Source organism: Dromiciops gliroides, chromosome 1 (assembly GCF_019393635.1).
Source record: "Dromiciops gliroides isolate mDroGli1 chromosome 1, mDroGli1.pri, whole genome shotgun sequence".
NCBI lineage: Eukaryota > Metazoa > Chordata > Mammalia > Microbiotheria > Microbiotheriidae > Dromiciops > Dromiciops gliroides.
This window is the reverse complement of record NC_057861.1, coordinates 52231395-52303319: the sequence shown is the minus strand read 5'-3', so window position 1 is coordinate 52303319 and position 71925 is coordinate 52231395. Positions and strand designations below refer to the sequence as shown.

Below are 71925 nucleotides of genomic sequence, written 5' to 3'. Positions count from 1 at the left end.
TGTAACTGCTGCCTCTCAGGGTGATGCTGTTTCCCATTCGTCGGTTTAGATTCACCTCAGCTGTCAGCACTTCCATCTCTGATCCACCACCTCTCTGTCTTTAGGTTTTTTTGTCTTTCTTGGGTGTATAATTACAGTTTACAAACTCTAATGAATGCAAAAAAGTGTTGATGAAGCACCATATGGCACAGCACCCCTGATTAGTACCAGCCCTAGGTAGGGTTGCTGATGGATGCCAACTAAGTGCCCTCGGGCTGATTCTATTTAAACATGCAACCTTGAAGAACTGGACCTTGTGACTTCCCCAGTCAGCCTTCCATTCAGCTCAGAACCCCAACTATATGAATACGAGAGTGGAAGGAGACATAGAAAGACAGCATTTTGTAGGGAAAGGACCTGAGGATTTTGGCTAACTTTGACGCAAACCAACAGACAACTGTTCAAAGAAAGGTAATGCAGTCCTTGTCTTGTCTAGCCCTCGCTACCATCCACTTGGACTCCAACAGCTTTTCCTGTCTTTTCTCTCTGCTATCTCCAACTCATCCCCTAGAAAAATATTCCTCATGCATATATCTGGTCATTGAAATAACTCATTAGACACCTGCCGTGTGCCAGACACTGTGCTGGGCCATGAGAATACAGATACAAAAAAGCCTCTGCCCTCAAGGAGCTTACAGTCTTACAACACAAAAGGAAGCTGGAATTCTGGGAGTGGATGGGTAGAAATAGTGAAGTTAGAGAAGGCCCAAAGTTTTGCAACCAGGTGAGAAATGAGAAGCTGAGCTCCCTCCTTAAAATGGAGGTTTGGGGTCCATGGCCCCACCCTCCAGTCAGAGGGACACAGCGTAGTGATGAGCTCGAGTGCCAAGACTGAGGAGTTCTTATAGGGTGATGAGATTAGTGAACATTTATATAGAACTTTAAGGTCATCTCATTTGTCTGCTCAAAAACATTTAGTAGCTCTTTGTGGTTTACGGAGTGAAGCTCAAATTCTTTTGCTTGACATTGAGAGCCCTTTATAGTGTGGCATGAGCCCGTCTTTCTGGCCTTACCTTGTATCTCTCTCTGTGCATACTTTGTTCCATTTCTGTCCCCCTCCTGTGATGACTTATATTTTGTTGATATTCTTCCCTAGGCCTTACTTGTCTTCCTCGTCCTTCTTCATTATGTGTTGAGTGCCTAGTCATCTTTTAAAGATCCCTTTTCAATGCTGCCCCCTCCATGAAGCCTACCGAGCTCCTCTCCTGAGCTCCACAGTTTCTTTGTTTTCCCCTGAATTTATTCTGAACTACAGAGTTATTTTCTGGCTGCTATTTACATTGTTGTCATGCATGTTAAAGACATGAAGTAAGGGAGTGGTGGTGGATGGAACTGGACTTAGAGTCAGAAAACCTAGTCTCAAGTCCTAAGTTATCTCTGACCATGGGCAGGTGTTCAGCTCTGTACCTCGATTTCCACATTTATAACGGGGTGGGCACTACCCCAGCCCCCATGTTGTGAAGGGATCGCGTGGTATGTTCAGATTGGTCTCCCCAAGTTGATTACAAGCTCCCTCAGGACAAGGATGATTCTTTATGCTATTCCTGTATCTCCCTTCACTAAGTATTTATTGATTAGTTGATGAGTTGATGCCTTTATTTCTTCTCCTAGGCTTCCCACAGCAGGCACATGGGGTGCTGTTGGTGCCGTGGGGCTGGTTTGGGCCACTGACTGGCGTCTGATTCTGGATTGGGTACCATACATCAATGGCAAATTTAAGAAGGACAATTAAGCTATCTTTTCAATCTTATGGTAAGTCCTTGTAGCCCATTTAATAGAGCTGTGCTGGTAAGTTCATTAGATAATGTGCCACTTGATATATTCACTTTTATGGATTCACCACCTTTTGATTCCAAAGACATTTTGTTTCCAGTGCAAACCTGCATTATCCTACAGCAGACCCCTTTTCCCCTTAGAAAGTCTTGTATTAAGGGAGGAATATTTTACAAAGAATTGTGCTCATAACTAACAACTTAGGCTTTTTTAAGTTTTTATAGCCCAAATAGGTACCTGTTTGGGGAAAGAGCTCACACTAACAGGTGAGCTTTCCTGCTGTGGCCCATGTTGCCCTACTTCTCAAAGATGGTCCTAGACAAACAGAGGTTGTCTGCTGCCATATGGCACTGGTGACTCTCATAACTATCTGAAAAACACTAACCTTTAGATGTTTGCAGAGTGCTTTCTTAACAGTATTGTCTGTGAAGAAGCAAGACTATAAGTTAGTTACTCAACCATGAACAACTCTTGTGCTGTCTTCTGACCTGCCTCTCAGCAGAGGATCATGGTAGAGTGGAAGGCCCCCTCTGGACTAGGAGTCTGAAGGCATGAGTTGTAGTAATAAGAATGACTCCAATTTATATAACCTGGACAGTTTTCTCACAATAATCTTATGAGGATGGTGGTGCAAGTATTAATGTTCCCATTTCACAGCTGAAGAATTTAAGGCACAGAGTAGTAAATAGCTTTGCCATGTGATGTTGGACAAATGAGTCCACCTCTCTCAGACTGTTTCTTCTGTGTAAAATGAGGATGATAATTCTGGGGAGTCTGTCTCACACAACTTTGGGGATAATCAATTGAGATGCCAAATGTGACAGTGCTCTGAAAACCACAAAGTCGTCTATAAACATAGGGTGGTGGTATTATTCTTTGCTGTTTAATGGTTAAAATAGACAAGTCAACAAGCTTTTTTTTTTTTTTTTTTTTTGGCTCAGGGCAATGAGGGTTAAGTGACTTGCTCAGGGTCATACAGCTAGTGTCAAGTGTCTGAGGTCAAATTTGAACTCAGGTCCTCCTGAATCCACTGCACCACCTAGCTGCCCCCTCAGCAAGCATTTATTAAGTACCTACAATGTGCCAGGCACTGTGAGAAGCACAGTGGGGATTTAGAGAAAGACAAAAGACAATTCCTTCTTATAAGGAGCTCATAGTCAACAGTGGGGGGAAAGATCTGGGCATCTTACATGTAAGATAAGAGGGATGTTTCAGCTCCCTTCCCCATACCTCTCCCCGCAAACAAAAACAGCAATAACAACAGTCATATTAGGCTGATTTAAGAGTTACAGTGTTCCTTAACGAGAAAGAGATGACTATTGTTTTCTCTGGCCAGACCAGAGACTCCGTCTGTATTCAGCTGTGGGTGCCACATTTTAGGAAGGATAGCAGCCAGGTAGAATGCATCCCAGAGAGGGCCACCAGCATGGTGAACAGCCCAGGAGCTGGGAAGGTATAGCTTCTAGAAGAGTAGAGTTTGGGGGACCAGGACAGCTCATTGCAAGTATTTGAAGAGCCTTCCTCTGGAAGAAGGTTGGTTTAGACTTGTGTTTAACCTGCAGAGGACAAAACCAGGAATCGGGTAGGAATTATAGGGAGGCCTAGTTCATCTCAATATAAGGAGACATTTCTTGACAGTCAGAGCTGCCCAGAAGGGAATGCAGTACCTGGTAAGCATGTGAATTCCCCTCCTCTGGCAATCATCAGCATGGAATTAGATGAGCATGCAGAGGATTTCCCGCTCAGATAGAGGTTGGACTAAATACCCTCCAAATAATTCTTCAGACACTGGCTCTGGAAGAAAGGAGGCAGAGCGATCTAGAACAACATGAGCAACTAGGTACAGATCTGTTTAAAGAAAAGGCTCTGCATAACAGCAGGTGTCAGTCTCAGCAAACACTCCCTGGTGTGACAACAAAGTAACAAGGCTGATTTTTTTTTTTAAATTTTTTTTTTTTTAGTGAGGCAATTGAGGTTAAGTGACTTGCGCAAGGTCACACAGCTAGTTTAGTGTCTGAGGTTGGATTTGAACTCAGGTACTCCTGACTCCAGGGCCGGTGCTCTATCCACTGCACCACCTAGCTGCCCCAAGGCTGATTTTTAATAAACACGTTGGGACTTACTTTACTAAAAAGAGCAGTCCCCATGGAAAGCCATGCACCGATTCTACTGATTCCATCTATGTGGCTGTTGCTCCAAAACCATTTAGGGGAGCTGCCTTCATAACCTATGGCACATTTTGGAAATTATCCCCATGGTGGTAAATTCTTGTCCTTTGAAGGTAGATTGGATTTTTGGAAATAACCCTTTGGGGTTACAAAACCACACGATGGTTCTGTGCCACATGATTTGCTCTGAATACTGTTCCCAAAGAGCAGTTCTAAACATGTTTTAAGCAACACCAGCCTTGATGAAATGTGTATATATGGTGGTCCATGGTAATGGCTCAATACTTATGTGAACATTTGGTGGTTTTTTTAAAGACCATCACTTATTAATAAGTTACACCTAACACTTGGTACAGTGGAATTGTTGCATGAAAAAAATTTGAAAAAGCTTTCTTTTCCATCTACCCCTTGAAGTTCTAGTAATCCTTTTTTTTTTTTTTTTAAGTGAGGCAGTTGGGGTTAAGTGACTTGCCCAGGGTCACACAGCTAGTAAGTGTTAAGTGTCTGAGGCCAAATTTGAACTCAGGTACTCCTGACTCCAGGGCTGGTGCTCTATCCACTGCGCCACCTAGCTGCCCCCTAGTAATCCTTTTTTTTTTTTTTTTTTAGTGAGGCAATTGGGGTTAAGTGACTTGCCTAGGGTCACACAGCTAGTAAGTGTTAAGTGTCTGAGGCCGGATTTGAACTCAGGTACTCCTGACTCCAGGGCTGGTGCTCTATCCACTTCGCCATCTAGCTGCCCCAGTAATCCATTTTTAATGTCCTTTGTCTAGACATGTAGCAGCCAGCTGGATATTATTATTGGTCACCAGAAAAAGCCAAAGATGTAATGAGAACTAAATGAAAACTTATATCCATTATTCAGCAGGAATGTATTGGAGGGAAAATCATTAGCAAACTGAAATATTTGGAAATGTTTCTTGTCTAAACCTATTACCTTAGCAAATTCATTTCCAAAAATATACTTGGCAACCATATTTTGGAATGTCTAGTCTATTTTATTTTTTGAAAGTCAGAATTATTAATTCAACACATTAATCCTACTATGGATATAACTCAGTGCACCTGGTTACCCTGATTGTAGCTTGGAGGCACTTGGAGTTTAGAAGCAGTTAATGATATACAAGGCAATCTGTGAACCTCAGAGCTTATCCAGTCCATTTTGAACAGAATCCCAGTCTGAGGCATCCTAACATGTCTATCCAGTCTTGTTTTGAAGACATCCACTGACACAGCATTTATCCCTTTCCAAGTCATTTCCACTTTGGAACCAGTCTGAGTGTGAGGAAGTTGTTTGTGTCTTTGTACTGAACAGATCTGATAGTTTTGCTTTTTCTATAGCTCTCGGGGCTCCTTAAACCTCCAGCTCTCAAAATGATGCCTCTCTGCATTCACTCTGGGAAAGTATTGCTGTAGTCACCTGTTGTGTTTTGGTTTTATTTGCTGCAGGTCTAGGGATGGAAGACTTCTTGGGGACTGCTCTTCTCGGGGAATCCTGATCGGACACAGATGTGAAATGCTCAGAATGGACTCCAAGGACCTTGATGTCTTTAAATGAGCAACTTTGATGTATACTTGTATTGGGATAATTAAACCTCCCTCTGAAACATGCTGGCTCCTTAGGTGTTGAGCACAGGAATAATGATCACAACAGGTTGCATTATGCCGGATTTCACAGTGACATGGAATTAAAAACAACCTTCAAGGTCAAGTTTGAAACCTTTCTGTGGTAATTTTTGACATTTCTCCCTGGCAAAGATGAGGATGAGAGAAAACAAAGCTCTTCATTTATCCAAAAACCATTAAGCACCTGTTGTGGGAGGAGAGGGTGGGCATAGGGACATTTACCATAGCAGCAAGTATGCCAGCTCCACCCCACCGCCACCATTGTTGCTTAATGCCTCCTTCTGAGTGGCCCAGATGTGAGTTGGCAGGGGCATGACATGAAATGAAAGGAATTTACTTGTATAATCCAGGGTTTGGGGGAAGCCAAGAAGAAAAGGTATTTACTGTGACTGAAGGGCTGGTTTGTTGTCTTGGCTACAGAAGAGGCGAACATGTGGTGGTTGGGCATGTTTATTCCCTCCTCAGCCAGAGGTTCCAGAACGTTCAAGTCAGGAAGTCTCTTGGGGGGGGCGGGGGAAGGGATCAGGACTGGTCCTGGAGAATCTGATGAAGACATGGAGGGAAATAATTATAGAAGCCTAGTGTTCAGCTTGGAAGGGATGTTAGGACATAGACTGTCAGACTTGAAATAAAGTCCAGCCACTCTTGGATGTAGGAGCCCTGACGTTGCTATCCTCTTCTGAGGGTGCCCCTTGATCTTCCTTATCACTAAAGAAACTTTCTGTGGTCTGCATCTTTCTCTGTCTGCTCATCTTGCCCTCCTATTTCTTGACTTTTAACTCCTTAAAGTGCTTCCAGGCTGCAGTGCCCTAAGCTTCAGGGGGTCCAAGGTGATAAGATTTAATAAGGGTCAGGTTCTTCACTTGCCTGGCCTGTGCTCTGGTATATAAATAACTCCAAGCCTACTTGCTGTTCAACCAGGCAACAACATTTTGTTTGCTGTGGTTGATAGTTCCAGTGAGTACACCCCTCCCCCACCTGGGCCCGCCACTCAAGATTGCTTCCTGGCTCCCAGCAACTGGGGTAGAACAACTGAATTCCACCCCAGCTCCAGCAGAGACCCCTGTAGTCTTCCCCCCGCCCCCCCCCCCCCCACAACTGCTCAGCCAGTTCACCAGACCTTGAGCTTAATTCTGGAAGACACTGGTGCTGCAGCTGATTCAGAGGCTCTGGGGGTAAATTTCTCTGGCGCAGCTGGGGCTGGATGGCAGGACTGTAGGGTTGGACTCCATTCCCACCCTGGTGGGACCTGGAAGTCACAATAGTGGTAAGGATCATTGATTGTAAAGCCATACAAAAAGGCAAACTTAGATGTTGACAGAGAATGCACTGGATGTGTACATGTTTTTGTCATTTTGATTTTCCTAAACTCCACACTGAATCTTGGATAATTAGAGGTTCTAGTCTTTTGGGACTTAGGCTGTATTCCTGCTGACTTAGCTGTCATTCTTGAGATGTGTATCAGGCACAGACTGATGGAGGAAAGACCCTGCCCTCCAGGAGCTTACGTTCTACTGGGGGATGATGCAGAATTGAGGCTGCAGAGGGACATGATAGGGATAAGGCAGTTTTGGAGAATGCACTGAGGGCTTTCTAAGTAAAACATTGTTTGTGGCTACATTGAATCCTGCCCATAAATCACATTGGTTTTGAATGTCTCGTGCTCCCAGGCCTACCTTAAAAGCAGTTTCTCTTCCTAATTCTATTCTTAAGACCTTATTGTTGCTTGAATTAATCGGGCCTAGGCAAGAAATTGGGTTTTTTGTTTTTGGTTTGACATCCTGATAGTTCTTAAAAAGAATCTTGTCATGGATGACTGTTCCAGAGACTCATCTGCAATGCTGAGTGAAGCCACAAGGAAGTAGTTTCACATATGGAATCTGTAATCAGAGACTTCCTGTAAAGGGGATGAAACGAACATCTCCCTGAACTTGGAGTCAGTGAATTCCCTGTCCCTGTTGTTTACACGTTAGTGCTCACCATCCCTTTATGTGGAAAAAAGATCAGTAGGGACTCCTCAAAAGGCTAACTACAATAGGATAAACCATAGCCCTTATTACAGTCTCCTTTTATTTAAGCCCTTCTGCCTTCTGGTTTCTATGTTGAATAATGCAGAAAAAAGACAGGTGTCTAAATGTCAGGAACATGAGATTTTAAATACATACCGAGCCCTCAGCCCTCACTTCTGTATTTGTAACCCATGTCCCAGACCATAACTCTGGACCAGGCTTCTCCTGTTCACATCTTTTACATATTCATGAGACACAACAAGGCAGCTTGGGCTGAGATACTGAAGGACTAACTTGTGCCTGGTTCACATATTTCAGTAGAACCCTGCTTCCGTTTTCTGTTTTCTATCTAATAAACACTTGAGTGCCTGCTATGTAGGTAGGGTACACTATGGAAGACAGATTTGACACAGGTATCGACATGTAATTAGTGTTGCCTTTGGGCTGGATCCCCTTTTCCTCTGCTTTTCTGGTATATATCTCCCACCCAGAATCCTGGGGGAAATCTCTAACGAAATAGCATAACTGCCTTCGAAGTCATGCCTGTCACAACTGCCCCAACACTGAAGACCTGGAGTCAGCAAGCACTGTCATTAAGTGTGACTGAGTGAGTCATCACTCCATATCCTCTAGTTTCTCACCTATGGATGAGGATAAAGATATGCCACCCACCCCATAGGACTGTGAAGGAGCATTGATTGTCAATCTTAAAGCATTACAGAAATGTGAATTATTTAGTGGTAGGGATATTAATATACATTGAGATGTACTATGGAACTGGGAATTCTTAAAAACCACACATGACTTACCGTTTCTCCCAAGGGCCTTCAAGATCACAATCTCAAATTGCCATCCATCTGCTTCTAGCTGAAGATCCTACAAAAGTGTGGTCCCTCTGCTCTAAGGAGCTTATTATTACCAGAGCCTCCCATGAGCTTCCTGCACCAGGTCCTAGCATTCTCTCTCCATTCTGGCCACATTGAGTCTATTGGTGTATTCCGTTTCCTAGGTAGATTTTTCCAAAATTCTAGGTGAGAACTCTGAGCCAGTGGGTACAAAAGCATTCATCAAAGGGAATCTTAGGCCTTTTGGTTATAGGGGGACTTAACCTAATGTCTAAACTAATTTCATTTATCTGTGTGTAGGAGAAGGGTGGCTTAGTTGCTAGTATTTGAATACAGAAATCCTGTCAGCATTACTTCCTGCCTTTTCAATATCTCAAACTCAGTGTCTAAAACAGAACCCATCATCTTTCCCCCCAAACACTCCCCTCCCAACTCCTATTACTACCCAAGTCATCCAGGTTATGTCCACTTGCCAAATCTTGTCATTTCTACCTCCATAGCATCTCCAACACATCCCTTTTCTCTAGTCATCGACAACCCTGATTCAGACCCTCATCATCTCTTACCTATTATTGTTGCAATAATCTTTGAATCTCCCTGCTTCAGAACACTTCTCTATTCAACTACCAAAGTGAGGTTCTGGAAGTACGGGTCTGCCTGTCACCCCCTCCCCTAGGAAACTAGTGCCTCCCCAGGACTTCCGTGATTAAACAGAAACTCCTGTTTGGTAGCTAAAGCACTTCACAAGCTGTCTGTCCCCTTTCTGCCTTCCCTGGCATCTTGCACTTTGCTTTCCTCCACTTATTGTATGATCCAGCTGCATCTGCCTAGTTGCTGTTCCTTGCTGATGACACTCCATTTCTATACCGATATATTGGACTGCTCTCCCTCTTCATAGCTTCCCCTTGAAGGCTTCCTTCAAGACAGCTAAAACTCACAGCTTCTTTGGGAGTTCCCTTCTCTCCTCATCCCCAGCCAGACTAACTTCCATCCACCACACACACCCCCCACCCCCCCCACCCCATGTGCATGGTTAGCTATGTGCCGCTGTTAGAATGGGAACACCTTGAGGACTGAGAGCATTTTTTTTCCTTTCTTTGTAACTCCAATGCATATATAGTTCATGCTTAATAATTCATTAACTGCTTGACCAAAGGTAAGTCACTTAACTTGTCTGAGTCTCAGGCAACCCAGAAACTTAAAGGGAGAGGTTTCCATAGCTATCAGTGTACATGTCCTTTCTTCCTGGATCCCTGTCTAGGTTCTGTGGGATAGTAGACGAAGCCCTGGCTCAAGAGTCAGAGACACTGGTTTAAAATAAGGGTTTTGCCACTAGGCTCTGGGTTCTGCATCTCTAAGATGGGAATAATATCCAAATTACATATTTCCCCAGAAGTACTGGGAAGATCAAATGAATAGAATGTAAAGTATTTGGAACCTTTTAAGGTTTAATTATATAAAGATCAGCCATCATGTGTTCCCCTTGGTTCTGTTCCCTTCTGAGTATAACCTGTGTTAATCTCTAATCATCTCTTTGTGGCCTGGGATTCCCTAGGTCTATTAGTCCATATTGGCTCAACCCCTAATCGGGTACCATGGTAACTGATAAGCAGTCTGGGTCTGTTTTTTTCTTTTTCTTTTTTTTGGTGGGGCAGTGGGAGTTAAGTGACTTGCCCAGGGTCACACAGCTAGTAAGTGCCAAGTGTCTGAGGCCGGATTTGAACTCAGGTACTCCTGAATCCAGGGCTGGTGCTCTATCCACTGTGCCATCTAGCTGCCCCCTGGGTCTGTTTTTGAGGAAGATTCTGGCCCATCGTTTTCTGGGGCACAATTTAACAACTGAGTACAACAACATGTCTATGACAGCCTCCTACAATTAGCATTTTGGTTTAGTGTTAAATTTGGATTGAAAACCCTTCACAATCTAGTTCTAGCCTACCTTTTCAAACTTCACATGCTCTACATTTTGCCAGTCTGGCTTATTTGCTACCCCCCACTCTCTTGTTTGCTTTTTTTTTTTTTGGTAGGGAATTTACCCATGCCTGGAACGCACCCCCTCTTCACTGATGTCTCTTAGAATCCTTTGCTTCCTTCAAAACATAGTTTGAGTCACTTCTTCCTACATAAGGCCTAATTCTCAATTTTCCCTAGCCATAGTGCTTCCTGCCCCCCAATTACCTTGTATTGTTTTTAAACATATTTTGTTTTTACTTGTATGTATATGTTACTTCCCTTTTCTCTCTACACTCTCACTGGATGGTCTCTTCAGTTGCCATGGAGCTAACTGTAATCTTCATGCAGATTTATACACACACACACACACACACACACACACACCCACATCACCAACCACCTATTGGACATTTCCAACAAGATGTCCTGCAGGCATCTCGAACTCAATGTGTCTAAAACAATTCACTATCTTTCTCCCCAGTACTTCCCCTCTTCTGAACTACCCTCGTGTCACTGAGGGCACCAACAAGTTCCTGGTTACCCAGGTCTGTACCTTCAGTGTCACTCAGCCCCTCACCCCACACACCCAGCCCAATCACCACAGCTCACCATTTCTACCTCTAAGCCTCTCTCCAATGTGTCCCTTTTCTCCAGTCACAGAGCCAGGGTCCTAGTTCAGCCCCTCTTCCTCTTGTGTGGAATTCTGCAGTAACCTAATTGGCCTTCCTGCTCCCCCATTTAGATCACGGCAATTTTCCTAAATCCCAGGTCTGACCATGTCACTTCCCCTACTTAATAAACTTTGGTGGCTCCCTATTCTAGGATCAAATAGAATGTCTTTCGATATTTCAATCCAGCCTCCTCAGGTGAGAAAAGGAGTCAAACTCTCCTGAGTGCCTTGGGCCTTCCAGCTCTTGGTAGCAGCAAGCCCCTGAGGGAAGGCTGCAGGGATCTGGGAGTCTTCTGTCTGCCCTGAAGTAATGACTTTGTGCCTGCTCCAGCTGCAGCTCCAGCTCCAGCTCCCACTTTCTGCTTCCAGCCTGATCTCCCAGCTGGGATGTGGAGAACCTTTAGTGCACAGAGGAACAACCTTCCTTTTGACCACAGACCTTCCATCTCCTGCTGCACCTGTCCCTTGAGGGAAGAGGAACAGGGAAGTTGGGGGTGGGGTGGGGAGGGGACAGGACTTTTTTTCTCCTCCTGCATCCTTACCTAATCTCTACCCTTCAGAGGGAAGAGGAATGGTGAAGCAGGGCCTCCCATCTGGCCAGAAACCTGCCATCTCCACTCAATGATGAGCATACCCTTCACATGCCAGTGATTCTGAACTTCTGAACTCCTGTATATCATCACTGATGCCCATCAATAGCTCTGCTTGGCTTCCACTCTATAGAACAACATGTCTTCCCCCCAGGATAAAATGATCACTTGAAATATCAAGAATGATGATTCAAATTTGGATACTCTATGCCTTCTCAAAAGGCTACTAGATGGTGGAGTGGATAAAGTGCTAGGCCTAGAGTCAGGGAGTTCAAATATGGCCTCAACTAGCTGTGTGACCCTGGGCAAGTTACTTCTCCCTGTTTGCCTCAGTTTCCTCATCTGTAAAATGAGCTGGAGATGGAAATGTCAAACTCGTCCAGTATCTTTCCCAAGAAAACCCCAAATGGGGTCACAAACAGTAGATACAACTGAAAAGTGACTGAACAAAGCCTTCTCAACTCATCCTCAGTTGCTTCTTCCCTCTGATAGAAGGGCTGGAGGGTGGTGCACTAAATTCCTCTTAAATCCTTTCGAAAAGACTTAACAACCTTCCTGGCAACTCCATTCCCAACCAGCAAACCTTGACTTTCACTTCACAGAACATGTCCCCCATGCATCCCTCTTGTTTCCCCACCATACCCCCCCCCCATTAGATTGTAAGGTCCTTGAGGATAAGAACTGTTTGTTGTTGTTTTTTCACATTTGTATCCCCAGAGCTTAGCACAGTGCCTGGCACATAGTAGGTGCTTAATGTTTACTGAATTGAAACCCATTCCCCATCTCCCACCACTCAATTCCTTATTTCCATCACCCTCAACCCTCCCACCCCAAAGTTTCAACAAAACATAATCCTTTCCTTCCACTGTGCCCTCTGTGATGTCTATCCAGAGGTAACAAACTTTGTTTCATCTTACTCCTTCCATCTATTAACTTTTTTTTTTTTAACACGGGGCAATGAGGGTTAAGTGAATTGCCCAGGGGTCACACAGCTAGTAAGTGCCAAGTGTCTAAGGAAAGATTTGAACTCAGGTCCTCCTGAACCCAGGGCCAGTGCTTTATCCATTGTGCCACCTAGGTGCCCCAGAATATACTGTTCTTTTTTTAAAAAAAATTTTTTTAAGGGCAATGAGGGTTAAGTGACTTGCCCAGGGTCACACAGCTAGTAAGTGCCAAGTGTCTAAGGATAGATTTGAACTCAGGTCCTCCTGAATCCAGGGCCAGTGCTTTATCCACTGCGCCACCTAGCTGCCCCCAGAATATACTATTCTTGAAGGCATTACAGCCAAGAATAACCTATCTAGCAAAATTGAGTAAAATTCTACAGGGGGAAAAATGCACGTTTAATATTCCTTATTCCCCACTGCCACTTCTATGTTCTCCCCCTTTATCACTCAGTAACCTCATCTCTTTTGAGGTTCATGTTATTCTTATCTACTAACCAATCAAAATACTGGTAGCTGCTGTTATATACTCTATGTCAATCTGTTTCCCCAGTCAGTTTGGTCCATGGGTCACAATTTTTCTCTCCTTCCCAACTCCCACCTTCATACTAGGGGACTTCAACATGTTGACTCTTCTTCAAACACTAACTATTCAATTCCCCAGCCTACTCATTTCCCATGATCTAGCCCTCTATTGTTCCTTAGCCACAAAGATAGACCCTTGATATTTCCACCACCTACAAATGTATTACTTCCATGTTCAGAAATCCCCAATCCCTCTATCCACCTATAATCTATTGGCTTTTCACTTCTCCCTCTGCCTTCCCTTAAAAAATCCTTCTCTTCATCTGCACCATGACCTCCAATCCTTTGACCCTTCAATTCTCTCCCAGTCCATCTCTGCATTAGTCACTCTCATCCCCATCTTGACCACTTGATGAACCAGTTCAACTTAGTACTGTCCTCCTCTTTTGAATCACTACCCCCTTTATCATTTCACTGATTACATCTTGCCAAGCCTCAGCTTTATACTCTTTTATTTATTTATTTTTTAGTGAGGCAACTGGGGTTAAGTGACTTGCCCAGGGTCACACAGCTAGTTAGTGTCAAGTGTCTGAGGCCGAATTTGAACTCAGGTACTCCTGACTCCAAGGCTGGTGCTCTATCCACTGTGCCACCTAGCTGTCCCTAGCCTTATATTCTTATACCTCTTCTCCCTTTTGCTACCTTCACCCCATAACACATGCAGTTGAAGAAAGGTGGAGAAAAATCACAAAACTGTTCTGATTACTACATATGTTACATAACTTCAGCTGGGCTTCTAGTGCTTGGCTTTTCTTCTACAGCTGCCTCATCAACTCATTATTCCATTCTCCATTGTAGCTCTTCCAAACCTTTTTGTCCCTACTCAAACTTCCCCTGACCTCCCTCCCCTACACCCTCTCAGTTGAGAATCCTGCCTCATGGTACAGAAAAATTGAGACCATTTGCTGTGAGCTCTTTCCCCCTTTTCCTCATTTCATATCATTCCTATGCCTTCTGCCCATCTCTCCTTCACACCTGTCTCACATGATAAGGTGGCCTTACTTCTTACCAAGTCAACCCCTCTACTTGTATAAGTGATCCCATTCCAGCCTATCTCCTGATCCAACAGATTGTCCCCTCTGGTATCCCCACGCTATCTTTTTTTTTTTGGTGGGGCAGTGAGGGTTAAGTGACTTGTCTAGGGTCACACAGCTAGTAAGTGTCAAGTGTCTGTCTGGATTTGAACTCAGGTCCTCCTGAATCCAGGGCTGGTGCTTTATCCACTGAACCTCCTGGGTGCCCCCCTCTATCACTTTTTTTTCTTGTAAAACGCCCACCGTGGGGTATTTTTTTTCTCCTCAAATTGAAAATAATAAAATAAAAAAAAAAACAGAAAAAAAAGAATAAAAAAGAAGAAGAAGAAAATGAGAAAGGCAGACGGGTGGCAGGAGAGCAGGGGTAGACGAGAGTCTGCCCCTTCTTCCCACTTCAATGCAGTCCCCTGAACCCCTTTGGTCCCCAATTGGCTGGCCTGTGAGAGAGGGATATCACTTATTTTCTTTTTTTGTTTTTGTTTTTGTTTTAGTGAGGCAATTGGGGTTAAGTGACTTGCCCAGGGTCACACAGCTAGTAAGTGTTAAGTGTCTGAGTCCGGATTTGAACTCAGGTACTCCTGACTTCAGGGCCAGTGCTCTATCCACTGTGCCACCTAGCTGCCCCTGATATCGCTTATTTTCAATTGCTGTCTACTGGCTCATTCCCCTACTGTCTACAAACATGCCTATTCCCCCCTCCCCCAACTATCCTCATATATCTCTTCTGCCCTTTGTGTCTAAACTCCTTGAAAAGGCCACCCACAATAGGAGCCTCTATTTTCTCTCCTCTTAACCCGTTAGAATCCAGCTTCTGACTTTATTATTCCTCCGGAACTGCTCTCGCTCACTCTCGATCTCTCTTTCTCCCTCTCTCTCTCTTGCTAAATCTAATGACCTTTTCCCAATCCTCATTCTCCTTAATTTCTCTGCAGTTTAATACTCTGTTGGTCACTCTCTCCCCCTTGATATTCTCTTCTCTCTAGGTTTTTAGGACACAACTGTCCCAGTTCTCCTACTTCTCTGGCTACTCCTTCTCTGTGTCCTTCCCCCTTCCTTTATTTCCAGTTTTCTTACACTTGACTCCTTTGATACTCTAGGATCCATCTCTACCAACCTACTTGCTGCTCCTTGCACCTGATAGTACAAAACTCAGCTCAAATACCACTTGCTCCAGGAGCCTTTTCCTGGTCCCCTCTCCCCCCCACTCCAAGCTTTTCTCTTCTGTGGTTTCCTTCTAGTTTCTCAGGATCCTGTACCTATTTATTTACATGTTGTCTTCCCCATTCGGGCAGCTAGGTGGCACAGTGGGTAGAGTTCTGAGCCTAGATTCAGAAAAATTCATTTCCCTGAGTTCAAGTTTGGTCTCAGACACTTACTAGCTGTGTGACCCTGGGCAAGTCATTTAACCCTGTTTGCGTTGGTTTCTTTATCTGTAAAATGAGCTGGAGAAAGAAATGGCAAACCATTCCATTATCTTTGCCAAGAAAACTCCAAATGGAGTTACAAAGAGTTGGCCACAACTGAAAACATGACTGAGCAGCAACAACAAACTCCCCTATTATAGTATATGCTCCTTTAGGTTAGGGACAGTATCGAGTTTGTCTTTGTATTCCCAGCAGGAAGCAAAATACCTGACACAAAGTAGGTGCTTAATCAGAGCTTGTTGATTGTATCTGCCATTGTCTCTTCTCACAGTAAAATGTACTTTGCACCTAGTTTCTAAATTGAATGAATGCACACTCAAGCCATGATATATTTAACAAGCATTCATTCAGAGACTGCTAGGGGCTGGGAATACAAGGGCAAAAACAAAATAGCCCCTCCCTTCTGGGAGCTTATATTCTTCTTTTTTTTTTTTTTTGGTGAGGCAATTGGGGTTGACTTGCCTAGGGTCACACAGCTAGTAAGTGTTAAGTGTCTGAGGCCAGATTTGAACTCAGGTCCTCCTGACTTCAGGGACTTCACTGTGCCACCTAGCTGCCCCGCTTATTTTCTTTTCTTTTTTTTGTTTGTTTGTTTGTTTGTTTGTGGGGCAATGGGGGTTAAATGACTTGCCCAGGGTCACACAGCTAGTAAGTGTCAAGTGTCTGAGGCCAGATTTGAACTCAGGTACTCCTGAATCCAGGGCCGGTGCTTTATCCACTGTGCTATCTAGCCGCCCCCGCTTATTTTCTTTTTTAAAAAATTGATTATATTTTTCTTTTTAAAAATTTTTAATTGTTTTTTTTGGGGCAATGAGGGTTAAGTGACTTGCCCAGGGTCACACAGCTAGTGTCAAGTGTCTGAGGTCGAATTTGAACTCAGGTCTTCCTGAATCCAGGACTGGCGCTTTATCCATTGCACCACCTAGCTGACCCCTCGATTATATTTTTCCAATTCTGAACACTTTCCCTCTGATCTCTCCTCCCTCTCCCACCCAACCAAAAAGCAAAACAAACACCCTCCCAAACAACAAAACCTGGTTACAAATATGTCTAGTCAAGCAAAATGAGTGTCCCTGCATTAGCCTTTTGAGTGTACATTTAAATGAACTAAGACTTTTGGGACACCCAGCATCTATCTTCTTTGTGTATGTGCTGTATCATTCTCCCTCGTTGGAATGGGAGCTGTGGTATCTTGGGCAAGATTGCACTAAGGCTTTTGGGACACAATGTATGTCTACATATGTGTGTGTATACATATATGCACACACAGAAGTCCATGTAAATAATACAAAGTAACAGAGAAAGGAGCACCCACAACTGAGGAATCCACAAAGGCCTCTCCTAGGAGGTGGCACTTGAGGGGAGCTTTGATGGGGGTTGCCCAAAGGATGCCTGTATGGCTCAAAAGTAGAGGGCCTGAGGAAGAGCAGTGAGTAATCAGCCTGGAAAGATGTGTTAGATTCAGACTGTAAAAATGTGGGAGTTTTGTATTTTATCCTAGAGATGTATGGATCCCCTATGGCTTCTTGAGCAGGAGTCAATAAACATTAAGCACCTACTATGTGCCAGGTACCTGCTCTGAACTGTGTATAAGGAATATCAGCTTGGCAGCTTTATGAAAGAGGGATGAGAACAGACTTCACTGAGGCTCAGAGGGGTTAGCTTAGCAGGGGTTAAAATGAGTGGCATGGGGGCAGCTAGATGGCGCAGTGGATAAAGCACCGGCCCTGGATTCAGGAGTACCTGAGTTCAAATCCAGCCTCAGACACTTGACACTTACTAGCTGTGTGACCCTGGGCAAGTCACTTAACCCCAATAGCCTCACCAAAAAAAAAAAATAAAAAAAAAATGAGTGGCATGGACAGGATTCTGAAGGACTTGATGATATAACATGCTACCCATCTCTGGACAAAAAGTGACAGACTCAGGGTGTCAATTGAGATGTATTTTTTGGACAAGGCTAAATGTGTAATCTGTCTTGCTTAAATATGCATATTTATTACATGATTGTTGGGTTTTTTCCCCCCATTGGGAGGTGTAAGGAAAATTCCTTTTCTGTTCATTGAATAATGACTTTATGCATGCCCTGTCCCTTCACAAGAGTTGATACAAAGTTGCAATTGTTTCCTTCAGTCAGCTTAGTCTACTAAGGGGATGAGGTCTGAAGAGTAAGGTTGTAATCAACCCTAGGAAATGAGGACTCTACAGAAACGGAGTCTGAGATGGGCTTTAAAGGATGTCTAGGGATTCAGCAGGCAAAGAAGAGGGGGAGCAAGGCTCAAGGAGCAGTGAGCAGAAGCAGCAGAAGAAAGCAGAGTCCACTTTTGAAGTGCATGGAAATGGAAGGAAGGAAGGAAGGAAGGAAGGAAGGAAATAAATAAGTATTTGTTAAATGCTATGTGCCAGGCACTGGCCTAAGCCCTTTATATCTCATTTGATCCTCACAACAACTTTGGAAAGTAGGTGCTATTCTTATTCTCATTTTTACAGATGGGGAAACTGAGGCAAACAGCACTTTAAAGTGATGTACCCAGATCACACAGCTACTAAGTGTCTGAGGTTGGAGAGGCACCAGGTCAAAAAGAGAGTCTCAAATACTGTAGGAATTCCAGTATCTCAGGGATGGACTGTTGTCCTGTAAGAGCTATTTTTTGCTCTTGAGTGATCATAACAAGGTGATGAGGTGTTCACCTGATGAATCCAAAACAGGGACTTGTGGGATGCCGCTGGATATAAAAGAGGCGCAGACCAGAGAAATAAGGGAACTGTGTGCCCCGTTTCCAGAAAACTTAAAGAAGCATGAAGCAGAGAGGTTCTTGGTTAGTCAGACTACTGGTGTTTGGGGGCACTCCCAGTGATCCTATGCACTTAATGGTAAACTGTCCCTGGGCTTTGTCATCTTTGTCTTAACATCTATATTGTTTTGTTTTTTGGTGAGGCAACTGGGTTTAAGTGACTTGCCCAGGGTCACACAGCTAGTAAGTGTCAAGTGTCTGCGGCTGGATTTGAACTCAGGTCCTCCTGAATCCAGGGCCAGTGCTTTATCCACTGCGCCACCTAACTGCCTCCTATATTGTTTTTAAAGCCTGTCTCTGATACATTGCTGCTAACAGTACTAATAAGGGATTTGGTCCGTCTAGTACTGTCCAGCAGGTCACATACACAATGTTTCCTGGGGTTTGGGGGAATACCCTAGCAGAACCACTCCTCCAAAGGTGACCAGAACACCTCTTTGGTTAGACAGCCTCAAAAGAGGGATCCTCCGCTGATCAACCTCAGCTTGGCATAGCTTGTCTCCAATTATGCCCCACCAACTTACGCCATTGAGTAGTGTTTATGTGATGGGCGGGGACAGTGTAGATCACTAGTGGGAGTAAGCAGGCTGGTTTCTAAAGAATGGGGACTTTGCAAACCACCAGGGGGAGTGGACAGGCTAGTCCCCAGGGAAGGGGGAAGGGGAATCGTGGGTCAAAGTGTTATAGATTGAGAACTGGAAGAGACTCCAGAGGTCATCTAGTCCAACCCCTTCATGGTACAGATGAGGATGTCACAAAGAGGAGTCGGTGGGCTGGTTCCTAATTGGGAGGAGGGGGTTCTCACTAGTGCGAGTGGACAGTTTGGTCCTCACTGAGAGTCACTGGTTCTGTGTGGGGCTGGTCCCGAGATGGGGAAGGCGGGGTGGATCTCCGGGAGCGAGGGGGCTGGTCGCCTGGAGGGGCGGGGCCTAGGGTAAGACCCCCGGGCCGGCAGGGGGCGTCCCCGGGGGCCGGGGGCGGGCCGAGGAGCGCAGCGCAGCGCCGCGCAGCCAGCCGGGCTGTTGCCCCAGGCGCCTCGTGGCGGTGGCTGGAGCGGTGGCGGCAGCGGTGGCGGGGTCCGGAATCTCCGGGTCGCTCGCGCGCGCGCTCGCCCGGGAGCGCCAGGTGGGAGCCGGCGGCGGCGGCAGCGGCGGGGCCATGTCCAAGGCGTGGGGGCCCCGGGGGCTCCTGTCCGGCAGGAAGCAGCGCGCGGCTGCGGCGCCAAGGTGAGCCGGGGGGAGGGGGGGACGCGCGGGGCGCCCGTTGGCCTGGGCGGGAGGGCGGCGTCCTGCTGAGGTGAGGGGCGGCCCCGCGGCGGGCCGGGGGCCGAGCCGACGCGGAGGCGGGAAAGTTTCTCCCGAGCGGGCGGAGTGAGCGGGAGGAGGAGCAGGAGCGGAGGAGGGACGGAGCGCCGGCTGTGGAGCGGGACACACCGCGGCGCAGCCCCCGAGGAGGGGCGCCCGGCCCAGCCCGGCGCGGTCAAACCCCCTCCTCACGGGCGGCCCCGTGGGGGCTTGCTCACCGGCGGGTATTGGGGGGGGGGTGCGAGCGCGTGCCTGGAGGCCCAGCTCGGGGCGCGTGTAGGGATCGAAGGAGACTGTGGGGCTGGGGGCGGCTCGACCGCCCGAGGGGCGGGAACTTGATGGCGGCGGCGGTGTTGTCCCTGCGCCGTGCTGCGGCCCGTCGGCTCTGGGTGGCGGAGGGATCCGAGCGAGACCCCCGCGGGCAGCCCCTTCCCCACCGCTCCTCCTCCTCCGAGGCCCCCCTCCCCAGCAGCCCTCGCGCCGATGGGGGGGGGGGTTAGGGAGGGGCTGTTCGGGCGTCGCGCGCAGCCCCCGGGTGGTTTTTGAAGGATGCTGGGCTGGGGAGCCGGGAAGCGCGCCCCCTCGGCCGCCGGCCTCTCGGCTCTTTCCTTCTTCGCTCGCGGGCTCCTGGATTAGCCCCGCCCCCGCGACTCCCCAATGGGGCCCGGAGGCCACGCCCCTCAGCCGTGGGGGCCGGGCTAGAGACCTGCGGCGTGCGAGGCAGACGAGTCTGAGGGGAGGGCTGTGAGGGGGTGTCTGGGGGCCCGAGGAGGAGGAGGAGGAGGAGGCAGCGGCGGGCGCGAGGACGCGGGCGCGGGGAGGAGGGGAGCCTCGCAGAGGAAGGGGGACGAGCGAGCGCAGCCCCGGAGAGCCTAGCGCGCGTGCCCGCTGCCTCCCCGCTCGCTCACCGGGATGGGGGCGGAGGGCGGAGGCCGGGAGGGCGGAACAGCCGCGGAAAGTAGATTCAGCGGCGGCGGCGACCGAGGAGAAGGCGACCGCGGCCGGCCGGGGCGACGGCGGCTCGGGCGGCTGCTCTTCTCCTTCCGCGTCGGGCTCCTCGGTCAGAGGGAGCTCAGCTCAGAGCGGCAGGTCGGGGTCGAGGGGAGCCGGCGGCGGCGGCGGCGGTGCGGCCAGCTCGGCCCGGGGGAGCCCGAGCGAGGAGGAGCGACCGCGGCGGCGGGGGAGCCCCTGTGCCCGCGCAGCGATGGAGCGGAAGAGGTGGGAGTGCTCAGCTCTCCCCCAGGGCTGGAAAAGGGAAGAAGTGACCAGAAAGTCGGGTCTGTCAGCCGGCAAGAGTGATGTCTATTACTATAGGTGAATGGACCATTGGAACCGGGAATGGGGGGAAAGAGCCCACGAAGCCCGCGGGGCGGGGGCCCGGCCCGGCTCGGCTCCCTTCCCCCCACCCTGCACTGGCCCCTTGGAGCGAGGAAACTTGCATTGGGCTGCAGCAGCTCCCCCCACCCCCTTCTTCCTCAGCCTGCAGCTGCTGCCCAGGCCAGAACCAGGGCACCAGGAGTCGCCTTCCTGCACTACTGTCCTTTAATGTAGGGCGACAGCCAACCCCTGGGACTGGCCGGGCCCCCTGGCTGCCTGCAAACCACCCCCGCCCTGTCCCCCAGGGCTGCCAGGATCCAGTCTGGCCAGAAACTTGCATGTGCTGCTAGACCTGCATGCTAGGAGAAGCCCTTCACGAAAAAATAATAGTCATCTTCATCTTCTCTTCTGCATTCCCACTCCCCTAATTTTTTCCCCCTAAGCCACCTAGCATGACTGCATGCAGGAGAAATAGGAAGCCTTCTGGGTGCAGCAGCTGGGGGTGGGGGGGTGGGGGAGAAATAGTCTTTATTGCAATGTCTAAAATCACAAATGATAGATTGGTGTAGGCGCCGTTGGAGCCACATGGGGTTCCCTTTCCCTAAATGCAGCTATTGGAATACAAACTTTAATAGGCTTCTAGAGCTGCAGTCCGCTTTGTTTAATGCAGCATATGCAGTGCAGGAAACTTGACTGCTTTATCGGATCGTGAAGGGTCCCTTTATTAGACATAGCTATGCAGCGTGGAACACGCAGTGCCCCCTAATCCATCCCCCAGTCCTTTGTGTGTTTGGGAGGGGTGGGGGATTGGACTAGCTCATTTTAAAGAATGCAAATGTGTTTTATGAAGAAATTTACGATGCAATTTGTCACTTGGAGCCTAAATCATCCGGAACCCCAGGGGAGTATTTTCCCCTCTGCTCAATTCTGCCTTGGAGCATATAGCCCCCGGGGTTTTTTCTTTTCATCCCCCTTCCCTTTTCTTTACCCCCAAGTTCAAAGGGAGTCTATTTGGCCTAGACTTTCAGAGGGTAGGAACCAGAGGGGGAAGGCGGTCCTTCTCTCCTACCATAACAAGAATAGAACAAAGAGCTAGTTGCACATTTAGACCATGCACCTGGCATTGGCTGGCTTCATTGAATGGCCTCCAATCCATTTGTTTCAGTCTTTCCCCAAATTTTCTCACTCTTGAAAAATAGTTTGCTTCTGAGGACAGCTTTTATTTTCTCCCCTCAATTTTACCAGGTATGTAATATTACTATAGTACTTTAAATTTTATAAAGCACTTTCTTCACAAGTACTTTGTGGTTGGCTGATCAACTATTATTGTGTCCCTATTTTAGAGATGAGGAATCTGAGACTCAGAGATGGTGATTTTCCACTGTCAGGTCTTCTAAGTCTGAGGTTCTTTCCATTGATAGTGAACCTTAATATATAGTGCTTTTAAGGTTTGCAGAACACTTTGTTGTTGCCTCTGCTTAGTGGAGCTTCTAGTGCACAAAAGTATGATTTAGATGATTTAATAATCTGGTTTCATGTTAATTAGGGGGGCCCTGGGGAAGCTGTTGGTCTTATATGTGGATATAGCTTGACAATTTCTTCAAAGCTGCAACTAGAAGACAAATTACTTATACCAAATGTGTACTCTTTCTTCCCTCTGTTATCAGTGTTTGCTTATTGGCATCAAAAGAAATTCTCACCAGAAACTAACAACATGGGAAAGTGTTTGCTTTAGGCATAGGCTTCTGGTCAGTTTCTGTGTGCAACTATCATTCAGCAACCTATTAAACTGTTAATAACAATGTTAGCTTGCATTTATGTGGTGCTTTAAGGTTTGCAGAGCAGTTTCCTCACAACAGTACAGTAAGGTAGGGAGATTGTCTTTTTACAGATAAGGAATACTTAATACTCTTTGAAAGCTGATTTTAAGAGATGTTGAATTGACTCTTCTGGTTGGGGCAAATTAGGGAAATTAATAGTAAGTTTTTCTAAGAGTATGTCAGCATTTGTTAAAATTCAAGGATCAGCATTAGGCATTCTCTAAAATGCATCTAACTTTAGATTAGATTTAGATCTAGATTTAGATTTAGAAGAATAAGAAAAAAATTAGTTTACCTAATCAGTTCTCAGCTTCTTTTGCTAGGGAGATGGGAGGTCAATGACTACTACTCTCTAAAATGTAGCCTAACATTGTCAGATTAAGGTATACTTTTCAGTTAGATAAACTTGAGGAAAACATGGCCTTGGCTTGTGGTTCTCCCCCCCACCCCCATTCAAATTATTCTCTCTATTTTTTATTGCTGAATTGTTCAGTAACAGTTACTAACAAGGGATTGTTTAGAGACAGCTTGACTTTTTTTTTGCAGTCCCTTTTCCTTTGTATTTAGTGTTTCTTTAGTTCTTCTGTGTCTCTAAGCTCCAAATCTTTTCCCCTTTTATCATGAGAGCTACTAACGACCCCACACCCCTTTCTCTCTCTTTTTTTTTTAAGTGAGGCAATTGGGGTTAAGTGATTTGCCCAGGGTCACACAGCTAGTAAACTGTCAAATGTCTGAGGCTGGATTTGAACTCAGGTACTCCTGAATCCAAGGCCAGTGCTTTATCCACTACACCACCTAGCTGCCCCACACCCCTTTCTCTTGAAAACATTTTACATTATTGCCAATTGGTACTTCAATATCTTATTGGGTCACTGAAACAAGGATACAGAACGGAGAAGTTCTGTTAGTCAAGCAGTTTGCAGTGGTTAATATTAAGCCATTTCTTTCCTTGTATTAATTTTTTTGCTCCTTTCTGTACATGTTAGAAACACTTCTAACAATTAGAAATTAAAACACACAAACAGTGAAAAATTTTGGGGGGCGGGCAATGGGGGTTAAGTGACTTGCTCAGGGTCACACAGCTAGTAAGTGTCAAGTGTCTGAGTCCTGATTTGAACTCAGGTACTCCTGAATCCAGGGCCGGTGCTTTATCCACTGCGCCACCTAGCTGCCCCCCAAAAATATATTTTTTATAGCTAACCTTCATAGGTTTTGGGGTTCTTTGGATCAAGGTGTAAAATGTTTCATGTGTTTCTTAGAGAGGTGTGGTAACTCTATAGGTTGCTTGTTCCAAATTAATCCCTAAAGAATTGGAGGTTATATTGATGGTGGGAGTGCTCTTATGCTAGGTTGGGTTGAAAATGCAGAAATAAAAGTGGATTTTTTTTTTGGAAAGGGATTAAGTCAAACTTAATGTAGCCAATTTTAAAGCAGACAGGGTGGTGTAGAGGTGGGATCCTTAAAAAGGTACTTAAAAACCTGAGAGTCAGTCCCCACTCTGTCATTCTCTTGCTGTGTGACAACCAAGGGCATGTCATTTCCCTCCTTTGGGGGCCCAATTTCCATATGTAAATTGAAAGGATTGTCTTAGCTGATCACTGAGCTAGTTCCTTTCTGGTTCCAGCAATCAGTGAATGTAGGAAATGGCCCCCTACTGTTGCCCAGTTTACATATACTCAGAGTTGTGGACTAATTTTAGTACCACCGAGGTTGGAATATAATTATAAAGGAAATCTCTTGGGGGGGAGGGGTTTGAAGGCAAGATAGGAACATATAAACTATTCAAGAACTTAAGAGAAGTTACAGCTTTTGCCTGTCTCCATATTTCTGTTCATAATTTGATTTGGCCACAAAGCTGGTCACGTATCGTGTGGAAAGAATAGTTGTGGTTAGACTACTGGATTTGTAGTTGAGTAGACTGGTGTGAATTCAAATCCTACTCTTTTTTTTTCTTTTTCTTTTTTTTTTTTTGCGGGGCAATGGGGGTTAAGTGACTTGCCCAGGGTCACACAGCTAGTAAGTGTCAAGTGTCTGAGGCCGGATTTGAACTCAGGAACTCCTGAATCCAGGGCTGGTGCTTTATCCACTGTGCCACCTAGCTGCCCTCAAATCCTACTCTTAACACTTGCAGTATAATCTTGAACAAATCATTGACCTTTCCTGGGCCTAAGGCAAGTCTTAAGAAGATCTAAGTTGTAGGTTATAAGTTACATCTTATTGAAGATCTGAGTTTGCATGAATATTTCTGTTAAATGACATAACATATTGTAAAACGTAAATTGCTTTATGCAGTAACTAAAGATGCTGTTGTTGTTATAACCAAATTGGTGAAACTAGGGTTACATTGTGTTTGCAAATGTTTCTGTCTTGTAAGTGGAAATAAACCAGCTTGTGAGATGACAAGGTAGCTTTGTCTGACTGTCAGCCTTCCCGTCAGATCAAAGGTTTTTAAAGGTATTGCTGTTACATTTTGTCTAATATTGTATTCTTGCTTTGTCATTCTTGAAACTGAGGGGGGGGGGGTTGATTGTTGAATTCTGATTTGCACATTATTTTTTGCTCTAAAGGTCATAGGACTTAGAGTTGGAAGAGGCATTAGACATCTTTAAGTTTAATCCTGTCCTTTTATATACAAGGAAGCAGAGGCCTAGAGAGAAGAAAAGGTTTGCTCAACATCACAGCAGTCAGTAAGCAGCAGAGCTAGTATTTGAACCTGGCTCCTGACTCCATGTTGAAGGCTCTTAGATTTAGTATGAAACTTGTACCCTTAGCTGAAGCTTGAATCTTAGAGGGAATGGGCAAGAGCTCCAGATCAGTGTGTGGGCTCCTATTGCCAAATGACCTTTTAAGGCCCTTCCAACTACAGGATTCTATGATGTTTAGATAAGGGGGCTTGAGAGACTATACTTGCTATAGATGGGGATAGTTAGTTTTCCATCCAGAAAGTTGATTACATTGGGTAATCTAGCAATTTTGAGGGCAAAATACCCCATTCGGCTTTATTCTCAGATTGGTATGACCGAGAACACAAAAATTTGTGAAAATGGTCCTCCCCTAGGGTACTAGAGGAGAGGTTGTTTTGTTTCCTGGTTCATTCCTCATCTATAACAATGCTTCACAGTGACAGTGATGGATATAATGTTGTTTAGCACTTAGGATGGGGAAAGACGATCAAAACCTACCCTACAATATAGGAATTTCCCTTTTCCTTTTTAGCCCGAGTGGGAAGAAGTTCCGAAGCAAACCTCAGCTAGCCCGTTACCTGGGGAGCTCCATGGACCTGAGCACTTTTGACTTTCGAACAGGGAAAATGCTCATGAGTAAGATGAACAAGAATCGGCAGAGGATGCGCTATGACTGTTCTAACCAAGCCAAAGTAAGGACTCCTTCCATCACAAGCTCTTGTCCCTCTGTTGGGAACCATAGGCCCCAGTCCCTGGACTTGCCTTTCCCTTTGTAGACTCGGCTCTAGGCATTTCTATACCTAAGGTTTTCCAGACCTTTTTGCTCATGTCGAGCCTCTTTAGATCCTAACCCTGGGAGCAGTAGGTAGAAACTGTAGATTTCTGCTTGATAGAGACTTCTTCTAACAGTCAGAGCTCTCCAGGAATGCAGTGTGTTAGCCTCAGAAGGTGGGGAGCTCCCCACTTGCAGAGGTCTTTGGGCAGAGGCTGTGAATGACCATTTTCTCTAGATATTGGAGAGGTTTTTGTCCAGTTAAGGATGGCTCAGACTAAATGCCTTGAAGTGCATATCCAACTCTGAGATGCTGGAAAGCCATCTGAAAACACAGTCATTTGAGCTGAATGTTCATGTGCACAGGTGTTATATGTAGCCTTGGAATCAGGGCTGGCAAACACAATCAGTCATGTCATTGTGGGCAGCTCACCATCTGGGGCCTCAGGGTTCTCATCTGTAAAACAGAGAATTCCAGGACCAGGTCTCTTCTGAAGATAGTGCTTTGTAAACTGTTTCATGCTATGGGAAACCAAGCGATTCTTCTTACACCAAAGGAACCAAGTCATCACTCTTAGTCTGGGTCCTTTTTAGTATACTTGATGGTTTACAAAGTGTGCATTTGCATTCGTTATCTCATTCATTGACTAGGGATCGATGGGACCAATACTATTATGCTTTATTGAATAAAGAAACAAGCCCACAGAGCTGGCATGGCCGACCTGACTCCTAAGTAGAAAGGGTGCTGGATTATTTCCAGTTACTAGAAATCAGGCCTCAAGACACCTACTAACTTTGTAATTCTGGGCAAGTGACTTCCCCTCTCTCTGCCTCAGTTTCCTCATCTGTAAAAAGTAGGGATAATAATGCCTCTCAAGGTTAAGATAAAACAAGATGTTTTTGAAGTGCTTTGCAAACCATAAAGCACCATATAAGTGCTAGCCATTGTCATCATCATTATTGTTCTTAACAAATGCCAAAAGAACAAAAAGGAGAATTTTATATAGAGGGGAAAGTTTCTGTTGTACAACTTGCTTCCTTCCATGTCTTGTTATCTTGTGCCGTTTTTGCCCCATATATTTTTGTAAAGCTGCCATTGATGATCCACTTAATATACCGGCTATCTTCTCCGTGTGCTCTGAGTATTTCGTGGGTGTGCCCATCTGCTAACTAACTACGTAACTGACAGACCATTCCTCCAAGTTTGGAGGCCTGCCCATAGATTCCTACTCTTTAGGTACCTACATTTAGAGCTTGGAAGGGACCATAGAGGTAATCCAATCTAAGGCTTTCATTTTAGAGGAGGAAACCGAGGTGTCCGAGAGCTTTTAAGTGACTTTCCCAGAGTTTCACACAGGTAGCAAGTGGCAGAGAAAGAATTTGAACCCAGTTCATTCCTCCTCCGTTAAGTTTTGATCCTAGTTCTTTGTCCTATGCCACTTACATAAAGTTGAGTGGTTGCCTGTATAAAACTGCATGTCATTGTGTCCCTTCCTTGTCTGATATTCTTCAATCATTTCAACAGCATCTCTTCTTTAGCTATTTTATTTTTCCTGTCCGCATTTTCCTTATACTTTAACTGGACTCAGTGCCTAAAAGTGTCTTTCTTTTTGTTGTTTGATGAATGCTTTCCCATAAGACAACTTGTATTTTTAAAAGAAAATTATATGACGTTTTATAGAATAGTAACAGATAAATCACAAATAAAATTTTTAAAATTCAGTTGCATTTGTAAGAGGACTCAGTCAAAAGACTTATTGTGAGTTTGTATAAAGGGAAAAGTAATGAAGATTGTTTGGGAGAACTGGATTGTGGGTCCTGGCTGTAACATTTACCAGCTGTGGTATCTTGGGCAAGTCACCATTGGAGATTCAGTTCTCTCAACTCTCTGATAGGGCTAAATAATATTTAACCCTGGTTTCCTTGCAGGGTTGTTGGGAAGGGAGTGCCTCACAAGCCTCAGATTGCTAAGTAAAGGTTGTTTCATGTAATATCATCCAAAATAATTCCATTTTGACAGTTGGGTCCTAGACGATAATAGCTCTTGCTCATTTAATCACAAATGTCAACCATCTGACTGAGAAAGTGGTCAGCTATGTTTGAAAGCCATACCTATCCCCTGCATCCATCTAGAGACTACTTTGTTGAGAACCATCATGCTCTTCTTCTTTTGCTACTTCTCTTGTCTAGTTGTTCGATCAGGAGACTAGCCTGTCATCCCAGGCTCAAAGTCACCACTCTCCTAAGATGGCAGAAGGTCAAGTCATTAGCTTTCCTAGGACGTGAGACACATTCCCTTCGTCCACTCAGAGTTCTGTTGCATGGAAATGGGGCTTTTTGCTTTATCCTCCTACATTTCATTGTCATCTGAGGGAATTCTAAGGCAAATCTTGATGTTTGGGTTGGAATCGTGATTGCACAGGCATGGGTCCTCTCACTGAAACAAATTTCATAAGCTTTTCTGACCAAAAAACTCATCACCCAGTGGCCTACATTCGAGTGACTAGTCTCTCCAAACTTAGCTAGGTTGATCCTTGAATAACAGATGTACAGATCATCACCAGAGCTAGCACTCCCTGGCATATGTATGACCTTCAAGAACTCAAGGCACCTTCTCTCTCTCACCCACTGGAAGAGAACTCAATGTGTCTGTGACCTCATCATTGTGAGCCTGTGCTCTTTTCCTTAACCCCCCCATGATTGGTACAAGAACTGTGCCTCATTACCCTGGGTAATGCTGGGTAATTCCCTGCTGCCTGGGCCTTTGCACAAAACCTTTCTGGAGATTCTCCTCAGTGGGCTGGAGCTCTTCCTCTGATTCTTTCATTATTGCTGCTGCTGCTGCTGCTGCTTTTTTTTTTTTTTTTTTGCAGGGCAATGAGGGTTGTGACTTGCCCAGGGTCACACAGCTAGTAAGGTATCAAGTGTCTGAGGCCGGATTTGAACTCAGGTCCTCCTGAATCCAGGGCTGGTGCTCTATCCACTGTGCCACCTAGCTGCCCCTCTTTCACTGCTTTTTTTTTTTTTTTTTGCGGGGCAGTGGGGGTTAAGTGACTTGCCCAGAGTCACACAGCTAGTAAGTGTCAAGTGTCTGAGGCCGGATTTGAACTCAGGTACTCCTGAATCCAGGACCGTGCTTTATCCACTGCACCACCTAGCCGCCCTCTTTCACTGCTTCTTGATGGAAAGTGGCTGCCCCTCAGTTATCTATCATTCTTGATCTGTGAGCGACCCATCTTTTTCACTTTTACATATCCTTAATGATAATCTCACTTCTGTGCACAAGGTTCCATGAGTAATAATATACTGTAGTCCATTCACAACTGCCATCTGGTTTCCCATTGCTCTTCAGCTCACCTATAATTCTCTTGAGATTGGGCTTGTCTATCTGCAACTACATAGCATGTCTGGGGGAATATTGGTGTTGAGGTGGGCTTTTACAGCAAAAAGCATTTTGGGATCATTGAAATTGACTCTCTCCTCTTTGCTTCTAAGCCCAGCTCCTTGATCATATTTAGTGCCTGACCAAGAGACAGATAGTGATTTAAATGAACTTCCCATTCAATTACCTATTGCAACATAAGCAAAGTACTTCAAAATTCTTGGTCTATTTTGTTTTTCCTGTGTGGGTAGTTAGGGTGACATCCTGAGTAACCGTGAATCCTCTTGAAGATGTCCTGAAGTGTCCTAGGCCCTGGTGCAATCAACACAATATGATCTACCCAAAGGACCCTTCTGGAGAACCTAAAATCTTTTTTGGGTTAAGTGTAGGCCTTCTTCCATGACACTTGTATACACTAACCATATCTGTTTCCCTGCCTCCAGCCTTACCTGTTGTTGATAATCCATGAATTATTGAGCAGAGTTCTCAGTAGTTACTTCATCAGTCAGCAAGCATTCATTAAGTCCTTACGATGTGCCAAGAACCGTGTTGTGGGCTGGTAATACAAAGAAAAGCAAAAACTTAGTCCTGATCTCCAAGGACTCACAATCTAATGGGAAAAACAACATGGAAATAACTGTGTATATACAAGAGATGTGTATATAAAGAAGGTAAGCTAAGAGGAAGGGGAAGAGGAGGAGAAAAGCCTCTTGCAGAAGGTAGTATTTGAACTGAGTCTTAAAGGAAGCCAAGGAAACTTGGAGTTAGAAGGGAGGTGGGAGAAATCCAAGGCTGAGGCATAGAATCAGGGTGAGGAGGGTTATGGGAAGAATAGTCAAGTGGCCAATGGAGCTTGATCATAGAGTGCATGGAAGGGAGTAAAGTGGAAGGAGCCTGGAAAGGTAGGAAGGGTCCTGGTGCCAAATAAGAGTTGATCCTGGAAGTAATAAGGAGCTCTATGGAGACTGTTGAATTAGGGGTGTGATGTGGTTAGACCTGAGTTTTAGGAAAATGACTTTGCAGGTTTAGAAAAAGACTCTTAATGCAGAGTTCAATTAGAAAGTTTTTTGCAAAGGCCTAGGAGAGAGCCCATGGGGGAACTATATGTACAGGGGTGACTGGGTGAGTAAAGATAAAAGTACTTTAGAAATATGTTGTGAAGGTAAAAATGGCAAAAATTGAATTGTGTGAGTTAGTTTGAGTGAGAAGTCAAGAATGACTGGATGGGGGGAGCCTTGTTAGACTGGCTGGCAGGGCCCTAGGGGAGTAATAGGAACATTTGGAAAGAAGGGGAAGTTTTGGGAAAGGAATGAGTTAGTTTTTGTTTTTTTTTTGGTGAGGCAATTGGGGTAAGTGATTAAGTGACTTGCTCAGGGTCACACAGCAAGTAAGTGTTATGGGTTTTGAGGCCGGATTTGAACTCAGGTCCTCCTGAATCCAGGGCCAGTGCTCTATCCACTGTGGCCTCCTAGCTTTCCCAAGAATGAGTTCTCCTTAAGCTCTATGGGAAGAGTGTCTGAGTAAGGGGAGTGAGTGTCACTACTGTTAAAGGTGTGAAGTCAGGAAATGGGAAGATTGAGAAAAGACCATTAACTCAGGCAATGAAGAGCTCATAGTCCTGGTTGAGAGCAGTGTCTCAGTTGAGTTGATGAGGTTGGAAGACAGACTGCAGGGATGAGAAGAGAGAGGTGAGGAATTGCAGGCATCCATTTTAGGTGACTTTCTCAAGGAGTTTAAGAAGGATAGCTAGCAAGGATGCACTTAACCTCACGAGTCTTTCTTCTAAATAACAGTTTCCTGTTTAATGTTAAGGAAGAATGCTGGTAACACTTGACATTTCCCCACCTATTACTAGTCAAATCATAGGGCACGTTAAAGGCCTGTGGTTGTAGCTTGGGGGATGGGTGGAGCAGGAGGAGCACTGAATTTGGATCTTGGAGACTTGGGGTCCTCTTCCTGTCTTGGTGAGCAAGGAGGGCCCTCTCATCTCTGAGCGTCTGTTTTTTTCAGCTGTAAAAGGAGTGAATTGAACTAGTTGATCCCTAAACTTCATTACTGGTCAGCAGCTAGGTGGTGCAGTGGCCAGAGCCCTGGAATCAGGAAGAAACTGAGCACAAATCTGGCCCCAGATACTTACTAGCTGTGTGAGCCTTGCAAGTCACTCAACACTGTTTGCCTCAATTTCCTCATCTGTGAAATAGGCTGGAGAAGGAAATGACAAACCACTCTGTATCTCTGCCAAGAAAACTCTAGATGGGCTCATGAAGAGTTGGACACAACTGAAAATAACTAAACAACAAAAAAAAGTTTCATTACTGCTCTTAAAATCCTATGAAACACTATAGCAGGCTCGCATCTGATATGCTTTTCCCACATTACCCCTGGTCACAATCTTTAGGGAATGCTTCATGGCAGTGGGGTTCAAGATGGATTAAGGGGAAAGATTGAGAGGAAGGGCTGCAGAGAGACAAAAAGAAGAAATCCAGGGCTGAAGAGTCTTCCTGAATCTCTATGATAACATCTCTTCTCCCAGTGTGTCTGTGCCCTTTTATCCATGGGCATAAGATTTACAGCTGGAAAGGGATCTTAAAGATCACTTTGTCCAGTCCCTTCATTTTACAGATGGGGAAATGTATGTGTGTTGAAAAAGTGGGGGGAGAAAAGAGGGTTACCGTTTACCGAAATAATCTGAGAATTAGCAAGTTATTTGCAAAGTGGTTTAAGACCTTTGTTTTTTTGTGTAAAATTTATAGATTTGTGTTTTTTTTTTTTTTTTTAGTGAGGCAATTGGGGTTAAGTGACTTGCCCAGGGTCACACAGCTAGTAAGTGTTAAGTGTCTGAGGCCAGATTTGAACTCAGGTACTTCTGACTCCAGAGCCAGTTCTCTATCCATTGCGCCACCTAGCTGCCCCTAGATTTGTTTTTTAACTCAGGTCTTTTTTTTTTTTTTTTTATCTCTTCTGCCTTGCCTGTCAGCAAGGATGAAAAGGCTGCCAGGCAGCTGACCCCATCTCCTGGACAGTTTCAGTATGAACAGGTGCTGCCACAGCACGGTATTAGCCTTCTTGCTTCCTGAAGGAATGCTTTTATTATTCTACCCTATGGATGCTTTGGAGTATCCCCTACTTTCCGGATATGTGTATGTCAGAACTGGGGGTAGTAGGGCACCTTTGCTGCCAATTTAGTATGGCTGTATACTACGTATTTTTGAAGTTACCAAATAGAGTATATTTGAATTTTCTTCTCCCCTTTCAAGATTAATCTGACAGATCTGTCAGACAAATGGAGGTGGGGAGTTGGGGGCTTTGGGGAGCATTTTGTAACCCTTTTTCCCTTCTAATACTGACAGTAGTTGGCATTTATATTTACTATACATATATTAATCTATTACTATTTTGGTGCTTTGTGATTTAGAAAAAGTTTTCAATATCATTGCCTTGTTCAAGCCTCACAGCAACACAACCCTCTGAGGAGTTAGGTATAGGACAGGGTATTAACGTTTTAGAGAGTGAGGAAATTGAGCCAAGACTCAGTGTAATATTTGTAGTGAACCCCAGCCTCCAGTGTTCATTCATACAGCTGGCTCTGTACTACCAATTCATATTTTCTCTTCATTAATAACCACCACTCATAATCAAAAAACCTGAGCACTTTTAGTCTATCATTCCTACACCCTAATAGATGTAGAGTGTCCCTTGTTTAGGAAGGCTTAGAGGATATACATTTGGTGGTATTTATCGTTCTTTTTAAACAGCAATGACTTCTCCCTGACCATTTTTTTTTTTTTACTGAACTAGATATAAATTTGTTACAGCATTGAAGACCTACATCAACCTAGTTCCTTTTTCCCTAGCTTCTTTTACTCTGACCTGACCCTATGTAAGGTCTCTTTTTAGTGAGACAGACTTATTGGCTATAGCTCTGGTAATGTGCTTACTCACACCATTCGACTTACCTGAAATGGGTTCTTCCCTTCTCCTTTTGCTGAAGAAGTCTCACTCAATCCTCCTGCTTTTGCATCACCTTCCCTGACTTCTCTATCCTGAAGTGATCTCCCTCTTGTTTAAACACAATTCATTTGTATCTCCACCATGCCAGTCACTTAGTTTCTTTCTTTTTTTTTTTTTGTTTTGTTTTGGGTGAGGCAATTGGGGTTAAGTGGACCTGCCCAGGGTCACAACACAGCTAGTAAGTGTTAAGTGTCTGAAGCCGGATTTGAACTCAGGTCCTCCTGAATCTAGGCCGGTGCTCTATCCACTGCGCCACCTAGCTTGCCCCAGTCACTTAGTTTCAAAAAAGTTCTTACGTTGGTTTGATTGGAGTAAAAAACCACCTTATTCAGTTGGGTCCCAGAGCGGGAAGATTGGTTTTTGGAGCATTCAGTTCATTCCTAGGTCTGGTGATAAAAAAGTGTTTGTCAGGGGTGGCTAAGTGGTGCAGTGGATAAAGCACTGGCCCTGGATTCAGGAGTACCTGAGTTCAAATGCAGCCTCAGACACTTGACACTTACTAGCTGGGTGACCCTGGGCAAGTCACTTAACCCTCATTGCCCGGCCGAAAAAAAAAAAATGTGTTTGGCAGAAGATCAGCCGAATGAGTTTGGATGGCTTTTTTCATAGGTTTTGACCATGGCAACTCTCAAAGATATCTTGGTCCTAGAAGGTTGTGTGGTGTATATTAGGAGAGGAGGGGAGTACCCACATTACTTTAAAAGCCATACAGAATATGTTAGACATAGTCTGTACCCCAGAGTAGTTACTCTTTACTTAGAAAGCTATTTCTGTACCCGAAACAATTAGGCAGTGATAAACAATGAGTTGTGCATCTCTCAGTAGGTTGGGAGGGTGCTGTTATGAAGAAGAAAAGCTACTGAATTGAGAAGCAGGAGACCAGGCTTCTAATCCTGGCTCTGCTGATTAATTGCTGTGGTACCTCTCTGAGCTTTAATTTCATCTGTTGAATGACAGCTTCAGATTCAGTGATCATGAAGCCCCTTGTAGCTCCAACATTCTGTGAAACAGGCTCTCAGCATTAGAACAGCCTCTTCACCTTGCAGATAAGGAAATTGAAGGCCTAGAGAGTGACTTTTTTTTTTTTTTGCGGGGCAGTGGGGGTTAAGTGACTTGCCCAGGGTCACACAGCTAGTAAGAGTCAAGTGTCTGAGGCCAGATTTGACTCAGGTCCTCCTGAATCCAGGGCCGGTGCTTTAATCCACTACGCCACCTACCTGCCCCTAGAGAGGTGACTTTTGTCCAAGGTCACATAGAAGACCTTAGTGGACCCCGGATTCAAACCCAGATTCTCTTGAGTCTGAATTCGTGTTGTTTCATACAGTAGAAGAGGGAGAAATGATCATCTCTTCTGACCACTTAACATCAGTGAAATGCAGTATGTCTAGGAGATAGAGAAGATCAAGGAGAGCACAGTTGGTTTGATCTGGGGGATTACAAAGATGAATGAAGTCTCTTGCCCTCAAGGTGTTTGTCTTCTAGGAACTGCTGGGGTATGGTGTAATTATTGAAGAGGAGATGTGGCTGTGGGAGGCTTGGAGGCTGCCTTCCAGACTATGCAGGGCTGCCGAGCGGGGTGGGCTCCCAGGGAGTCCTTGTGGCCTAGACGCAGCAGCCCTAGAGGAGTGGACTGCTGCTCAGGGCGAGGAGGAGCTCCCTCCCTGGAGCCTCAGAGCAGGGAAGTTTGCCTTGGGGAGACAGGGGCCCTGTACACGACACCTCAAGCAGGGACCAGGCTCCTTAGGGGCAAATGCGACGGACTTTTCCCCTGAGAATAATGGGCTGCTGCTGGTGCTTTGGAGGTTCTTTCCAACTCTTGAGAACCCGAATACTAGAGGGATCAAACCTAGACCAGGAGTCCTGCAACATTTCTCACTGCAGAGGAATTTTAAAATGTAATTGGGAGGGGGCGGCTAGGTGGCGCAGTGGATAGAGCACCAGCCCTGGAGTCAGGAGGACCTGAGTTCAAATCCGGCCTCAGACACTGGACACTTACTAGCTGTGTGACCCTGGGCAAGTCACTTAACCCCCATTGCCCCGCCCCCCCCAAATGTGATTGGGAAATATTGAACAAAATAAAATTAAAATACAGTTGGAACATAGGTAATGTTAATGTATAGCTTTCTATGTCATGATTTCTCCCATTCCCCTCTGCCCCCAGTTTCTTTTGACTTTGTCACCCCTGCCTGTCTATCGCCACTGTAGAGTTGCTATTTATCAGGATTTCAAGCAGAGGCTATGTCCAGATTTCTCACCATCCTATGTGAATCTTAGAAGCAACAAGAAAGAGCACCTGTGCTTGGCATAGTCTGGATTATTGAGCTGGGCCACAGAACTGACAAGGAGGCCATGTTAAAATAGAAAAACTTGTCTTTGCTGGCCCTGCTGAATCTGTTGGCCTACCCACAACTATTAAGAAAGGTGAACTTAGGGATTTAGGTTTCTTTACCAACTAGCCTGTGTTTTCACCTACATTTAGTAAATCAGTTCTAAAACAAATCCTTGAAATTGGGTGCATGTTTACTTTCCCAAGTGTCCCTATAAGGCACCTTGTCTGTGATTTTGTATGCTTCTATATGTCAGGTTCTCTTTATTGTCTCTTCTTCCCCATCTAGGAAATTAAGAGATTGGGTTAGAGCAGGGGCATCAGATTCAAGAAATGGGGACAGGATCCCTCTGGGCATACAGTAACTTAGAAGCCTAACACATCTGAATATTATCTGTGGTTCTTTTGTATTTTTATGTTTTTATTTATTTTACATTTTAATCTGGTTTGGGTGAACCAGAGAGTGTTGGGGGCCATAGCAGGAAACCCAAGGGCTGCCTATTGCCCACCTCTGGGTAAGGGGGAACCTCTAAAGTATCCCAGCTCTGACTTTCTAGAATTAGCCTTTTTTAAGATTAAGTTGAACAAGGTGGGGACAGCAATGTTATTCTGTAACAATTGCAACTTCTCTGTGGGGAAGAACACTTTGTAAATAAAGTGTTATACAAATGTGGATTGTTGTTAGAAGTACAGTCTAATTTGCTTGGTGTTCCAGGGAAAACCAGATTTAAATACAGCACTCCCTGTCCGGCAGACAGCATCCATCTCAAACGAGCCTGTTACCAAGATTACTAACCATCCCAGTAATAAAGTAAAGAGCGATCCACAGAGAGGCGGTGGGACCAGCCTCGACAGGTGAGACTCACAGACCTGTTCATTGCATTTTGTCTTACTCTGAATAGGCACAGTTTTCAAAGGCGTGTGCTCTTTTTTTAGAAGTTTAAGTGCACAACAAGGGGAGGTGGCAGGGACTGGGGGTGTTTGGATTAGAAAGAGCGAAAGAAATCTGGCTCCCGGGCCTCAGTTTTCCCCGTCTGTAGTCTCATGCTCTTCCCATGTTACAGAGGAGGTGGCTTCTCCCAGTGCTAGACTGCATACAGGAGCCCTTTGGTTGCTGGGCGTTCTCAGGCTCATAAATCCTAGTATTTCCCCTGCTGTGTACCTAAAGGAGTTCCATCCAGCATCGCTGATGCCAACTGGTTTACGTAGGGATGTGACCACATTGCATTGCCCATGGACTTGGATTCCTAGACCATTTGTTGGGAGTTCTCAGAGCTGTAGATCTCTCTGACAATTTGAAGTCTACGTTCTTTGTAACCTCAGGAGGCTTAGCACATCAGCATGGCAATGTTACCAGCCCAGAGAACACGAAATGAGGTCGATTCACAGCTTGGGTCTTCCTTACGTAACATGATGCATAGCTCACCCATCAGGCCTGCTTCATGACTGCTTTTCCATTATCCTGAATGTAGGACAATTTTAAGGATCAAAGCTGGTTGTGAGTTATCTTTGGGGCACAAAATTTTAGGGCTAAATAGGCACATTTGAGATCATCTGAGTCAAACCCTTCTTTGCAGATGGGAAAACCAAGGGGAAGTGACCTACCTAAGGTTACAAATTAATAACTGGGGACAAAACTGACCATACCACCCAAGTCTGCTGATTCTCAAGCTAATATTCTTTCCATTTGACCTCACTGTACAGGTAAACCTCAGATATTGCGAGGTCGGTTCCAGCAAAGTGAATATTGCAGTAAAGCAAGTTACACACATTTTTTGGTTTCCCAGTACATATATAAAAAGGGTAGACAAATAAGTGGCAGAACCATAACTAGAACCTAGGTCCCTATGTTCTTTACTGCTCTTCTTTGTTTATACCTGTGGGTTTACTTTATTTTAACATTTACTGTAGTCTGGTAAGTAGTCTGCAATAGGATTATGTCTAAAAAGCCATATTACACACCTTAATTTAAAAATAATATTTTTATCGCTTAAAAAAATGCTAACCATCATCTTAGTCTTACAACATATGGTAATCTTTTTTCTAGTGAAGGCTTCTTGCTGTTGGTTGCTGGTTGATCAGTTGGTGGCTGCTCTGAGGGTCCAGAGTGGCTGTGGGCAGTTTCTTAAAATAAAGACAGACAGTGAAGTTTCCAAATGAATTGACTCTTTCTTCACTTGAACACTTAGAAGCCATTGTAGGGTTATCAATTGGCCTAATTTTAATATTGTGTCTCAGGATAGAGAGGGCCTAAGGAGAGGGAGGAGGACAGGCAAGTGACTGCTTTGTGGAAGTCAGAACACACACACTTATCAGTTAAGTTCACTGGCTTATGGGTGCAATTTGTGACACCCCAAGAACAATGAAAATAGTGACATCAAGATCACTGATTCCAGATCACTGCAACAGATGTGACGATAGTGACAAAGTGTGAAATAATGTGAGAATTATCAAAGCATGACACATAGACATGATATGAGCACATGCTATTAGAAAAATGCTGCTGATAGACTTTACAAACTCAGTTTGTAAAAAAACCACAATATCTGGCAGAGCACAATAAAGGTGAAGTGCAGTAAAAAAGGTCTGCCTGTATTAAATGTTGATAATATCATTGGTTCATTTTAGGACTAATCAAGATGCAAAGCTGGAGGGGGAGTCATACTAAGTAAATGAGTACTCCTATAAAAAAGTAGATTATGTGGGGATTATTAGATATATGGAGATTCTGTGTTTAGATGAGAAGAGATATCGGGTTGGACATTGAAGCTACTATATTAATATTCTAGGTATTGAAAAAAAAGCCATATTAAAGAAATTGAATGTACACCAGTTAAACATGAGAGGATTTGCTTTAGTAAGCTTCCACAAGCTACTATTTTACAGAAAAAAATAGGGGTATGTGGAAGGAGTTGCAGACAAGCTATGGGATGAGGTCAGTGTGAGCAGGACACCAGTTAGAATGTCTGTCTCTGTCCTCTCTCTCTCTCATCACACACACACACACATCCTTAGGCAGCCTGTCCTTGATAACCCAGGCCAGGTATCTGAATTCTGGGATTTTTGTTTGGGTTTTTTTGTATCATCAGAGTCCTCCCTTGGGTTAACCTTTTCTGTGTAAATAAATATAAATGTTTTCTTTGATAGCTTTTTTGGGAAAAGAAAACTAAGTGGGATTGAATGCCTTTGACATTGCAGAAGAGCTTGTGAAAACAATGATCTTCCTAAAGGTTTACAAGGTAATTAGTACCTCTTTTTGACTGCATGTTGAAAAGAAGAGTCTTTTCTTTCTTTTGTGAGCCTTCAATTACACTTATCCTGGACTGACTGTTAGGCAATGGAGGAAAGCTTTACTGTGGAAAGTACAGTAGAACCCAGAAGGTCAGAACCCAGAGGGGGCCGTTGAGTGTATTCCAGGTGAGGAAATGGAAGCTCAGGGAGTAACTTGCCTAAGATTATTCAGGGAGATGGTGGCAGAGCCAAGATTAGAACCTGGGTCCCTGACCCACCTTGTCCAGTGTTACTTGCATGGTGCCCCCTGCTCAACCTGTGGGTTTGCTTTTGAATTCTGAATTGGGTTTTGTAGAATGGGCTGAAGAACACTAGCCAAGGCCAGCTCTCTGATGTTTAAGAAGCTGGGTCTGACTTTAATTAGCAAATGTTACTTCAGCTCTCCTTAGAAAGGTGGTGGTTCAAAGAAAATTCTTGCATATTTGAAAGAACAGAGGAAAGGTTTCTATGTATAAAGAACCCCTTGGTGTGGAATTTGGTAACTCCTTAGAACATGTGGAATGTGGGAGGATTAAAACTGTTAGAGTTTAATTCTGTATCCTACCTTAAATGTAAGCCATCACTCCATTGCTATGGAGACAGGCAGTTCCTTTTTTCACCATGACTGAAGTACTGGTTCAACACTTAACTTCATTTGGTCTGGTAACATTTGATGTGGCTAGGCAGACCACGTCCTCCCACAGGACATTATTCCCACCAACTTTGTTTTCTCAGTAGTGTCATTAATACATCATACCCAAAGCCTTCCGTAAAAGCATTGCTCGGGGACTGCTGCCCCAGGATGGCAGGTTAGGATCTCATCAGCTAGTGCTTCAGCCTTAGAAGCCAGTAGTTCATTCTCCCTAGCATCAAGCTGACTAGCCCTCCCCCAGGTAAGTGGTTTCTCTGATCCCAGTTCTTAGAGAAGCAGTTAAAGTATCTGGCAAGTTATAGTAAGTAGGTTTGTGACTGAAATACAGTGTTTACTTGTATTGCCTTTAAAAAGCCTCAGCAGCAGTATGGAGTTTGACCATCTGGTGGTGTGCTAAAAGGGGGTTGCAGGGAACTTAGCATTTTGCTTCTTTTAAAGTACTACGTGATGACATTTATGGAGCAAGTTGATTCAGCAGCTTTTCTTTTCCTCCACCTTATCCATCTGGTAAATTCTGTCCTGCAGGGGTTGGCCCAGGTTGCACTGATAAACCCTCCTCTCTGCCATTGCCAGTGCTCTGCACACTAGCACGATGCCCATCACTGGGCAACTCTCAGCAGCTGTTGAGAAGAACCCTGGGGTATGGCTTAATACCTCCCAACCACTCTGCAAAGCATTCATGGTGACTGATGAAGATATCAGGTAATGGGGAAATGGATTAGAAATTAACTTTGGGCAGTTGATGCTCTATGTAAACATGTAACAAAAACTCTTTCACATCAACTTAATTTTTTTTTTGTGAGGCAATTGAGGTTAAGTGACTTGCCCAGGGTCACACAGCTAGTAAGTGTCAAGTGTCTGAGGCTGGATTTGAAGTCAGGTCCTCCTGAATCCAGGGCTGGTGCTCTATCCACTGCGCCACCTAGCTGCCCCCAACAAAAACTCTTGTACTCATTGCCAGTGAGCAGCAGAGGTCTGCATTTTAATTCTTGGAAACAAGATTCAAGCTGTTAATTTCATAGAAGGGAAAACTCGAGGCTTGAAGAATGTGAGTTTGGCTGCCCATTCACCTCTCTAAAAAAAAAAAGTAACAGAAAGTAGAGATAAGCCAGGGGCCAGATTCTTATGGGGAGTTTGGCCTTCCCTGTGTGGTTGGTGATCTAGGTCCATTTGAGTAGCCTGATGGATGAAACGTTGCCTACCTGGGTACCAGGATTTGTTTCGAGTACTGCCTGGGATAGGTACAATCTCTTTCACCCGTTGGTGTTGCCTGCTTGTCTAATAGAGCAGTAAGCTGCATGAAGGCTGGACCTTCGTGTTTTCTGTACCCCCACATAAGACGTGGAGCCTGGGACCTGGCCTTGAAAGTCCTCCTTCCACAAGTCAGTGTTCCCACCATGATGACAGTAGCATGTTTCTAGCCTAGGACATCAGTAGCCTGACAAGATTGGAGTTGTAAACTAGACTGTTAAGAGGGCCTGTGTTCCTGTGAGAGGCACCCTGCTTCTTCAGTTTGGGCACAGGTAGGAGAGAGGGAGGCTTTGCACTCTGTCTCATTCCTTAGTTCCTGTGCTGTCTCAAGACGCCCCCCATTTGGTAGAATCTAATGGGTCCTGTACTGACTGGACAGGGTGTGCTGGCATGTCTTAGTGTAGAGGAACTTGTGGACTTTGGGAAGGCAGGGGGGTCTACTAGAATCCTGGGCTTAAAAGGCCTGTATCTGCTCCTCAACTGTCTACTTCATTCTATGAGCTTGGGCAAGGTGCTACACCTTCACTGCCCTGACTACCTGTTAATGGAAAGATCCACTGAAATGATGTTTGGGGGAGCTCAGGAGGCTAATTCCTAAGGGCTAATTTAAGAGACTGACAGCTAGTTTGGTATAATGGTGAAAACCCTGGATTCAAAGTTGAGAGACTGGGGTTCAAGTTCTAATCATTCCTTATTTATATGAAAAATTAGGCAACTCCTTCAACCTTTCTGAACCTCTACTTCCTTTATAAAATGTGGGGACTGGGGGCAGCTAGGTGACGCAGTGGATAGAGCACCGGCCCTGGATTCAGGAGGACCTGAGTTCAAATCCAGCCTCAGACACTTAACACTTACTAGCTGTGTGACTCTGGGCAAGTCACTTAACCCCAATTGCCTCACCAAAAAAAAAAAAAATGTGGAGACTAAATGATATCTCCTAGCTCTAAAATTATATATGTTCTAACATTGCACAATCTCACCTTTCCTGATTTCGTGTTGTTAGAGTAGTGTTTTCCAAACTGTATCCTGCAGAAGAACCCTGACATTCTTTGGAATGCCATAATGAAATATAAATAATGTTAGTAAAAATGTGAAATTGTATCTATCAAAATATATAGTATGTACAGTCACTTTCGCTTTATGGATAAAGCTTAATTTTGTCCATTTTGCTCTAAAATTTTTCCGTTCTGATTCTTCTTTCACAACATGACTAATGCAGAAATAGGTTTAATGTGATTGTACATGTATAATCTATTTCAGATTGCTTTGCTGTTTTGGGGAGGGGGGAGGGAAGAGAGGGAGAGAGAAATTTGGAACTTGAAGTCTTATAAAAACAAATGTTGGAAACATTTTGCTCTAAAATTTTCTCCCTTTATCCTTGGGAGTATTATGGAATGGCACTCTTCCCTCAACCCCAAGGAATGAATGCTATCAATTAACAAAGTCTTAGATTTGGAAAGGACCTCAGAAATCCTGTGGTACAAGCCACACCTCATGCCCAATTCCCTTTTACAACATCCTTGGCAAGTGGCTTTCTAGCCTCTCCTTAAACCCTTAGTCAGTGGGATCTCATAACAACCCCTCAAATATCTGAAGACATTCTGCTCCCTCCCTCCCTCCCTGGCCAAGTCTGTTCTTTTGTAAGATAACCTGTCTTCATGGGACCTCATGGTTGCCTTCCCTCTGGTCTTTTTCTAGCTTGTTAGTTAGCCCTCCAAACTATGTGATGCCCTTATTGTAACAACAGCACTCCAAGAAATAACAGGTCACATTTAATTTTTGCAAGATTCTTTTACTTACGGTAACAGGGCTACCCCTTCAGGGGGAGAGGGGAATTCCTGTTGGAGGGGGGTGTGTGTAGCCAGCTGTGTTAGCTGTGATCAGAGGAAGTCACTTTATCTTCCTCATCGTTGGAGGGGGATGGCAGTAGTTCTTGGACCCCTCACTTGACAGGGTTGTTCTGATACAGATAGAAGCAAATACTTTTAGTTCAATCATGTGCTGAATACCATGTTTAATGGCAAAGACTTGGGTTCCTTCTAATGATGAAAGTAGATTCCAAGGAAAAGCTAGTAAGGACATATATAAAATTATTTAATTTTAAAATGTCAGCTCTGAAGTAGGATTTCTGAAACTAAGTATATGATCAGAAAACTTTGCTGTAGCTGACCCAGTATTTGCACTGTTTGGCTGTAGCTGATTGATCATCAGAGGTACCTGACTGTGTTCTTTGTTCTGCGTTAGGAAACAGGAAGAACTCGTACAGCAGGTGAGAAAGAGGCTGGAGGAGGCACTGATGGCTGACATGCTTGCTCACGTGGAAGAGATTGCCCGGGATGGGGATGCCCCTGGAGAGAAGGGCGCTGCAGAGGAGGAAGAGGAGGAGGAGGAGGAGGAAGAAGAGCAGGACCAAGACCATGAGATGGAGACTGTATAGTCCAGGTGAGCCCAGCACCTGCAGTGACCAGCCTTAGGTGAAGGTTTTCCCATATCCCAGTTGTGTCAAGGAGTACTGAAGTGGGGGATAAGAAAGATCTGACGTTTGTGATTTGTTTTATCAGAGATTGCCTTTGAATCCAAGAGATGAAAGCCCCTGTTTTTGAATGTCTGTATATTGTATTAATAGTGTATTGTTGGGCAGCTAGATGGCGCAGTGGATAGAGCACCGGCCCTGGAGTCAGGAGTACCTGAGTTCAAATCCGGCCTCAGACAACTTAACACTTACTAGCTGTGTGGCCCTGGGCAAGTCACTTAACCCCAATTGCCTCACTAAAAAAAAAAATAAAAATAAAAATAGTGTATTGTTGGGGGCAGCTAGGTGGCACAGTGGATAAAGCACTGGCCCTGGATTCAGGAGGACCTGAGTTCAAATCCGGTCACAGACACTTGATGCTTCACTCACTGTGTGACCCTCATTGCCCCACAAAAAACAAAAATGTTAATGTATTGTTATCATTAAAGATTACAAAGCACATTACTCACAATAGCCCGGTGAGAGAGGTAGTACATGTGTATTCCTATTTTACATCTGAAACAACTGAGGCTCAGATACCAGGCTCCCATCCCCTTCTTTCCCTTCTCTCTATTAGCTTATTAGACTGCCTGGCAGTAGCTGTGAACCAGTATTATGTCCTGTCTTCTCTCCTTTTATAGATAATTTCCATAGATGTGTCTCTGTAATATAACATTTATGACCATAGGTTTTTTTGGGGGAAAAATATAGAAGAAAACTAAACTGAGTTGCATATTTACCATGGGGAAAAGAGAAAAAGGCAGTGATTAGATTAACACATAATTTGAGTTAAAGCTTTCACACAACAATTTAATTGCGATTCTTGAGACATAGTACTGTTCTTGGCATGTAGTAAGCACCTAATAAATGTGGTTAGAAGCTGTGTGATGGAGTGGGGAGAAAAATTTGCGATTTGATGTCAGGAAAGACTTTGCCTCCAGTATTCATTCCCTGTGTAACTTGATGAGTTGTCATAGTCTGAGGCTTTGCTTAGCTGGAAAATGAAGGTAGTGCCTTCTTAATTTGTTGTGAGAGACAAATGAGATAGGTGTAAAAAGTGCCTTGTTAGACTTAAAACACTACTATAGGAATGTTTATTATAAAAGTTGAGAAGATGGAAGATCTGAACCAGTTTTGTTGCAGAGCAGTTTCATATTCCAGCCAATATGATTTAAAAACCTTTCCTATAAGAATCCCTAAGAGGAATAATTTGTTTGTAGGAGAGGTCAGTCTCAGCACCGATGCTTGTCGGCTAATTGTCAGCTGATGTAACCTAATTGAACATTTTCCAAGTAGAAGATCAAAATTTCAAGGTTGGAGAGGACCTAAGGGAGCATATAGTCCTAACCCCCTCCCTGGCCAGGAATTCTCTATAATACCCACAATAAATGGTTGTCTGATTTAGAGACATATAGTAAAGGGATCCTCATGGCCTCTGAGACAATTCCTCTCCCTCCTACTTCCTTAACACTGATCTAGCTCTGCCTTCTCTACGATCAAATAAAATCAGTCTTCCCCCTTATCGCCATAACAGCTATTCATACATTGCGAGATAGTCATGATGTACGTGCTCCCCAGCTTCTTCCAAGCTCAGTGTTCCCAGTTCCTTCATCCTGTCCTTTCCCAGCATGGCTCTGAGTCCCCTCCCCATCCTGGTTGCCTTCACTTGGCATGACCAGTGTTCTTTGCCCTACATGAGACAGAATTTTCAGAGAAAGGATGAGTCGGGCTGAACTCCGTGGGATTTTCTGTTTAATACGGTTTAATCAGAGCAGTTGGTAGGAGCCAGACAATCTGTGACTAAAGCTAAATTAATGATGGTGTTTTCCATTGTATTTTTCTTTCCCAGGAAGATCCAGCCAAGAATTACCTGTAAAGCAGCAGCAGGGTCAGCACAACCATTCCCCAAGCCAAGCGTGTCCAAGGACTAAAGTACATCTACCATGCTTAGGAACAAGCTCCCTTGACCACCAGAGGAAAGAGCTGGGCATCAGAGAGTAACTGTTTGCTCTTTTGAAAGACTCCTCCCTCTTTTCCCTTCCCACATCCAAGGTGGGAAGGAGCTAGATGGGTTTCTGTTAGACACACAATCTACCCTTCTTTATTTAGGGGTGACTAGTTCAGTGTGGTAAATTTCCCCAGGCCTTTGGTACCTTTCACTTTTTGACCTAGGTTCAGCATTTTCTCTCTTCTTCTGGGTCTTTTTAAAGTAAGAGAGGTTCTTCACTGTTCAGCCTCTCCCCAGTAACCTGCTTGATAGTACCCAACTCTTAAGAGACAATTTTTATGTTTTGGATTGTTCCATATGTGAATTCAGGTCATTGAATTTCATGCCCAGACCTATCTTGGGGAAGGACAGGGAGTAAAATAAGGATATGACACTTCCAACCTTCTTTTCCAAAGCCAGTGCCAGAATTCCTTTATGAAATGTTCAGAACCGAAGCTAGTATAAACTGAGAAGATCTGAAGGAATCAGATTCACCTGTCATGCTAAGTTTCTTCAAACTTACTCTAATTGTGTATTGTCCTTACTTTATTCTGCATCGTGGAACTAAGCTGCCAACAGGTACTACTCCCAGAGTAGCCTGTTCCTGGGGTCCTCAGCATCCCATAGGTGGGGTAGCAGAAGAGAGAAGTGGTCTATGAAATTTCAGCATGGTTACTCGAGTGAGGTTGGGGAAATACTTCCAAGCAAAACAGAAGATCCGTCGGTAAGAAGAGAGGGACTTGATTCTGTCGCCAGGACTTCCGCCCCTGCAGGAGAGCGGATATGGAAGGCGTCGCCTTTAGTTTGCACGACTCCACAGTGCGTGAAGCTGTGATAGTCTCACCCTCGTTTTTAAAAAGTTCACATTTCTTTAATAAATTGATAATATCAACTGAATCGAATCCTTTTTTGAACATTTTAGCCTTTTGTATGTGCTGTGCATTGAAGTGAACTTTGGCTTTTGTTGAAGAGAATTGAAATGTAGTCAAACTGCCTTAATGGAGTTCTGATCCTCAGAGTTGGCTACGAGAATCTGGGACTCTCCCCCATCTCTCTATGCAGCAGCTTGGGATTCAGACACAGAAGTGATCATAGGCACAGAGTCTCCCTCCCCCTAATTCCAGCACGAGTTGCTTAGGGGTAGGGGGAATGACAGCCCAGATATCCTCTGGCACACACTTTTCACCTGTAGACTCTGCCATGACCTTGTGGGCAGTTTGGATGAGAATATTAGAATTACTGAGCTGGAGAACTTACAGATAGCCTTATTAGACAGGTGAACAAGTGACTTGCCCAAGGTCACTTGGCTAGTTGGTACTAGGGCAGGAAAGCTGCTTCAGGCATAATGGGTTAGTGTATCATACCCCTTAAGGGCCATGTAATGAATTTCCATCTAACTTAAACCCTTTTTTGAAAGACATTTACCCTGTTTAGCTTTTCAGAAAGCCTTAGGCATTTCCAGAGAGATATTTTAACTTGGGTGTCTAAGAACACTAATACTGAACTGCCAAAAAAAAGGCCATGTCGTTTCCATCCTCGGCTTCCCAGTCCTGTGCTTCTGAGTGCCTTGGGAAGAAGGGCACATTAACATTGGTTGACAACTACAGTGGCCATTACTTTGGATGAGGATAAAGACCTTTTTCCACTGGTAGAGTGATCTCCTTTTCTGCTGGGCTTTAACTGGCAAGAGAGAAAACTTGGAGGACATCTGTAGTCAGACGATGCCCTCCACAAGATGCAAGTTCTCCCTTCCTTATGGAACTTTACATTGAAACCAGCATTCTCCTGTCTCGGCAACGTGACTATTTTTCTCCAGACTGCTTTGCTGCCCCATGTGCCCTCCCGGTTTCTCACACAAATTCAAATGGCGAGACCCGCTCTGGAGGATAATCTGATGTGCCAGTTTCTGGAGTTCTCCCCCAACCCTTCACAAAGGGTGAACTCATCTGAGAAGGGCACTGTAAAAGACAAGAGCAGTGATCTTGGAGCCTAGTTTCCTCCAATTTTCACTACAGACAAGCATGGAACTCACTCAGGATCTCCTGGGGTGGTGTTTTCAGGATCTTTACTGAGCATGTATATGCCTGTGAGACAGCTCCCTGTTGAGGTCTGAATTCTTGGTACACTAGATTGTAGTCTGGACTGGACAGAGGGAGATGTCAAAAATAGGTAATTTATCATGAAATTTAGGGGGCAGTGTTATCCAGATTTAAGTCTGTCTCCATGAGCCTTTTCTGGTACTCCTGGTACTCTTCCCTCCTCTTATGTCTAGTTAATATTTTTTTTTTTTTTTGGCTAATACAGAAAAAACCCACCTGAGGCGAATCTATATCACTATAGAGTATAGTTTTTGTGGATTGCCCAGGATTCCCTGTTATGCTGATTTGCAAAAACGTGGCCATTGGGCTAAGGGTATCTTTTCAATCAGGATGTTAATGTTCATGGCCTCTCCCCTTCTTCCACTTATTGATGAACAATTGCCATCATAGGTCAGAATCAGAAGTGACTTCATTTTTAAACTGATGGGGGAATTGGCGTGACTGGTGTGGCCTAGTCACGAGGTATTTAGCACCATGCAGCTAAGATGCCCGTCTTAATGGGTTTATTGGCAAAACTGGTGCATATTGAGGAAAGAGAGGGGAATTCCCTCCTCAAACTCTTGCCACGTGAAAGCCACTTCTAGGGATCATATATATAGTTCTGTTGTTGGAGGGCTTTCTAATGTTCTTTCCCACCCTACAGCAGTTGCCATCAGTGAATTCACTGGCAAGACAAGAATAAGAATCCCTCATTTCTCCACCTGCCCTCCTCAAACTTGGTAATGAGCATCAGGGGTCTGGGGGGAATAAAGGGAGGTTTGTCTTTTATCTTTATCAAAGCACAAATGCCAAGCAGCCCCACCCACCTGCTGCTTGAACCTCTTGGGGTGGGATGGTCATTGGCCAGTTTGCCTTGTAAATGCTTTTTATGTCATTAGAGCGATAACTTTTCATAGGTGTCAGACTCATGTACTGGATGAGGAAGGTTATTGTTGTGCTGTTGATTGGACAGGAATCCTTTGACATACAAGTCCTCAGCTCTTCACAGGCTTCCTTCCTGAGAGGTAAAGCCATTGAAAGAAAGAACTGGCAGTCACTTGTGCCAGTAGACTGTCAATATGCCGTATCTAGTGTTTGGGGCTTTGTATTTTTACATGGGGAATTGCCTCTCAGTTCCTTCTATGACCGTCTCTACTGAGCTTCCCAGCGATTGTTGAGCCATTTGAGCAGTGGACATACATGCCTTTGTTTTTTTGCAGGGGGAACCTTTGAAATTGCCATTTGTTCCACCTCATACCTATATTTTAGTTGAATTGACAGCAGTGTTATGGGCCTTGAAGGCAGGTGTGGCGGGGCAACTAGGGGGTGGTGAGAGAACACAGAAGTGGAAGCTGGAAGCCACCTGGCGAGCACCCCAGGGTCCCCATGTGGATGTGAAGTCAGCTCAAAGCTTTTCATCCCCTTATTTGGAATCTGGAGAGTTTGGTGCTGATACACTTATAAAGAGGATGATTGTAAGCATTTTTGCCCCTTTAATGTGTTTTTGGTATCTATATGAACATTTGAATAAATTACCCTGGTATGGGAAGGTCAATTGTTGGGGCTTGTTCAGTATTCACAGAGATGAGATGTGCTTTGAGTGTCCGGGCTCTAAATTTCATTTGTGGCAAGATTTATACTTGGGCCTCATATCTGAGTGGCCATTGAAAATCAAATTGTCATGAGTTAGAAAAGACTTTGGGATGTCAGCAAAGGTCAAAACCCTTTCTAGAACACAGAATATTCAAGCCAAAGAAGAGACCTTAGAGGAGATAGTTTAGTTACAGAATCCAGGATTCAGGGTGGAAATGGTCCTTAGAGATCATCTAATCCACCTTCCTTTTATTTTTGTTTGTTGTTTTTAAGTGTCTTGCCAGGGGTCACACAGCTATTAAGTGTCAAGTGTCTGAGGCTGGATTTGAACTCAAGTCCTCCTGAATCCAGAGCCGGTGCTTTATCCAATGCGCCACCAAGCTGACCCTCCTTTTATTTTTTGTTTGTTTTTGTTTTTGTTTTTGCAGGGCTATGAGGGTTAAGTAACTTGCCCAGGGTCATATAGCTAGATAAGTGTCAAGTGTCTGAGGCTGGCTTTGAACTCAGGTCCTCCTGAATTCAAGGCCAGTACTTTTTATCTACTGCACCACCTAGCTTCCCCCCACCCCCCTTTATTTTTAAAAACAAATTTTGTTCATGCTGATTTCTGGAAACCTTACCTTCTCTCCCACCCCCTTACTCTTGTAAGAAAGAAAAAGTAAGCAGACTCCAACCCATACAGTGGACCAAAATGAGGTCCCGCACCAGTGTGGCCCTATTCTGTGCTCATCTCTATTGCCAGAGGGACTGGCTTCCTCAAATTTGATGCCAACACTGACCATGAGTGACCAGTGAAGTTACTCTGTGGGCTTTTAGTGATTTTTTACACTCATACTCACAAAAGCTGATTCTGCTTCCCTCTGCATGCATTTACATTCTTTTTGTGTTTCTCTAAATTTCTTACTCATCTTTTCCAACTTGATATTCTATCACACAGGTATGTGATGATTAAAAATATGAGACAGTTTCTGGGTCATTTAATCATTTTATTAATAGGCTGGCAGGTATTAATAAACTGGCATCTTGGCTGTTCAGACCAAAGACTCCTAATGGTAGTGGGGTCTCAGTTTATTATACCCTTCTAACTCTAGGAGGTCCGTCACATAGCAATCCAATCTAATTGGCTGACATGATTTGGAGGTGTGTTCTGTTAAAATCGAAATCTAGGTCGACGTGATTCAGGTCATTCACTCAACATCAGAGAAGGAACGGGGACCCCTCACCCCAAATAGTTTCCACATGGGTGTGGTTGTGCAGGCCAAAAGCCCTTCACTGTCCCAGACAAAGAGATCTGTCTCCACTCAGGGCTCCTTTGCGAGCTTGACTTGGCCTTGACCCAGATGAAGGGATTTGATGGAATTTTCTACCCCTTACCTTGGGGGTTGGGGGCCTGGGGGGAGGGAGAAAGGACTAAGGGGAGATCACTGGGTCCCCAAGATATCGATTATTAATAATCGGATTAGCCCTTCTAAAGCTGTGATGCCATTGCTTTTATCAGTGGACAGAGTAGGCCCAGAAAGGGGGAAAGTGATTGCGCACTAGGTGACGCACTCCTCTCTCTACTATAACTAGGTCTGCCTGTCCCGTCATGGGTAGCTAGGTGGCACCAGAGTGCCAGGCCTGGAGTCAGAAGACCCAGTCTTCCCTGAATTCAAATCTGGCCTCAGATACTTACTAGTTAGGTGACCCCTGGGCAAGTCACTTCACCCTGCTTGCTTCAGTTTCCTTCTCTGTAAATGAGTTGGAGAAGGAAATGACAAACCACTCCCAGTATCTTTGACAAGAAAACCCCAAATGGAGTCACAGAAGTTGGACATGATTGAACAACAGGTCCTGCCGTGGAAAACTGACCTGCTACCCTCTATCTCAAGAAACTAAATAGTAGGTATATTACCAAACCAGCTCTAACTCAGAGATCGTGCTGCCAAGGGATTTTATAAGTGAAGCATCGGACCTTGATGGACTAATTATAGTAGGTCTGCTATGTTAACATACTGTTAGGATAAGACGCATCTAGAGAAAAGGCAAAGGCAACCATGTGTCATTTCTAACAAATGAAGTTTGCATCAGTTCCAGTTTCAGCATACGCTGGCTCAGCAAGTCTAAGTGAGTTTTTTGGTTCATCTCCTGCGGACAGGATAGAGGGCTATTGAGAGCCATTCTTTGTCTCTGAGAAAGGACCTCCCCCACCCCTTCTGGGACCACTCCATTGCTCCTTGGGCCAGAATAGTTCTAAAAATGACCGCCACAGTGAGGGGCTAGGAACAGTTTAATGACAGAAAGGGGTGGCTACAATAGGACAAAAGGTGAGAAGATGTGGTGAAAACCCCTGTTAGTAAGGAATAAACCCCTGTCCATGGAAAAGGCCACAGTCTGCCTTTATAAACAGTATCCTTGGGAAACGGGTTTTCAAGACCCTTCACCACCACATCCCTGAGGCTCTCTGCAAATGACCAAGACACCTCAGGCCAAGACTGGTTTCTGAACCTTGAAAAATGAACAAACCCAAATCTGCTGCTCTTACCAATATTCCAAATTGGAATGTTTTTGCCCAAAGAAGAGGGATCGTACTGTCTCCAAGTGTGAAAGACTCATCAGGTAGAATAGAATGTTTTCTATGGCCCCAGAGAATAAACTAGCATTGATGGGTAAAAGCATGTTTCAGCTTCATGTAAGAAAGAACGACCCGAGCCATACAAAAATAGAATGGAATGTCTTGTGGCAGTGCATTTCTCAGAGATATTCAGAGGGTGATAGAATATCGTAGAAGGGATATACAGATTGAGTAGGGGCTGAACTCAATGGCTGTTTATATCCCCTTATGAGATTCTGTGAGTGGGACAAAATGGATAAGCCCGTGTGTCTGTAGCTCATCTCTTCCCTCATCCATGTCTGTCCACTCTCAGCAGGGAAAAACTATAAGCACTAACCTAAAGTTCCCTTCTGATACACTTTGACAGCACAGGTACAGAATGGAGCCATTGAAAATTTCGTAGAATCTTCATGTTAGACTTGGTAACTGGAGGTCTGAGGATTTTCCTCACTCCTCCCCTGAGGCCAATAGTTGAAACCATTTCTATGAAATAGTACAGTGCTTTCTTAAACTTTTTCCACTGGTAACCCCTTTACCAGAGAAATTTTTACGCATGCAACTCTGGGTATATAGGTATCTAAAATAGGTATGCATAATCTTTTTACTATTGCCAGATTTTTTGTGACCCCCACATTCAGTTATGAGACCCCATATGAGGTCAAGACTCACAATTAATAAACTTTGATATAGCAAATAGTGAGCCAGCCTCAGAGTCACACAGTAGATGGGAAACTGGACAATTGCTTAGTACCCCATGGAACTCTCTAATTGGGACACTGTGGCCTATGACCAGAATGTCTTTGAGAAGGTATACTTATTTCAAAAATAAATAAGATGGGTAAAAGGAAGTGTAGGGTACAATAGACTCACTTCCCAGTCATCTCCTCACCATGCTGCCTACATTCAGACCATCATCTTCATTTCTACCCCCTCTCCTAACCTTGGACTTGTTAAGGGCTAAAATTCTAGCTAAACTGTCTAAAATATCTAATGAGTGGTCGCCAGTAAATTATAAGCTTTAACAAGAGTTAGACTTTTAAGCATTTATTAAGGAGAATAAGAATTTGGTAAAGAGAGAAAGGCCTAGATTCCTATCTATTAAAGGGAGAGCACATTTCTAGGTCCACTCTCCACCAGAGTCCAGAGGAAAGAGAGTGAGAGTGAGCACCAGTCTCTTCCTTCCTCCTCCCACTAGCCCACGTCACTTCCTGACGCCAAAGAAAAGACTCCTGGTCTTGCCCTCAAAGACCTTCACTTCATGGGTGGAACTCTTCTACAGTAAGTCTCCAGCAGGTGGCGTTATTCCAATCGTTACAGTCTCCATCCCCGGGTCCCACTTCTCTGATAGCTAAGCTCTTGCTTTATCTCACTGGGAATTGGGTCTCCACACCTTGTATCCCTCCCCTTCACGTTCACTCCTTTGTGCCTTGTCTTCCCTGATTACAATGTAAGCTCCTCGGGGGCAGCTAGGTGGCGCAGTGGATAAAGCACCGGCCCTGTATTCAGGAAAACCTGAATTCAAATTTGACCTCAAACACTTGACTTGACACTTACTCGCTGTGTGACCCTAGGCAAGTCACTTAACCCTCATTGCCTCCACCGCCCCCAAATGTAAGCTCCTTGAGGGAAAGGATTATCATGCTTATGTTTTTATCCCCATTGCTTAGCCCAATGCTTGACATGTAGTTAAGAACATAATAAATGCTTTATTTGGGGGCAGCTAGGTGGCGCAGTGGATAAAGAACTGGCTTTGGATTCAGGAGGACCTGAGTTCAAATCTCGCCTGAGACACTTGACACTTACTAGCTGTGTGACCCTGGGCAAGTCACTTAACCCTCATTGCCCCGCCCCAAAACAAAACAAAACATAAATGCTTTATTTTATATGTCCATGGAACCAGGAACCAGGAACCATGGATCCAGGAACCAGAACCTAATTTGTCTGTTCTGCGAGAAAACCCAAAAACTGCAAGTGTGGCCAAGAACGTGTGGGCGAAGGTTGATGGAGACTAACAGAAATGATACTGTCATCAGCATGTAACACACCATTTGGACAAAAAGAGGAAATCATGGGGTGGCTAGGTGGCGCAGTGGATAAAGCACCGACCCTGGATTCAGGAGTACCCGAGTTCAAATCCGGCCTCAGACACTTGATACTTACTAGCTGTGTGACCCTGGGCAGGTCACTTAACCCCAATTGCCTCACTAAAAAAAAAAAAAAAAAAAAAAAAAGAGGAAATCATTGAGTTCAGGAAACAGTTGTTAAGCCAGATAAAAAGACAGGATATAGTAGTGATGGGGGACTTCAATTACCCTAATATTAATCAGTCCCTGCCTTCAAAGAGTTGACATTCTATCAGAGAAACAACATGTATACATCTTAAATAGCTACTAAATATATACAGAGTAAATTCATCAGACACTGGCAGCTGGGGGGAGGGGGAGATTACAAGTGGCATCATGTAGGAAGTGGCTCTTGAGCTGATCCTTGAAGGAGGCCTGGAATTCTAAGAGGTGGAGGTTGGGGGAGGAGTGCATTCCAAGGATAGGGGACTACCTGTGAAAAGGTATGGAGATGGAAACTGGAATGTTGAGTATGTCATGCCAAACGAGACATTTCTATTTCTTCCTAGGGATCATAGGTAACCGATAACCCCTGGGTTTCACTGAGTAAGTGGGTGACATGGTCAGACCTATGCTTTAGGAAGATCGCTCTGATAGCTGTGTCCAGGGTAGATTGGAGCAAGGAGAGACCAAAGGCAGGGAGATCGATTAGAACGCTACTGCACTAGTCCAGCAAGAGACTGTAACGACCTGAATGTGAGGTGGTGTTTGCGAGTAAAGAGGAGATGCATCCCAAGAAATTCTGTGAAATACGAAACAAGAAAATTTGGGAACTAATGTATTGAGGCTGGTAGTGCCCTTAGTGGTAAGGACAATCAGAAGAAAGGAGCTTCTAAAAGGAAAAATAATTGTAATTTTGATGTCTTAAAGTTTGAGATGCCTTCAGTACATGCAGTTTGAAATGTCCAATAAAGAGTTAGTGATGATAGGGGCAGCTAGATGGCGCAGTGGATAGAGCACCGGCCCTGGAGTCAGGAGTACCTGAGTTCAAATCCGGCCTCAGACACTTAACACTTAACTAGCTGTGTGACCCAGGGCAAGTCACTTAACCAATTGCCTCACTAAAAAAAAAAAAAAAAGAGTTAGTGATGTAGAACTGGACCCCAGGAGAGGGACTGGAACTGGAGAAGAGAGGAGAGGAGGCACACATACAGAGACAGAATCATCTACATGCAGCATAATTAATAATAAAACCCATCAGAGCTGATGAGGTCAATGAGTGATTGATAGAACCTTGGGAGATACCCACATAACCTACTAACGTAGGTTCATATGACATAGATGAAAATTTTGCCAAAGAGAATAAGGAGCAATCAGATAGAAAAGAGAACACAAAGAAGAGAAAATATGCAGGAGGAGAGAGTGAGCAAGTGTCAACTGCTACAAAGAGGTCCAGGAGGATCTGAATTGAGGCTAGGGTGGTGGAAGTCATTCTATTCCGCAACCATGTTATTGGTTAACTTGAAGAGTGATTTTGGTTGAATGATGAAGTTGGAAGTCAGAGTAAGCAGCCACTTCCTCAGAGCTTCCAGCTACCTTCTCTCCAAGATGAGCATCAAGTGGAGAGCTGCCATTTTCCTTTCCTTTCTTCTTTGTGTGATTTTCTTTGATGAATCTCTAGTCTCCTCTCTACCTCAGCTTTTTCTCTTCCCTCCCCCACTGAAGTTCTTCTTCTGTTTCCCTTGGGAACACTTTATTATCCCTAACTATCTGGAGTGTGGAGAGGTATCTTTCAAGTCCTGCCACCTTCCCTTCCAGGACAAAAACCAACCTTCACCTGAACACAGTCACTTCCCGGTGATAAAAAAACCAAACACCATACACTCAATTCAAGTCGTTGTTGTTTGTTCTTCATTCTCTCTCTCTCTCTCTCTCTCTCTCTCTCTCTCTCTCTCTCTCTCTCTCTCTCTCTCTCTCTCTCTCTCTTTTGCAGGGCAATGAGGGTTAAGTGACTTGCTCAGGGTCACACAGCTAGTAAGTGTCAAGTGTATGAGGCTGGATTTGAACTCAGGTACTCCTGACTCCAGGGCCGGTGCTTTATCCACTGCGCCACCTAGCTGCCCGGTTTCATTTTTCTAAGTGTGTAAAGGTGAAGTAGAATTGGAGCAATTTAAGCACAATTTTAAGGTTCAAAAGCTACTTACTAATTTGTTGTTTTTTTAACTATCCCTTAAAGGGGGAGAGCAACCCAGACTTAAACCCGAAGTCTAGATTCCTTCCCACCAAACAGTAGTTGCACAAAAAGGCCATCACAAATAATGAATAGCAAAGAAGCCCATTTATCCAAGCTAAACATCAGAAAAGTTATACAGGTTAAAATACACAAGTGAATGAGCTCTTAAGATGAGATTTTGGCTCTACTGAAAGAGTCCTCAGTCTCGCCTAAGGGAAAATTCCTTGAAGTCTCCAGGGAGGCAAGCTAGAAATCAGGAACATGTTGAGGAGTCACTTTCCCTACATATTTGCTACTTCCAATGCATTTTTCCCCTCTCCTCCCTGGAGTAAATCCTAATGAGGAGTCTGGAACTGTTAATGTCCTTTCTTGAAGAAAGCATGAAAAAAATCTCTCTTCTCTGTTGTTCTTACACCACTAGTTTCAGCCCTCATGCAGTCACTCGGTGTTGCATCAGCTCGGAATCAAATTCTGTGAGCAGCATGAAACATAGGGCTGCACCTTCCCCAATCTCATGAGCCTCAGGTTGATCCCAAGATACTCTGGAATGCTCTGTGTGTTAGAGAACAGCAGGAATGAAGAACTCTCCAAAGCTGTTGCACTAACTCTGATCCTCACACAGTCATGCAGTCATGCTCGTACTCAAGTGACCCTCACACAGTCACCAGGCATGCAGGGACAAGTGAGCGTTCTCTTTGGAATCACATTCCACAGGCAGCATGAAACACAGGCGTGCCCCTAGCCCACCCAGCTTGGTTAGGAGTTACAGCTTATTAAAGAGATGGTGAACATCTATAAAAGACAATGATGATTACCCACATGGCTTCATCAAGAAAAGATGATACCAAGCTATGTTTCCTTATTTGCTGTCTACTAAACCAGATCAGGGCCACTGGGTGGTACAGTGGATGGAGCCCTGGGCCTGGAGTCAGGAACACTCATCTTCCTGAGTTCAAATCTGGACTCAGATACCTACTAGCTGTGTGACTCTGGACAAGTCACTTCACCCTGTTTACCTCAGTTTCCTCATCTGTAAAATGAGCTGGAGAAGGAAATGGCAAACCACTCCACTATCTGCCAAGAAAACCCCAAATGGGGCGATGAAGAGTTGGAAAAGACTGAAATGACTGAACAAACAACCAGTAGATCATGTGAGTACTATATAGATTTAGTTATAATAAATTTCATGCTACTCTTATGGAGAAGACAGGAAAACATGGTCTAAGACAAATTACTATTCAATGGATTTGGAACTGACTGAATGACTAGATTCAGAGACTTCATCATTCATTTGCTATCAGCTTAGAAGGAGGTCTCCTGTGGATTCCCCCCAACATCTGCACTTGACTTTCTGCTGCCTAAAATGTCCATGAATGACTTGGATAAAGGTATGGGAGGCATATCAATCAAATTTTCAGATGACAAAAAGCTGAAAGGACTAGCCAACAGACTAGATGATACAAGACCCAAAAGATATTGATAGGGAAGAATGTTGGACTGAATCCATTAAAATGAAACTTAATAGGGATAAATGCACTGTCTTACAACTTAGCTCCAAAAAGAAACATTGACTTCACAAATACATAATTGGGAAGGCATGGTTAGACAGCAGTTTTTCTAAAAAAGATCTTGGGACTTTAATGGACTATAAGCTTAATATGAGCCAACACCATGGAAGCCTAAAGAGATAATATGATTTTAAGTTTAGCAAATCATATGTGCTTACTAAATGCTTTTTCAGAGATCAAAGAAAAAGGCAAAGGACCCATTGTGCAAAAATTGTTATAGCAACTCTTTTTCCTGTGGTAAAGGGTAAGAACATGGGGTGCCCACAAATCGGAGAATGACTGAACAAATGATGGTATATGAATGTGATAGAATATTATTGGGCTATAACAATCATGAAGGGGATGATTTCAGAGAAACTTGGGAAGACTTGCATGAATTAATGCAAAGTGAAGTGAGCAGAACCTGGAGAACAATAATACTGTAAAGACAATTTTGGAAGACCTAGGAATTCTGATCAATAAAGAGACCAGCCACAATTCCAGAGGACTCATGATAAAACCTGCTCCCTACGTCCAGACAGAAAGATGATGGACTCAGGGTATAGATTAAGGCTTATTTCTGTTTGTTTTTTTGCATATGGTCAATGTGAAAATTTGTTTTGCTTGACTATACATATTTATAATGGGTTTTGGGTTTTTTTTTAATGCTTTTTCTATAGAAAGGGGAGAGAAGTGAGGAGAGAATCAGACCTGAAAATCAAATAAAATTGATTTTTGAAAAATAAAATCAATTTTACAAAAATAAATGCTTTTTCACAAGTCCATTAGTTAAGGGACACAGAGATACAGAAATAAAGATTAATGGTCTCCTCGTACTCTACCTTCTTCAGGCAACACATGGAGAATTGTGTTCAGTTCTGGGTGCTTCAGTTTAGAAAGGATATTAACAAGCTTCAGTTGTTCGGTTGTTTCCGTTTCGTCTCACTCTTCATGACCCCATTTCGAATTTTCTTGGTAAATACTGGAATGGTGTGCCATTTCCTTCTCCAGCTCATTTTGCAGATGAGAGAACAGGCAAACAGGGATAAGTGACTTGCCCAGGGTCACACAAGGTAGTAAGTGTCTGAAGCCAGATTTGAACTCAGGAAAAAGATTCTTCCTGCCTTCAGACCTGGCACTCCACCCATTGCACCACCTAACTGACCCTTATTCTCCTTTGCTGAACCATTATTCTTTTGTTTGTTAGTTTGTTTTTGTTTTGTGGGGCAATGGGGGTTAAGTGACTTGCCCAGGATCACACAGCTAGTAAGTGTCAAGTGTCTGAGGCTGGGTTTGAACTCAGGTCCATCCTGAATCCAAGGCTGGTGACTTATCCACTGTGCCACCTAGCTGCCTCCCCATTAGTCACGTTATAAGAGAAAAATCAGAGCAATGAGGAAAAACCTCAAAATAGAAAAACAACAGCACCAAAAACGAAAGAAATAGTATGGTTCATTCAGAATCTATACTCCACAGTTCTCTCTCTTTTTTTTTTCTCCTGGATTTGGAGACCCTCTTCCATCATGAGTTCCCTGGAACTCTTCTGTACCATTGCATTGATGAGAAGAATCAATGTTGATGATACTGTGTACAGTGTTCTTCTGGTTCTGCTCATCTCACTCATCATCTGCCCACACAAGACCCTCCAGGTTTCTCTGAACTCCTCCTGCTCATCGTTTATTTTATTTTATTTTTTTAGTGAGGCAATTGGGGTTAAGTGACTTGCCCAGGGTCACACAGCTAGTAAGTGTTAAGTGTCTGAGGCCGGATTTGAACTCAGGTACTCCTGACTGCTCATTGTTTCTTACAGCACAATAGTATTCCATTACATTCATATACCACAACTTGTCCAGCCATTCCCCAATTATCCCCTCAACTTCCAATTCCTTGCCACCACATAAAGAGCAGCTCTAAATGGTCCTTATCTTTCTTAACTTCTATGCAACACTGTTGGCCATCTTCTCTTGAATTTTCTCTCCTCTCTGAGTTTTCATGATACTACTCTCAGCACTCATCCTCTCTAACCACTCTTTCTCTGTTTCTTTGCAGGATATTCATGGCATTCTTACTCCCTGGGGGTATGCCCCAAGCCTCTAACTTGGGCCTGCCCCTCTTTTCTTTTCCTTTTTTTTTTTTAGGTAATTTTTTTTTTTTTTGCAGGGCAATGAGGGTTAAGTGACTTACCCAGGGTCACACCGCTTAGTAAGTGTCAAGTGGCTGGGGTCAAATTTGAACTCAGATCCTCCTGAATCCAAGGCCAGTGCTTTATCCACTGTGACACCTAGCTGCCCCCCCTTTTCTCTTTACCCTCTAACACTTGATCATCTCATCATACAGCCTTAATGTCTCTCCTGAGCTCCACTTCCCAGTCGCCGACTGTCTACTGGACAAATTGGTCATTGAGATCTTTCTCCCCAAACCCATGCCCCATCCAAGCTCCACTGTTACTTTCAAGGACACCAGCATCATTCCAGACACCAAAATTTGTAACCCTAGCATGGGTAAAACTAACCCTTCTTTGGAGCAGACACAGAAATTCCCTTCCCAATGAAGTGGGCATTTGGGGAGGCTTATTTCATGTCTGTGTGATGATGATGAGTCCCCTAAGTGGAGCTGAGCTGAAAAAGGTTGGCAACTTAGGGGTTATGTATATTTTTTAAAGCATTGGGCTCCTGGAGCTCTCTTTTTCTATTTCTGACTGTGAAGCAGATGAACTATTTCTAGCCGGTCCTGAGAGCCAGGTGGGGGAGGGGGATGGTTTCTCGGTTTACCAGACAGCCCTTCCATAGCTGTGAGCACGTGGCTGCCCTTCTCTTTTGTCTTTGTTCTTTCCTGATCTTATTCTGTGGCGGGTGTGTCCAAGTCAGGCGGTCCCATCAGACTGTTATTCTGGTGTCCCTGGAGTGACTAGTGGACGATGGCAAGGGAAACATCTGCACCCAAAGTGGAAGAACACAATCGAGCACAGATATGGATGTGGAAAGGCAGTCAAGAAAGGAGGTAGTTTCTGAGGTCTCCAACCCTTAGGAAGGAGAGAAGTGCCTACTGTGCACTCCAGAAAGGGGCATGTCCTTGGAGCCTAGCTGAGTGGCCTGCTAAGTAGAGAAGGACACCAGAGGGTAAATTCATGAGACTCTACCAAAGGAGAACGAGTTTCTTATATCACGAGTTATTTTACCCTTCTGCCACATATGTGTATCTCATTATAATTGTCGTCAACATCATCATTGTTGTTATTCATATGATCGTCATTATTGTTATCATCATCAATTATTACGAATGATTACCCTTTATATAGCACTTTAAGGTTTGCAAAGCACTTTACAAATATTATTTTACTTTGTCATCATACAACCCTGGAATGTTGGTGCTATTATTGTCCCTGTTTTACAGATAAGGAACTGAGGCACTGTTAATAGGAATTATTAATGGGAAGTACACTGGTGAGTGCTGTCAGTAAGTCAGTCAATAAACATTTATTAAGCACCAACTATTGATAGTTACTGTTCTGGAGAAAGAAAACGAGTCAAGAGACAGTTCAGGGAGAGGCAGCTGGGCGGCAAAGTGGATAAAGCACTGGCCCTGGATTCAGGAGGACCTGAGTTCAAATCCAGCCTCAGACACTTACCTATGCAACCCTGGGCAAGTCATTTAACCCTCATTGCCCCACAAACAAAACAAAACAAAACAAAAGACATGGTTTTGGCTCTCGAGCTCACAGTCTATTGAAGACAACAAGCAAGCCATATACAGGATAAATAATTAAAAGAGAGGAAGCATTGTAAGAGAGCCTGGGGAAGGCTTCTTGTAGAAGATGGATTTTCATTGGGACTGAAAGGAGGTTAAGGGGAGCCAGGAGGCAGAGGTGAGAAGGTAGCAGTCCAGGCAGGGGAGACAATTGGAGAAAATGGCCAGAGCTGAGAGATGGAGTGTCTTGTTCCTGGAACAGCTGGGAGGCCAGTTGCCCATCACTGGATGGAAGAGTACATGGCTAAAAGTAAGGTGTAAAAAGACTAGAAAGGTAAAAGGAGGGTTAGTTATGAAGGGCTTTGAACGAGAGGATTTTGTATTTGATCCTGGAGGTTATAGGGAGTCTCTTGGAGTTTATTGATAGGATGAAGGGAAGGTGTAACAGGGTCAGGTCTGTGCCTTAGGAAGATCAAAAGTGATGGCTGAATAGAGGATGAATTGGATTGGGGAGAGATTTGAGGCTGGCCGATTCCTGTCTCTTTCTCTCTTCCTCCCCTTCCCCCCCAAGCAGATTACTGCAATAAACAAGGAGGGAAGTGATGAGGACCTGTGCCAGAGGGGTGGCAGTGTCAGAGGGGAGAAAGGGGAGTATAGGAGAGATGTTAAGAAGGTAAAATGACCCTTCCAGGCCACCATACTTCCTTATATGTGTTATCTCCCCATATCAAAATCATTTAGTGCTTACAATTTGCCAGCTCCTGTGATAAGGACTGAGAATACAAAGAGGAAAAAAACCAGTTCATGTTTTTAAGGAGTTCACATTCTTTTTTCTTTTTGTTGGGGTAATGAGGGTTAAGTGACTTGCCCAGGGTCACACAACTAGTAAGTGTCAAGTGTCTGAGGTTAGATTTGAACTCAGGTCCTCCTGAATCCAGGGCTACTGCTTTATCTACTGTGCCACCTAGCTGCCCCAGGAGCTCACATTCTAAGAGACTTTACAACATGAATAGAACTAGGTATATACAAGATTTATAAGAATATAAGCCCCTTGATGTCCATCAATTGGGGAATGGCTATCAGTCTTCTGAATCCCTGATCAGATATTTCATCGATCAGTGTTCTGTAGCTTTGCTTTTTGGGAATTGTGACGGAATTCTATTGCATTATAAGAAATGACATGCAGATGGATTTCAGAAAAACCTGGAAAGACTTACATAAACTGATGCAGAGTGAAGTGAGCAGAACCAGGAGAACATTGTACATAGTAACAGCAACATCGTGTAATGATCAACTATGAATGACTTAGCTTTTCTGAGCAATACAAAGATCCTAAGGACTCATGAGGAAAAATGCTATCTACCTCCTAAGGAAGAACTGATAGAGTATGAATTGAATGCAGATCAAAGGATACTTTAAAAAACTCTCTTTTTCTTTTTTCTTCTTTTCTTCTTTTCTTTCTTTCATCTGTGTTTTCTTTCATAACATGACTGATATGGAACTATGTTTTGCATGGAGCGTACATGTATAACCTATATCTGATTGCTTGCCTTCTCAAGGAGAGGAAAGGGGAAGGAGGGAGGAAGGGAGAGAAAGAATTTAGGACTCTAAATTAAAAAGAAAAAAAAATAGTAAAATTGTTTTTACATGTAATTGAAAAATGTATATTCATACATCATACATACATATATACATACATATAAGCCCCTTGAAAATAGGCACGGGCTCACTTTTATATTATTATCATTAATACTTAGATTGGTGCATAGTAAACTTGGAAAAAATGCTTTATCATTCATTCATTCGTTCCACCATGATCTTGAAGCCAGTGGCCATTTCCACTGAAACATGGAGTCATCTGGCCTTGGCGTTCCAGGAGTTCAGGAATCAAAGAAGGGAATGGAGATGAGTGGCTGGTTGGTCTGCATCCTGCTGCTCACCAACAATGAGTTTCTCAGATTTGTTCCTCCATGTAGTTGCTTTGGGTTTATTCAACAGAGCATCCTAGCTGATCAGTAAGACCAAACAGGAGAATTTCCATCTTATTTGAGAAGAGCAAGTTTGGCATCTACGCCAAAGCACAGAGAAGGCTGTGGAAAGAACTCTTGGTGTGCCTACTATGTGCCAGGCAGGCAGCTAGGTGGTGAAGTGGATAGAGTGCTGGGTCTGAAGTCAGGAAGACTCATCTTCCTGAGTTCAAATCTGTCCTCAGTTACTTACTAGCTGTATGATCCTGGGCAAGTCACTTAACTCTGTTTGACTCAGTTTTCTTATCTGTAAAATGAGCTGGAGAAGGGAATGGCAAACCCACTCCAGGACCTCTGCCAAGAAAACCCCAGATGGGGGTTAGACACACCTGAAACACCTCAATAACAAAGAATCCGTGCCAGGCACCATACTAAGGCTCAAATAAGATGATACTTGTAAAGTGCTTTGAAAACCTTAAATTCTATATAAATGCTATCCTTGTTATTTATTATGGACATTTCAGTTACAAAGAAGAAACTTAGGATTGCATATGAAAATATGAAACTCTTTCATATAGTTTTTTTAAGTGTACTTGAAATTCAACTCAGTAATAACAAAATTGCCTTTTTTATATCCCTTTTGAACTTCTTTTGTTCATCTGTATACTTTTCTTTTTCCTTTTTTTTTTTTGTGGGGCAATGAGGGTTAAGTGACTTGCCCAGGGTCACACAGCTAGTAAGGGTCAAGTGTCTAAGGCTAGATTTGAACTCAGATCCTCCTGAATCCAGGGCCAGTGCTTTATCCACCATGCCACCTAGCTGCCCCCATCTGTATACTTTTTAAATATTTTATTGATATTCTTTTTTTTTTTGCATTTCTCTTCTTACTCATGCCTCTCCCTCCCCCCACTAGAAGCCCACTTTCCTGATGTGTAAAGTATCATCAAGGAAAACAATTCAACACATTGGAAATCAATGTCTCCTTTTGCACTCCTGCTCCACTGTTTCTCTTCCAAGAGGTGGGAAAGATCTCTCACCCTCAGTGTTCTGAAGCCCTGAACGGTCATTTCATCGATCAAAGTTCTGTAGCTTTTCCTTTTGAGAGAAAAAACCCCACAATTTTATTATGATTTTAAACCCCAACAAACATTGACATTTCAATGAACAAAGAAGAATGGTGAAAAGGATTGTATATGAAATGGGAGCTTCTTGGTTTCTGAAGATATTAAATGCAGGATGAGAGTCACAAAACTGACCCATCTGTTTGGCTATGTCCTCATTTGAACTTTGTTCTGTTCCATTCTCATGTGTACTTTATCATGTTTCATTGATTTTTTTTGGCAGCACTCTCATAAACCACCCACTTCATTCCCTTCCACCCTAAATTGGAAGCCCTCCCTAGACCTATGATATCATACAGGGAACTCCCAGGTGAAGAAATTCATTCTGCTAAGGCAGATCACCACCCTCTTTGCGACTTAATGTCTGGATTGCTGCCTAGAGCAGTGAAAAGTTAAATGATTTGTCCAGGTTCCTACAGACAATATGCCCCAGAGGAGAGATCTGAACTCAAGGATAGTCCAGGCTGTAAGGTCAGCTATCTATTCACTGAGCCACAGCCTCTCAAGTGTATTGGAGCAAAGCAAATCAACAGAGCAGCTGTGTTTGTAAATGCTTGCCTCACTCTACATTTCCACTTCTACTGGCTACTTCCTATCTCTCTGTCAACATGTGGGAAGTATGTTTGGATCAGCATTCTGAAGTCATTATGGGTCACTGGCTCTAAAGTCATTTGCAGTTTTCCCCCCTTTACATTATTGTGGTACATTATATTATTATGTAAATTGTTTTCCTGGTTCTGCTCACTTCACTCTGCCACAGTTCATCCTGGTCTCCAGTTTTCCTAATGCTGTCCTTTTCATCTCATTTTATCCTCATGACAACCCTCAGAGGGAGGTGTTATTTTTACCCCCATTTTAGAGATGAGGAACCTGAAAGTGAGAAAGGTTAAGTGATTTACTCTGGGTCTACTTCACCATCTGGTTTGTTCTACCCTTGGGGACATCTCTTTATAGATGGACTTCCCCTTCAAAATAGGAATGATGATATCTTCTTGATGGGGTGTGGGGAGTACCAGTGGTCTGAGTGTTTATTATCTCATTGACAGTAAACCTCATTGGGAATGATGATGAAGTCATTTTGGAGGGTGATTTCATAGGTTCATTGATTTAAGAGCTGAAAGGGACCTCAGAGACTGTCCTATACAGATGAGGAACTAGGACCCAGAGAGGCTAAATCACTTGCCCAAGGTTATATGGGTTGTGTCAGAAGCAGGGTTTGATTTGATTTAAGGACTTTTGCCTCCAGCACCAGGACTTTTTCTACTGTAGCTTGATGATTAAGGAGCAGGTAATTGTAGATCTGAGCCAAATCCTTGAGAACCAGCACGAACCCACAGTGTTGAGAGAGAGGATTTAGATGCAAGGGATGGATTTGAGTCCCTGGGACTGGCCATCCTTGGCATCCTTGAGGGAGCCTCTAAGCTCAGAAAACAACATACATGGAGGGCCTGTGGCAGAGGGGACCAGGAAATCCTAGAAGGGGGAATCACCTGGCTCTAGGAGATAAGGAAATACACCACCATAGAAATAATGGCTGCTGAGGCATCATTGGAGAGGGGGAACTGACCAGAGTTCTGGAGAGAAGAGGTAGAATTTCACTGTAGTGCCCTAAACAGGCTTTTTGGAGACAAGTGGATCAACCATATGAGCAGAGCAGTGTGAGCAAGCAACAGTCAGGGGACTGAGTCACAAGGTTGAGGAGCCACCTGGCCTTTCTCCCTTCAGTTATTAGGACTGATGGGAAGTGTTTTGCCTTTAGCAACACCAAGAGTGTTGAAGACTCAACTGCAAGGGTAGATCTAGCACCCAGCTGGGAGATGTGGCTTTCTGAAGGAAGTAAAAGTTGCTTTGAACATCTATGAGCTCTTTGGAATTTGTATTTTCAGTTAGGTGAAATAAAGGCAATCCTGTATCCTATATATTATTAGCTTGAGTGCTTGCATGGGAGCTAGGTCCCTTTCCCCTGTAACTGTGGTGACCTAGACACAAGCTGATGTTCCTAGGGGACCCATGGATGGGGACACAAGCTAAAAAGACTAATTTGTGGAGAGCATCCCAGATAAACCTATAGCAAATATAAGTGCTAGTTATTATATTGGGCCATGAGAAACATAGTTATCTATGTTTTATTTATTTATTTATTTATTTATTTATTTATTTATTTATTTATTTATTTATTTATTTATTTATTTATTTATTTATTTTTTTTAGTGAGGCAATTGGGGTTAAGTGACTTGCCCAGGGTCACACAGCTAGTAAGTGTTAAGTGTCTGAGGCCGGATTTGAACTCAGGTACTCCTGACTCCAGGGCCGGTGCTCTATCCACTGCGCCACCTAGCTGCCCATAGTTATCTATGTTAATTAACATCTTAGCACCCAAATAAACTATGAGCTTTTTGAGGGCAGGGATTGTGTCTTATTTCAACTTGCATCTCCTCCAGTCTGCACTGTTTCCATGACTATTTGCTAGATGAAAGAATAGATGAATGTCTTACAAAAGAGTCTGTGGATTAATTGTTAATACTGCCACCTTTTGCCAATTCCTCAGATTGTTTCCAAGCCAGGTTAAGTGGAAATATTAGTTAATTAATTGATTGATTGATTAATAAATTGATTAATTAATTCAACATACGTCTGAGCTTGACTCTAGGGGAGATGTATACAAAGTTTAGATAAGACAGACAGTCAACAAGCATTTATTAAACACCTATTCTATGTCAGGCACTGTGCTAAACACTGGGGATACAAAGAAAGGCAAAAGAACCACCACCAACAAAACACACATGCAAAGAAGACAATAAAAAATTAAGTCCAGTGGGGTAGACAACATGCAAACATTTGTGTAGAAATTAGATATTTACAGAATAAATTGGAGATAATCTCAGAGGGAAGGCACTAGCATTATGAGGGAATAGGGAAAGACTTCTTGTAGAAGGTGGGATATTAACTGAGACTTGATTTTAGCTTGTACAGGTCCTGCTGTCATTAAGATGACAGCTAGTAGGTGGGATAGATGGATGGATGGATAGATGGATGGATGGATGGATGGATGGATGGATGGATGGATGGCTAGGTGGATGGATGATAGATAGATAGATATAGCTATATAGATATATGCACAACTAGACACACATATAACTAACACAAGGCAGAGACACAGAATCACAAAGCTAGAAGGAACCTTAGAGATCACCTAGTTCACCTCATATATGAGCAAGGGTCCTCTCTACATGTAGCACAAGAGAAGTACAAAGTATTATGAAGGTAAGGAGAAAGACAGACCTGGTGCTTCCAGCTAAGGGAGTCAGAGAAGGCTCCCTGGAGGATGGAGCATCTATAGAGGTCTCCAGCCTGTGAAGCCTATGAAGGGCACGGCAGAGAGGATAGAGGCAGGAAAACCAGTTGGACTGTAAGGATAGGCCAGGCAAGAGGGGGTGGGGGTTGGGAATGGTGGGGGGAAAGGAGGGTGAAGTGTAATTAAGAAGCCCAGGGGGCAGCTAGGTGGCGCAGTGGATAAAGCACTGGCCCTGGTCTGAGTTAAATTTTGCCTTAGACACTCTCTAGCTCTGTGACCCTAGGCAAGTTATTTAAGCTCTCTCAGCCTCAGTTCCCTCATCTGTAAAATGGGGACAATAATAGCACCTACCTCCCAGGGTTGTTGGGAGGATCAAACAAGATGATATTTGGAAAGTGCTTTGCAGACCTTTAAAATATATATATATATGTATATATATATACATATATATATATGTGTGTGTGTGTGTGTGTGTGTGTATGTATTATATATGTATGTATGTATGTATATATTTTAATGGGTTGTTTTTCTTGCAATCTCAATGAGTAGAGGACAGGAAAGGAAAGAGAGAATTGGATTGGATTTGAGAGAGAGGTTGGATTTGATCTCAGGTCCTCCTGAATCCAAGGCTGATGCTTTATCCACTGAACCACCTAGCTGCCCCAGTAGCATTTATTTTTTTTTATATTTTTTTTTGGTGAGGCAATTGGGGTTAAGTGACTTGCCCAGGGTCACACAGCTAGTAAGTGTTAAGTGTCTGAGGCTGAATTTGAACTCAGGTCCTCCTGACTCCAGGGCTGGTGCTCTATCCAATGCGCCACCTAGCTGCCCCTTAGTAGTATTTTTTTCTCTTTTTTTGTGGGGGCAATGAGGATTAAGTGACTTGCCCAAGGTCACACAGCTAGTAAGTGTCAAGTATCCGAGGTTGGATTTGAACTCAGGTCCTCCTGAATCCAGGGCCAGTGCTTTATCCACTGCGCCATCTAGCTGCCCCAGTAGTATTTTTAACATTTTTCTTTTTAAGTTTTGAGTTCCAGATTCTCTCCCTCCCTCTTACCCCTTCCCTACCCACTGATAAGGCAAGCAAGAAAATTATACTTCAATTTGCACTCAAACTTCAGCAGTTTTTCCTCTGGAGGTAGATTACATTTTTTTCATCTTGGGACCTTTGGAATTGTCTTGGATCATTGCTCAGAGTAGCCAAGTCTTTCACAGTTAATCATTATTACAACATTGCAGTTATTGTGCACAATGATCTCCCAGTTCTCACTTCACTTTGCCTCAGTTCATATAGGTCTTGCCATGTGTTGCTGGGTTTTTTTTTCTGAAACCACTTCACCCTCATCATTTCTTATAGCACAATAATACTCACAATCATATACTACAATTTGTTCAGGCCAATTGATGTACATCCCCTCAATTTCCAATTCTTTGCTGCCACAAAAAGAGATGGGATAAATATGTTTGCACTTATGGGTCCTTTTCCTTTTTCTTTGATCTCTTTATCTCTGTATCTTTCTTTGATCTTTGTATCTCTAGGATACATACCTATTCATGGAATTGCTGGGTCAAAGGGTATGCACAGTTTTATAGTCTTTTGGGCATAGTTCCCAATTGTTCTCCAGAATGGTTGGAGAATTTCACTACTCCATCAACAATTCATTCGTGTACCTGTTTTCCCTCAGCCAATTCCCTCATTTGCCATTTCTGATAGGTGTGAAGTGGTATGCCCAGGGTAGCTTTAATTTACCTTTCTCTAAACAATAGTGATTTAGAGTATTTTTTCACATGACTATAGATAGCATTGATTTATTTTTTTGAAAACCGCCTGTTCATATCCTTTGACCATTTATCAATTGAGGAATGGCTCTTTTTTTTTTTTTTTTGTAAATTTGACTCAATCCTCTATATATTTGAGAAAAGAGGCCTTTATCAGAGAAACTTAAAACTTTCCTTGATGTTACTTCTTTTCCTATTGTAGCTTTTAGCAAAATGCAGTTTCCCTGATTATCTGTTTTTATCAGGTCTATTTTTGTTTTTGCTTTGTCTGAGATCATGATTGCTACCACTGCTTTTTTTAGTTCATATGAAGCACATTAGCTTCTGCTCCAGCCCTTTATTTTATTTTATTTTTTAAAATTAATTTTTGGTGAGGCAATTGTGGTTAAATGACTTGCACAGGGTCACACAGCTAGTAAGTGTTAAGTGTTTGAGGCCAGATTTGAACTCAGGTCCTCCTGAATCCAGGGCCAGTGCTCTACCCATTGCACCACCTAGCTGCCCCTCCAGCCCTTTATTTTAACTCTGTGTGTGTCTGTCTGTTTCAAATGTGTCCCTTGTACACAACATATTGTTAAATTCTGTTTCTAATCTGTTCTGCTTCTGCTTCCGTTTTCTGGGTGAGCTCATCCCATTCACACTCACAGTAAGGATTACTCACTGTGTATTTCCCTCTATCCTAATTTCTTCTGTTTATCTTTCTCTCTTTTTATTCCATCTCTCTACAAAAGTCTTTTTTTTTTTTTGGTGGAGCAATGAGGGTTAAGTGACTTGCCCAGGGTCACACAGCTAGTGTCAAGTGTCTAAGGCTGGATTAGAACTCAGTTCCTCCTGAATCCAGGGCCAGTGCTTTATCCACTATGCCACCTAGCTGCCCCACCCCTTCATCATTTCTTAAAGCATAATAGTATTCTATAACATTTATCTACCATAACTTATTTAGCCTTTCCCCAGTAGATGAACATCCCCTTAGTCTCTAGTTCTTTGCCACCACAACAAAAAGCTGCTATAAATATTTTTATACATGAATCCTTTCCCTCTTTTTTTGATCTCCTTAGGGTGTAACTATAGTAACAGTATTGCTGGATCAAAGGGTATGTACAGTTTAATAGCTTTGGGGACATAGTTCCAAATTGCTTTCCATAATGGTTGGACTAGTTCACAGCTCCACCTACAGTGCATCAGTGTACCTGTTTTCCCACATTCCCTCTAGCATTTGTCATTTTCCTTTTCTGTCTTCTTCAGTAATCTGATGGGTGATAACCAGCTCACATCCATGTTCTCTATCTATGTAGACTTAAAAAAAACCTGTCTTAATAATGATAAAGTTTTTAGGAGTTACATGTACCATCTTCCCATATAAGTTAAGTTTTACCTTTTTGTGCTTCTCTTGAATCTTGTAAGTCAAATTTTCTATTCAGCTCTGGTCCTTTCCACAAGAATGCCTGGAAATCCTGTATTTCAATAAATGTTCAGAGGTTGTACTTCTGAGTTGTTACAATTTGCATTTCCCTAATTATTAGTGCTTGAAAGTAGGTTTTTTTTTTTCATATGACTACCAATAGCTTAGACTTCTTCCTCTGAAAAATGCCTATTCATATAGTTTGACCATTTATGAATTGGAGAATGGCTCTTATTGTAAATTTAATTCAATTCCCTATATGTCTTAGAAATGAGTCCTTTATTAGATAAATTTACAAGGATTTTTTTCCTAGTTTCCTGCTTTTGTTCTAATTTTAGCTGCATTGGTTTCATTTGCATGAAAACTTTTAAATTGTATATAATTAAAATAATTCATTTTACCTTCTGTGAATCTCTTTCTTATTTGGTTTTGTTTGATCTTCCCCTATCCATAGATTTGACAGATAATTTTCTGTAGCTCCACTAATTTGTTTATAATGATGGTATGTCTAAATCTTGTACCACCTTTGAGCTTATTTTGGCATACCAGTGTGAGATGGTGGGTGGTCTATGCCTAGTTTCTTCTGCCCTATTACTTTGTTTTTTCCAACAGTCTTTGTTGACTAGTGAGTTCTTGTCCCAATAGTTGGGATCTTTGGGTTTATTCAACGTTAGGTTATTAATTTGCATCTATATATTATGATCAACCCAGTACTAAATTGTTTTTGACAATTACAACTTCGGTACTATAATTTGAGACCAAGTACTACTAAGCCCCCTTCCTTCCCCTTTTTTTCCATTGAGTCTCTTGATATTCTCAATCTT

At 43.7% G+C, this 71925-nt stretch overlaps 2 protein-coding genes across 2 annotated transcripts in view; both read left to right on the top strand.

Annotated features, from left to right (window-relative positions):
• LOC122737297 (cytochrome b-c1 complex subunit 10) overlaps positions 1 to 5591 on the top strand; it is an 11934-nt gene extending 6343 nt beyond the window's left edge. Inside the window, exons 2-3 of the mRNA XM_043979780.1 lie at positions 1651 to 1791; positions 5430 to 5591. Of these exons, the coding sequence (XP_043835715.1) occupies positions 1651 to 1771 (121 nt within the window). The 3' untranslated portion in view covers positions 1772 to 1791; positions 5430 to 5591. The remainder of the gene's footprint in view (positions 1 to 1650; positions 1792 to 5429) is intronic.
• A 15281-nt stretch (positions 5592 to 20872) lies between these two features.
• Positions 20873 to 46635, top strand: MBD3 (methyl-CpG binding domain protein 3). Its single transcript, XM_043976265.1, is given in 11 exon segments — positions 20873 to 21073; positions 26113 to 26272; positions 36787 to 36906; positions 36909 to 36926; positions 39219 to 39242; positions 39245 to 39284; positions 39287 to 39310; positions 40519 to 40539; positions 40542 to 40695; positions 43489 to 43686; positions 45606 to 46635. Coding segments are annotated over 10 exon segments (864 nt in total). The 5' UTR covers positions 20873 to 20963; the 3' UTR covers positions 43682 to 43686; positions 45606 to 46635.
• The last annotated feature ends 25290 nt before the right edge of the window (positions 46636 to 71925 follow it).